The sequence below is a fragment of the Macaca fascicularis genome, chromosome 10 (genome assembly GCF_037993035.2).
Source record: "Macaca fascicularis isolate 582-1 chromosome 10, T2T-MFA8v1.1".
Taxonomy (NCBI): domain Eukaryota; kingdom Metazoa; phylum Chordata; class Mammalia; order Primates; family Cercopithecidae; genus Macaca; species Macaca fascicularis.
Window position 1 is genome coordinate 52,654,584 of NC_088384.1, and position 72,089 is coordinate 52,726,672.

The following is a 72,089-nucleotide window of genomic DNA, read 5'->3' on the forward strand; positions in this document are numbered from 1 at the left end:
CTGCTTTAAATGTCTACAGTGAGTTCTGTTTCCTACATTGAACCCTGACTGACTCACTCTGTAAACCTTCCTCCTTCCATTTATTTTTGGTGTATGCCAATTTCAGTGCTACCCATTGTGTGGTCTCTGGTTGGCCTACTGTTTGCAACCAGTTTGCATCAGGGTGTAAATTAATTTAGCCATTAAGCATGCTTTTCAATTCATCTGATTTATGTATTTGTTTATTTATTTTGGTAGCAAGACTTGCTCATAGAAGAAAGTAGTGTGTTAGTTTCTATTCCATCACAGGTTCCTGATCTCATTGTGAATGGGTACTTGGAGCATCACTGGCTTACTCAAAGGTCACACACAGTCCACATATTCTGTATTTTCTTCCTCTAGGCATTAAAATGGCTTCTTCTTATTTTGTTTTTGTAGATATTTCAGTTTTATCCCAGGGAGCACGTGTGTCCTGGCATTGGATTACCTCTCTGTAATGAAAATTATTTTTAAAAATTATGTGACTTTTTAGAAGTCATTTTTCCTTCTTATTTTAAAATAATTTTTAAGTAATTACTTCTTCCATTAACAAAGAAATGCATACCCATGATAAAAGTTCCAGCATTTTCATTAAAGTTTAAGCACAGAATAATATAATATAAAAAGAAAAAATTTATCTACCTCCCCAATTTCTTAATCAAATTATCTACGGTAACCATTAACAGTATTTTTATATAAAAAGCTGTTTGTTTCAGTGGAAATAGTCCTCGCCAACCTCAGTTAAGCTTCACAACTACAGTTGTGCCTTTACTTTCCTCACCCAACATAGACAATGTGAATTTTTTAATTGCATGTCATTGAGATTTTTATCACAATGACCTTTATATGAACCAAAGCACCAAGTAGACTTGGTCTCTACGCTATTGCCTCAGGATAGGGATGTAATTTTAACATCAGTTTTCGATCATATTAGAAATATCTATCTCAACAAGGCAGATGACACTTATTTCGTTCAAATGTTTAAACAATTCCCATTATGAGTAAGATATTGGAATTGGGGACCTAGATATTCAAATTTCTGTTTGAAATGTTAGCATGGTTAGACTTGAAACAAATTATTTTAGCTACTTTTGTCCTTCTATTCTAAACAATGACAAAGTTTATTTCCATGCAAAAGACAATACAATTCCGATGATTTCCCTTAATAACTTAAAAATTGATTTAACAAATTTACATACTATTTCTTTTTGTTGTTTTTCTCAATTGAGAAGATAATTTCGATCTTCAGATGTGTGTTTTAAGTTAATAGTCTTGGTTTGGGTAATCATAGTGGAACATCAACTTTAAATGTGTGGTCATAATCATAGGGACTACCAAAGTAATCATGTACAATATTACTTCCATAGGTTTGGGAAAAATGGACAGAATTTTCTGAGCTCACCACTTGTCAGCACAGAATGCTTTAAAACAACATAAAGCAAAATGTTGCCAAGTATTTCAATAAAAAATAACCTAAAGTAATCAGGGGGAAAATATCTGCTTATGTAAAATACAATGTGGAGAATGCCTACCCTTTGAGAGTTCTTAAAGATTCCACCTTCATAATTTATATGATATTAAACACTGATGTGCTACGTAAATTGATTTGACTGCTATCCTTTTTCATTCAAAGATGCCCTGTTGAATTCTCTTTTGGCCCTTAGAAATGCTGCCCTGAAGAGACTTCAAGGTTTTAATGGAAATGCCATTTCCCGTAAGAAAATTGAATTTTAAATCTAACTATCCTACTTACTAAGTACAAGATATTGGGCAAGTTACTTTACTTTTAAATGCTTCACCTTTTTTCTCTGTAGAATTTTGGGTTGAAATGCCCATCACAAAGGGCTATTATAAAAGTGAGATTGAATGATGGTATAAAGCCAAGAGTATGATGCCTCTTCCATAGTAGTTGCTTAGTTAAGTGTGAACTCTCCTCTTCCTCCTCTGTCTTTGGCCTTGGAGATTAGCTGAGATGCTAAAGAGAGAAGTCCTATGTTATTAATATGTATGTACTGGATAGTGAAGATAAATATCTCAGAGGTGAAGAGGCCTCAGGTTACAAAATCTGTGTTTGTGTTTTAACAATTATTGGTGATGAACATGTTCTTTCAGTCCTGTTGGTGTATGTATGTAACATCACATTTGGAGAAAACATTAGAAGTCCAGATTTGCATGAGAATCCTGACTTAACTGACACTCTTGCACTTTCCATGATAGGCCCTGATCACAGGGTCCTTTGTTACATTTCAAAGGTGGATTTTTAAAAAAATACCTCTATCGAGGCATCATTTATTTCACAAAAGTCACCCACTTTAAAAAATGATTCAATTATTTTTAGCATATTTATAAAACTATCATTGAAATCAGTGTTAGAACATTTCTACCACTCCCAAAATCTTCCTTGTACCTATTTGCAGTCAGTACCTGTTCTCACATCCAGCCCCAGGATAACACTAATCTATTTTATGTCTTTTTAGATTTACCTTTTTCAGAGGTTAATTTTTCTGGAGGCTTTATTCACTTGGATTCACATTGGTTGGAAGAATGCATGAGACCAGATTTGTTGGTAGTACTGACACAGTAATTGCTGTTGGCTTCCTGGTGATGGAAATGAGCTTCTTTGCAGCTGCTCTGGGAGCTCCCAGTCTTGTTGATGAGAAATAGTACCAGAAACCAACTAGCCTGGGACCTGTATCAGTCAGGGTCCAGGCAGGAAACAGAAACCACTGCAATCATTTTAACAGAAAGAATTTAATATAAACAGTTGCCAAAGGGTATAGAATAATTGAAAGATAAACAGAGAGAATTAAAGTATTATAGAAGGGTACAACAGCAGGAATTAACTACCAGCTCCTGGGTTGAGAAACAAAGGCAAATAATGGAATTATCACAATTTAGAAGTTTGGAGGAGGGTATCTCTGGGGTTGGGACCCATGAACTTGAGGGGATGGAAACAGACAATTGGCGCTGATGCCCCTTAGTGAATGCAAGCTAGATTTAACTGAATTCAAATTCTGCTATTGGAACAACAACTGCTTCTGATTGAACTGAAGCAGTTAACTGCAAGCTAGATTTAACTGAATTCAAATTCTGCTACTGGAACAACAACTGCTTCTGAAGTCATTGTTAAGATGATGCTTATAGTAACGGAATACTGAAAGGAAACAGACCTCAGTGAACATCTTTCTTTTCCTCTGGCAGAATTTAACGGGGAGCAGAGGGCAAAGCAGAAAGGTGGTTCACAGAGCCTGAGATTGATCATAATATTGAAAGACACAGTCCTACAGGCTATATTCCCAAATGTTGAAATCCCAAAGATCAAAATCTCTAAAGTTTAAAATTCCTGGTGTCTAAAATCCTGATAATCACAGTCACAAGACAGTTGCATCATGTTAGGCGGAGCTATTACCTTGTTACTGTCCTTACACAGAAGAAAATAGATTTCAATTGAATCCCCAAGCCATAATGACAGATTTGGAACTAGGAATGACCAAGGCTGCTAAAAGAGAATGTGAAAGTATTACCAGTAAGGTGTGTTTTTTCCATTGAGCCCAAAGCATTTGGCAGAAAATTCAGACGAGTTGATTGACCATGATGTACAGCAATGACAAAAACTTCAGTTTAAAAATGCATCATTTGCCCGCATTGACATTCCTTTCAGCACATGACATTTCAGGAACTTTTAATAAATTAAAGCCACATTTGTTGAGGAAGCCAGCAAAGCTACTGGCTGGTTCAAAAATAATTATATGCATGGTAGGATAAGAAGACACTTATACAGTGGTGTTACTATTTGATCACTAGTATTATTTCTGCCAAATTGGTCTATGTATAAATGCATGTAGAATTGATTTCTACATACCCAAAACAACATAGAAGCATGACACTGAAGGTAGGAAGATTTAATAGGGAATGCCTGTTTTGGTGTATATGGAATCATAGAAGAATTTTGAAAAGAGCAGCACCATGTAGAAAATGAATATTCTCTGAGGAAGGCCAAGTCCTAAAAGAAAAAAAGCAGTTGTTCATTGTGATACAAGACTTCAATGTATATTTAATGATCATGAAATCCAGCCATCCCTTAGTGAACTATCTCCCTGCAATTGCCCATAATTTTTCCCTGTAATACACTATTTCATATGTCAGATTTCCTTTTTAGTTTTTCCTTTTTCTCACTATTTTAAATTTTCAAAATATATCTTACAATTTGCTATGCTACATATTTTATCTTGCATTATTTTCAATACTGGAAATATAAATTATGTAAGGACTTTTAGAGAGTTCTAATTTGTTTTATGCATTTTTTTTTTTTTTTTTTGCAAATTTGACTTCATGAAAGTGCTTTATCACAATGTAACTTTGTTTGCAAGCTTTGTGTATGTATGTAAAAATGTTGGAACTTTCTCAATAAATAAAGATATGTCCATACATCTGCATTTGTGTAAGATACAATTTCTCAAAATCTTGGCTCTTCAGACAACTGCATATGTGGCGGTGATTCATCACAACTTTTACTCCATCCGATCAGAAGACTTGGGTTTTTAGTCATGGTATTTCAGATGACTGTAACTCTAAAGCTGGGTATACACACTACCAACTATAGTGATACGTGTTTATACATTTCAATTTTTGACTCATTTCTTTGTGAGTACAGTTCACCTGCTCATAACAGTCATACCCATGTGACATTGGTATACCTGAGTGCTTATGCTTGCAAAAATATGTATGTTATTTTGACTACTTTATTGTGTAAAGTGATCTATGAAGTGTTTTGTCATGTTTTTATATGTTTCTCAAATCCCCTTTAAAATGCAAATATCTTTTTTTTTTTTTTTTTTTTGAGACGGAGTCTCGCTCTGTCGCCCAGGCTGGAGTGCAGTGGCGCGATCTCGGCTCACTGCAAGCTCCGCCTCCCGGGTTCACACCATTCTCCTGCCTCAGCCTCCCGAGTAGCTGGGACTACAGGCACCCACAACCGCGCCCGGCTAATTTTTTGTATTTTTAGTAGAGACGGGGTTTCACCGTGGTCTCGATCTCCTGACCTTGTGATCCGCCCGCCTCGGCCTCCCAAAGTGCTGGGATTACAGGCGTGAGCCACCGCGCCCGGCCAAAATGCAAATATCTTTTAAATAATTTTAAAATTATTTTTCCCAGAATTATATTTTTGGACTTGTGATCTTTCAGATTTTTGACATTTGAGATTATGGTGTTTGGGAATTGTGTCCTTCAGGATTATCAGCAGCTCCTAAAATCCACCATTCAGCCCATTACAATGTTCTATGGAGCTGATTCTTTAACCTATGGACCTCCAGTTGCAGTTTCCCACTAGTACCTTGATACAAATCATATCTCACAGAATTAATATAAAATAAAAATTGATTTATATTTTTCAAATATTTTAACTAAACATGCATAATTAGATATGTCATGGGCCAAAGTTGGCTGAGTTAATAATTCTTGAACAAGGTAAATGAGTTTGCATTTGAGTCAATGTTGAGATTGTACACCTATTATTCTGAATAAATGGTTATAAAAATGATGGAGAGTAGCAATTATAAAAATTATCTTTTCTCCTGGAAAATGGAGTTTGTATCTGTAACAAATCCATTTAAAAATAATTTGTTCAGATTTCCTTTCCTCTCTATTTATGCATTCTTCTGTCTCCATTCACCATTTATATCATATTCCAACACAATTATAAAAATTATCAATGTATTACAGTTATTGTGCTAAGCATTAACGAATGAGATATTTTAGTCCTTATTTTACAATTCAGGAAATCAAGAGTTAGGAACTATAAATAATTTTCACTGAGTGACATACTTTAAAACGCAAAGTTGATTCTAAAATTTAGGTTTGTCTGATTTCAAAGCCTGTATATTCCATGCTAATAAATTTTACTTTAAAATTAAAATTTAATTTTATTATTGTCTTTTAGAGACCAGGTCTTGCTCTGTTGCCAAGGCTGGAGTGCAGTGGTGCAATTATAGCTCACCAGCAATCTTGAACTCCTGGATTCAAGTGATCTGCCCACCTCATCCTCCCTAGTAGCTGGTACTACAGGTGAATGCCACCACACCAGAGTAATTCAAATTGTTTTTGTTTTTGTAGAAACAGGATCTCACTGGTCTTAAACTCCTGGTCTCAAGCAATCCTCCTGCCACTGCCTACCAGTGCACTGGAATCACAGATGTGAGCCATAGTGCCCAGCCCATACTATTTTTATGTTTATATTCTACATCTTGTTTATGAAGTTCCAGACATTGGTATACTTCAGTAATTCAATGTCTCAGTTTTCCACAGATGCAGGCATTGAGAATCAAAATATACAGTTTTCACCTATTTAAAATTCATGCTTTGCTTGATAGATTTTTTGTTTAATTTTTCATCCAAAAATGCCAACTTGGAATCATCTTTTTTTCATCTGAGTTCAAAATTTCCTTGATATTCAAGGTTTCCACAAGCTCCTCATTGAGCTATCCTTAACAATCCAAAGGAACAATACACATTTGCTACCTCCTCATTAATAATTACCTATTCAAAGGCATTGTATTGATGAGTTTGGGTGATATATCCCTGTGTATGGTGTGAGAGATGTGGTTCCTCTTTAACATAGTATCTTTTCTGAGGGAAGATAAAATGGATTATCTATCTCTAGGCTGTTTGGAAAGTTCATTATTTTTCTAAACTCTGAGTAAATTAAAACTCAGATTTTCCACAATTACTTGTCCTCACATATTTTCTATAAACAAACTTCATTTATAATGCATCTTCCTGGATGGATGGACAATATAAACACCAACACCGTTTCACCAATGTTTTCAATCATCCTAATGCCTAACAGAGTGATCAATAAATATTTGTTGAGTAGGCATGTACATGAATAAATTATTTTCCCCTCTGTCAATTTGAAAAAAAAATCATTTAATCTAGTAATACCTTACCTACCTGTTGTCTTGCTGGGAATATTGAAACTCAAAAATCTAAAACTAAAGTTACTGTATGTGTTTGTTTAGTAGGTGTGGCAAGTGATCTAGGTTTGCTTTATTTTTATCACTTTGTCCATTTTGCAACTTTGTCATTTGTTCGAAAAGCCAATGCCAAACATTTGAACTTAAAATAAAGTTGAAATGTACAACTCAACAATAGAAAGGCAAAGGACCAAATGAGAAAGATGGACAGTAGATTTGAATAAACATTTCTCCAAAGAAGGTATACTAATAAGTACATGAAAAGTCGATCAGCATCATTAGTCATTAGAGAAATGCAAATCAAACTACAATGAATTCCCCTTCATACCTACAATGATGGCTGTAATACAGAAAATGGAAAACAAATGTTGGTGAGGATATTGAGAATTTGAAACCCTTGTATGTTGCTGGTGTGAATGTGAAATGATGCAGCAACTGCACAAAATTGGCCATTCCTCAAAAATTAAAATAGAATTGTCATATGATCTAGCAATTCCACTTCTAGATATGTACAAGAGAACTGAAAACAGGTGTCCAAACAGAAACATCTATATGAGTGTTCATAATAGCATTATTAATATTATTCAAAAGCAACCCAAATGTCCAGCAACTGATAGATAAAAAACAATGGTATGCCCATACAATGGAATATAAATCAGTCATAAAAGGTACTTCTATACAGATGGACATTGGAAACATGCTAAGTGAAATAAGCTAGACACATAAAGCCACATCTTGATCAAGCTCATTTCCATGAAATACCCAGAATAGGCAAATCTATAGAGGCAAAAAGGAGATTAGTTGTTTTTAGGGCCTGAGAGGGAGAGAGGAAACAGGGAATGGTTGCTTAATGGGCACAGAATTTTTTTGTGTGGTTACAAAAACGTTTTGGAATTAGATAGTGATGAGGTTTGCATCACATAGTAAATGCACTAAATGTCACTGAATTGTACATTTTAAAAATAAATTTTATGTATATTTCAGGTATACAACACGATGGTAAGGGATACATGTAGATAGTAAAATGCTTACTATAGTGAAGCAAATTAAAGTATCTACCATGTCACATAGTTACCCGTTTTGTTTTTTGTGTTGCAGGAACAATTAAAATTTACTCATTTAGCAAACTTCCAGAATACAGTATGTTTTATTAACTATTGTCCTCATGTTGTACGTTAGGTCTCTAGACTTGTTCATCTTACATATTTGTGACTTTGTGTGCTCTGACCTGCATCTTCACATCTCCTCCTCCTACCCCCTTGAGTTTTATTCTCTATCTCTGTGTATGTGACTTTTAAAAACATTTTCTAAATTCACTAAACACTTTAGTGAATTTCACATAAGTGTGTGAGTTTTTATATGAGTGTGAATTTTACCTTAATTTAGAAAGATGAGTGAACAGAAACTCATTCAGAAAAAAAAGGATATTTAAGACAAAGCAAAGGGGGTAACATAAGGAATGGACCCATTAATAATATTAATAATAGAGCAGGAAGTAAAACACATTTCTTCAGCTGCTCTGCTTTTCCAAGATCTTCAAATAAGACTTGTATTAAAACTCAAAGCCCATAAGGAAAAAAGAAGGAGAAGGACTTACTGTATATTGGAAAACATGAAATATGAAACACTATTAAAGATAATCTGCTTTTTCTAGTAATAATTAAGCCCCTATATCCTGGTCATTATGGTTGATGTCACCAGTGAACTTTTCTTTTTGGTTAAGTATTTTTCCCTCTTAATAATTTTATAGTCTTATTCACACATATTCACAAGAATTAAAATGACACTGATTTAAATGTGCAGCTTGAAGATATAGAACATATTCCAATCTAATTTACCTGTCCAGGGGAGACCAAGGTGTAGTCAGAGAAGGACATGATGAAAGTGGTATTAAACATTTAAATTTTGTGAGTTTCCTTTCAAATCCTATTGCTTCATATTTCTGTTTACTCCTGAGTGAATGTGGGAATGCCAAATGCTAAATCAAAACTCCTGTTCCCCATCTGATGTGTCTAGTGTGACTATGGTGAATAGTCTAGGAAGAGGATTTCTGTCTTCCTGAATGCTTTCTCTAGAATTGGATGGCCCTTGGTATAAAGTGGCAAGAGCTAAGTGACTGTCTGAAATTGGATGATGTCGGAAAGCAAGGCTGGGGGCATAATGGTCATGGGCCTGGCTAATCATTAGTGCCTGGAAAGGTCAGACTGGGGCTGACATGCAGCTGGTATGCTCCAGGAGAGCTGTATAAATTGTTAAAATACTGCTTGGTGGTAAATATCTGATGACTGGAGCTTTTTCAGTGTTCTACTACCCTGCTTATAATCTGGAAACCAAAGGTCAATGCATGGCTTAGCAGGGAGCCTCTAGGTCCTGACCTAGTGCCCTGGCCAGTGCTATTTCTGATGGGCTGCTGCCTGTGCAATACCATATACTAAATATTGTCTCTGAATGGGACCCACTAGAATTGAATTTTTAAGACCCTTGTGTTCCATCCTAACCTTCTCAGTTTATATGTTACCAAATTAGGAAATACACTGCTCCTCGCATCCCACTCCACGCACCCTGGTGTTCAGGGTATCAAGTTTTGATCTTTAATCTGAGTAGAGAGTTTTGTTAATCTCTTAGGGCTTTATAATCTTCATAGCAGGGGAAAAAAGAAATGTGATTGTTTCATGCCAAGCTGCCTAGGAATTCCGTTTTCCCCTTAGAAGTAGGCTGAGGAAGAGGAGGGGTTTGAGAACCTTTAAAATCTTTAACCTCCTATCCCAATCACCAGGCAAAGATTCAAACAGTGTCTCTGATCAGCTTTTTTTAAAAAGTCCTTTCACTTCTCTTTGGTTCATGACTTCACATTTCAAATAGTCCTCAGGTATTAATGAAAATTTTAAACCTAAAGTATGCTCTCAATGGTGTTTCTTTGTAGTGGTTTTATTTTCTAGGAAACAGTTAATTTAATGCCACTAGCTAAAATCCTGCATGGAAAAATGAATGAACAAACAAATAATAGTTGGAACCTGTTATGATTTTTTTCCTAGTTCAATTTTTCAGTTGGGTTGTTTCTTTACTCAAAAGTAAATATGGTATTCAAGGACTCCCATGTATTGTGGGCTGGAAGTATTAGGTTGGTGCAAAAGTAATTGTGGCTTTTGCGATTACTTTCAATGGCAAAGACTGCAGTAACTTTTGCACCGACCTAATATTTCCCCCACAACTCGCCTCCTTGAATTAGTGAAAAACATGTTGCACTGTGGGCAGGAGTTAAGGGAAGGCTGAGTCATTTGGAGGGGGCAGGTGTTGGTGGTGGATGGTTGAAGGCTGATGGAATGGTTTATTTGCAGCCTCCATCCAATTGACAGATCTCCAGGTTGCTGGGAAACAAAATCATGGAGATCGCCAACTCCCTGAAATAAGCAGTTTTCGCTCAAAATTCTTTTTTCAAATGGAGCAAAGTGCTCCTTTGCTCCATCTAGTTCTTTCTTTCTATTTTTTTCTTAGCTGAGAGGTATGCTAGTTCTTAAGAATTTCAAGATAATTTGTTGTCCGTTCTAAAAATATTGGACAAAAGGGAAATGGTGTTTCTATCTTCTCTTCCTACGTTCTAGAGAAGATTTTAATTAATATTCAAATTATGGCAGAAACTGCTCGATCGATTCCCCTTTTAGTCAAGAATTTATTATCAGGGAATTAGTTTAACAAGGCTGTTTTGTAAGAGGCTGTGGTTGCATTCAAAAATTAGAATGGAAACAATGACTCGTAAAAATTCAACATTTCTTTTTATTATTTATTTTTGAGAGGGAGTTTCGCTGTGTCACCCAGGCTGGAGTGCAGTGGCACAATCTTGGCTCACTGCAAGGGTTCAAGCGATTCTCCTCCCTCAGCCTCCCAAGTAGCTGGGATTACAGACATGCACCTCCACGCCTGTATGATTTTTGTATTTTTAGTACAGAGGGGGTTTCACCGTATTGGTCAGGCTGGTGTCGCACTCCGGACCTCAGGTGATCCACCCGCCTTGGGCTCCCAAACTGCTGGGATTACATGTGTGAGCCACTGCACCCGACCAAAAGTCAACACTTTAAACTACCACTTTCTGTATTCACTGTGTCTATGATTGGACATATCTTTCTGGGTGGCCACAAAATTATAAAATGGATACAGAATAGTCTCTTCAAAAAATTAAGGAAGTTCTTTCTAAAGCAGAGCCTTTAGGCACCCGCCTGCAGCTCAGAGCCCGCCGGGACTCCGGAAGCCGCTCCCAGGCAGCGCGCGCCAGCAGGGGGCGGCTACAGCTCGGGCTCAGGCGCCGCTGGCTCGCGGGTTCTCTGGGCCCGCCCAGGATGCCCCAGGATCGCAGGCGCACAGCCCGCCTGGCAGCGCTGGCCGCCCTGCTCCTCTGGAGAGAGAGGGAGGGTAGCTGGCCGGGGCCCTCCGCAGCCACCGGGGATGGGGCTGAGTCAGTTTTTGCTTGTAGTGCGGCCGCCGCCAGGCAGACCGCCTGGCTTGGCCGCAGTCACGGCGGCATCTGGCCCAGGTTCTGCGAGGTTGGGGTCGCTGGCGAGCTTGGAGGTTGCCTGGCGGCTTCTGCCTGCACACACACAAACAATAAAAGCGGCTGCAGCTTGGGCAACCAGGAGGGCTGGCGGGGCATGGCCTAGGAGGCCGTGGGATTGCGAGCGCGCGCGCGGCCTGAGAGTCCATCCCCTTCGCCGGGCCTCCCCTTCGGCTTCTCTGCCGGAGCTCGGGACCGCTGGCCAGGCTGTCCAAGGGAGCCCAGCCCCCACTCCGCGGCCAACAGAGATGGGGCTGAGCGGCAAGTTGTCAGTTCTCGCCCCTCTGCAGCCGCCGCCAGGCAGACCACCTGGCTTGCCCACAGCCACGGTGACATTTGGCCCGGGTTCTGCGATCCAGGGAGCGCGAGCGAGCTTAGGAGTTCCCAGACAGCTGCTGCCCGCAGGAGTTCCCAGACAGCTGCTGCTGCCGGAGGGCGGCAGCAGCTTGGGCGTCCAGGCGGGGGAGCATGGCCTGAGAGGCCTCTGGATCACCAGTGCACCGAGCCTGAGAGCCCGCCAGGCCCTGCCCCCTCCTCTGCCAGAGCTCGGGACCGCTGGCCAGGGGCCCTCTGCAGCCACCGGGGATAGCATTGAGCGGCAGGTTCCCGCTCCTGTGCAGCCACTATGGGGCAGACCATCTGGCTTGGCTGCAGTCACCGGGACATCTGCCGCCGGTTCTGAGGTGTTAAGAGTGCAGGCTGGCTTAGAGGTTTCCCATAGGCTGCTACCTGCACACAGAGGGTGGCTGCAGCTGGGGAGCCCAGGCGGGCTGGAGGGGCATGGCCTGGGAGGCCTGGGGATGGCCAGCGCGCCCGGCCTGAGGGCCCCCAAGTCGTGCATCCCGCTCGACTCCTCCACCTCAGGGAGACAGGAGCCGCTGGCATGGGCAGTCCGCAGTCACCTGGGATGGGTTTGAGCAGCAGGTTCTCAGTTCTTGTTCCTGTGCAGCCTCCAGGATGTCTGGCCCAGGCTCTGCGATGCCCGCGGCGCGAGCGGGCTTGGGAGACGACAGGCGGCTGCTGCCTGCACACACAGGGCAGAGGACAACTGCACCTTGGCCTGGGCAGCCTCTGGAATGCGTGCCCGCCAGGCCTGAGGGCCCCCCCTGGCGGTGCCACCCGCCCCGCTCCTCCTCTGCGGGAGCCTGGAGCAGCTGGAATGGCCGCTCTGCGGTCTCTAGGGATGGGGTAAGTATTCTTATCTCATGCATGCACACAAAAAAGGTAACTATTATATGAGGTAATTAGTATATTAATTGACTTCATTTTGGTAATCATTTCAGAATGTGCATACATATAGACACATCAGATTGTAAACTTGAATATGTACAATATTTATTTCTCAAATATACCTCAGTAAAGCTGAAAAAAATTAACAGGATTGAAAGGATAAACACACAGTTCTATAATAGTAGTTGGACACTTCAATACCTCATTTTAATTAATGGGCAGAAAAACGAGACAGAAACTTCATGAGAAATAGAAGACTTGAACAACAGTATAAACCATTTAGAGCATGTACAGAACAGTCCACCCAACAACAGCAAAATATACATTCTTTTTGAGTGGATGTGGCACTTTCTCTGGGATAGGCCATATCTTTGTCCACAAAAATATGTCCTAAACATTTTTAAAAGTTCTAAATCTTACAAAATATAATTTACAACCACAATGGAGGAAACAACAGATAAGTGAAAACTGAAAAATTCACAAATAAGCAGAAATTAAACAATATACTCTTAAACTACCAGTGAAAGAATAAATCACAAGTGAAATTAGAAAATATCTTGAGACAAAATAAAAACAAAACATACCAAAACTTATGAATGCAGTGAAAGTAGAGTTTGAAGGAAAATGTATAGATATAAACAACTACATTAAAAAAATCGCAAATCAGTAACTTCACTCTATACCTAAAGGCAGTTTAAAAGCCAGAGAAAACAAAATATGAAGCTAGCGGAAGTAGAGAAATAATAAAGATTAGAGTATAAATCAGTGAAGTAGAAGGTTGAAAAGCAGTAGAAGAAATAAACATAGCTAAAATTTGGTTCTTTGAAAAGAATAATAATTTCACCTCAGTAGCCTAAGATTCTTCTTTAGGAACATAGAGAAAGAAGAACAGCTTAAATCTAAGAAACTAAAGAAAGGAACTAATAACAATTAGGGCAGAAATAAGTGAAATTGAAAACCAAAGAGAGAGAAAGGGAAAGAGAAGAGAGAGTACAGATTACTAACAGCAGGACTGAAAGACAAGCTATCAATACACATTATAGCATAAATAAGTAAGCTACAAATAATTTTACACACACAAATATAATAGATGAGATGAAAAAGAGAAATTCCTCTAGAGACACAACACATACTGCCAAACCTCACTGAAGAAGAAACGGTAACAAATAGTCCTGTATTAATTAAGAAATTGCATTTGTAAATAAAATCTACCAAAAAATCTATTCACATGTTCTTTCACTGATTTCTATCAAATATTTGAAGAGTACATGATTTTGACAGTACACAAACTTTTAGAGAAAATAGATGAGATGGGAGCACTCCCAACTCATTTTATAAGGCCAGCATTACAATAACACCAAAACCAAAAAATGATATTGAGAGAAAAGAAAACTATAGACAAGTATCAGTCATGGACATATATGAAAAATAACAACAAAATATTGTGATATCAAATTGAACATCTACCCATGTAGGATGATTCATTATGTCCAGTAAAAACAAAGCTGATTCACTATTAAAATCCAATCCAAGTAATCTGCTATACAAAGACTATTTTTAAAACATTTCTTCTCAAGAGATGGAGAAAGAGCATTCGATGAAATCCAACATCTATTTCTGACCAAAACTTTCATAAAATTAGGAATAAAAGAACTTAGGATATATGTTTAAATCTGTACACTGTATGATGATTATGAAATGGTTTTTCCTTAAGAGTGGGAACAAGTCCTATTCAATATTGTATTACAAGATTTGCAAAGTGCAACAAGACAAGAATAAGAAATTAATAACATACATATTGAAAAGGAAGAAGTAAAACTGCCTGTATTTGCTCATAAAACAAATGTTTATATACACAATCCTACAGTATTTACAAAAAGCTTCTATAAAAATACGTGAAATGAATAGTGTTTTATTATCAAAGGTCAATATAGAATGTCAATAATTTTCCTATGTGTTAGGCATTAACAGTTGAAAAAACTAAATTACTGTTTAAAATAGAAGCAAAAATGAAGTACTTAGGTATTAATGTAACAATGTAAGTGCAGGATCTATATGCTGAAAATTATAAAATATAAATGCAATAAATAAGAGAAAATTTAAGTAAAAGAGGGGAATTAAATATTTATGAATTCATAGTCTCAATATAGTTAAGCTGCCAGTCTTTTCCATTTCTATTTGTAGAGTTCCTGCATTAACAGTGAACATTTCTGCATGCTTTTTATTGGTAGTTGGAAAGCAAAAGAACTAGAATAGTCAAAGCACTTCTGAAAAAAAAACAAAGTTACAGGATAAACACTACTGATTACAAGGTTTACTATTATGCTACAGTTCTCAAAATATTGTGGTTTTGTTTAAATATTGTTAAAACACTAGACACATAGACCAATGGAATGAATAGAGACCCCAGAAATAGACCCACACAAATATATTCCATTGCATTTTGAAAAAGGCACAGAGGAAAAGGGGAAAGTATAATCTATTCTCTAAATGGGAATGTAATAATGGGATTTCCCCATGTTAAAAAAAAAAGGGGGGGGGAACCTTAATGCATATTTTACAACTTTTACAAATGTGGACTGAAGTGGACTATATAAAAGTGTAAAGTATACAGCAATAAAATACTATCATAAAACAGGGGATATTAGATATGACTTTGGGGTCATTGATGAGTTTCTAGATAAAATACCCTACACATGATCCATAAAAGAGAAAATGAAAAAATACACTTTATCATATTTGAAAATGCTCATTCTGTGAAAGAACCATTACAAGAGCAAAAAGCTAAAACAATCAGGGAAAAATATTTTTAAGTCACTGTGTTAGTCTGTTCAGCTGCTGCTATGAAGAACTGCCTGAGACTGGGTAATTTACAAAGGAAAGCGGTTTAATTGACTCACAGTTCCAGATGGCTGGGGGAGGCCTCAGGAAACTTACAATCAGGGCAGAAGGCAAGCAAACATGTTGTTCTTCACATGGTGGCAGGAGAGAGAAGTGCCAAGCAAAGGAAGAAAAGCCCTATATAAAACCATCAGATTTTATGAGAACCCACTCACTATCATGAGAACAGCAGCAGCGGGGTAACTTGCCTCCATGATTCTATTACCTTCTGCTGGGTCCCTCCCACAACACATAGGGATTATGAGAACTACAATTCAAAATGAGATTTGGGCAGGGACACCGCCAAACCATATCAGTCACATATCTTGTACAAGCTTTCATCCAGAATAAATAAAGAACCCTTAAAACTCAACAATACAAAACAAACAGTCCAATTTAAAATGAGCAAAAATTTTGAGCACATACATCTCAAAAGAAGACAGACATGTGGCAAATAAACATATGAAAACATGTTTATTGTTATTAATTAATAGGGGAATGCAAATCGTAACTACAATGGGATACTACTACCTGCCATTAGAATGGAAATAAAAAATTGAAATATCAAATGCTCCTGAAGATGTGTAGCAACAAAGATTCTCTTTCATTACTGTTGGGAATGTAAAATGACATGGTCACTTTAGGAGATAATTTAGCAACTTTATATTAAGTAAAACATATGTCCAGTGTGAGGTTCAACCATTCCATTCCTATATATTTATCAATGTATAATGAAAACAAATTCACATAAAAGCCTGTAGGCTGGGCAAATGTTTTAGCAGCTTTACTCATAATCTCTAAAACCTGGAAACAACCAGGACGTCTTTATTTTTTATTTATTTTTCTTTTTTGAAATGGAGTCTCACACTGTCACCGGGGCTGGAGTGTAGGAGTGTAATGTCGCGATCTCGGCTCACTGCAACCTCTGCCTCCCAGGTTCAAGGAATTATTCTGCCTCAGCTTCCCAAGTAGCTGGGAATACAGGTACCCACCACCACACCCAGCTAATTGTTTTGTATTTTTAATAGAGACGGGGTTTCACTATGTTGGCCAGGCTGGTCTCAAACTCCTGACTTCATGATCTGCCCGTCTCAGTTTCCAAAGTGCCAGGATCACAGATGTCAGCCACTGCACCCAGCCTAACCAAGACATCTTTCTACAGGTGAATAGAGAGACTATTGCGTCAATACCATGAACAATAAAAAGGAACAGACTATTGACTTACACACTAGTAGAGATGAACTTACATGTATTATGTATGTGAAAGAAGTCAGCCCCAAATGTCTACATATTGTATGATTTCATTTGTATAGCATTCTGGAGAAAGCAAAATTATAGGTCAAAAAAACAGATCAGAGGTTTCCCACAATTGGAAGAAAGGGAAGGGTTGATCACAAAGGCATCACACAGAGAATTTTAGGGTGATTCAGCTGTTCTCTGTAGTGCTGGATGATGGACACATGTCTCTGTGGGCTTCTCAAAACCTACTAAATCCTACACTACAAGATCTCATCCTTATTTTCTGCAAATTAAAAAAAAAAAAAATCCACTAGGAAGTCTGAGGTTTCCAGGAAGAAAAAGAAACTGATCAAAGACACTTTGGAAAATTGTATTTTGATTGGCTACTCTAAGGTTAAGACCAAACAAGCTGCATAGAAACACTCCACTTTGTCTAGTAATTTTGTTTATCACAGGGACAAATGATAATTCTGACACCAGGCTAGAATAAATGAGTAAGTTGTAGATAACATGAACTGGAATTTTTACTGTTATGAAATGACTTCTTCTTGTAGTGTTGAAAATGTGTTTTTTTTCCCCAGTCATGTGTTAGTTCTCCCCAGGATTCTCACCAACCTATTCAAGTATTTTTTTAAATACTTGCTCTTATGATTTTAAGACAAAAACACACCTGTTTTCAGCCCAGTTGGAGAAGCCTCATTACTATCACATCCTTTGTGTTCTAAATGAAAGTCTGCACATACAGCAACAAATGAGCATGCAAAGTGTTGGAAAAGTATAGTAAGGAAGTCAGTCTCCCTGGGGAGTTACACAGTGGTGTGTGTCTCCTATATTTCTCATCTGCCCTGGAGAGAGTGCTGCAGAAGCCGCCAACCAGAAACCACACCCAACAAAACCAATCCTAACAAAACACCAGCTTTCTCAGCCAAAGAACCTGGAAAATAATGGCATAGCAGGGAATACCCACCTGACTGTAGCCAAACATCAGTGGAAAAACCCCCAAACATCATAGTTCAGTGGAGTCCAGTGTGGAGCTGATGATCCACTTCACTTCCACGGAGTGGAAGAAAGCAGCAGTGCTCTGATTCCCTTGCCTGATGGTGTCAGTGGGGACAGGAACGGAGATAAATCTTCTCTCTCCCACATTGCAAAAGAAGGTGGCATTCTGGTATTTCTATCAAGGTCATGTCAACAGACCAAGAAAGAAGCTGTTCTTCCATTTTCTGTCTGGCAAAAGCAGACAGTTCTACAAAACCCTTGCCAAAGTAGTGTCTGGAGGTGCCAGAGGTAAGCTTAGCCTCAAATTCATGGAGCAACATTGAGACTGAGGCAGGGTGAGGTACACTAGTGTCACCTTCCTAACCCTTGTCACTGAAGTCAAGAAGGAAGCTGAGCCTCTGCTGCACCTAGTGCCACCACACTGACAAGGTGGCATCATCTCCAATTTCCCCCAACCCCACTTCTGGTGTCGGTAGGACCCTGGGGTGAACCAAACCTCCACACTGACACAGCTGCAATGAGACTGAGTGAGGTGGCACCAGCAGGCAATTAGGAGTCCTTTTGAAGCAAATGTAAATCTTGAAAATCTCCACCAAAAAATGAAAGTTATAAGAATTAACCAAATGGAAATTAAAGAATTTTAAAAAAAAGATAACTGAAATAAAACTTTACTGGATAAGCTTAATAGTAAAGAAGAGAAAAGAGAAGATAGAATCAGTAAACTTGAGGACAAATCAGTAGGATTTACTGATTCTATTCTGAACAAGAGAGCAAAAACAGATACAAAATGAAACAACAGAGAACACCCTTGGGGACCTGGCAGGCAGCATCATAATACTGAGTCTATGTATCATCAGAGACCAAGAAAGAGAGTGGAAAGAAATAGTGGCGCTGGAAAAAGAGTCAATAAATTGATATCTAAAAACATCTTAATTTTGACAAAGACACAAACATAGAGAACGAAGTAGCTGAGTAAATACTAAATAAGATAAACCTAAAAGAACTCATATTAAAACATGTCATATAAAAATTTCTGAAAACAGAAGACAAATAAAAATTCTTGAAAGCCTACCCCCAAAAAACTATATGGACTTATAAAAATAAAATTCAAATGACAACAGAGTTCTCATCTGAAACAGTGTAGGACACAAGGATGTGTCCCAACATGTATGTCCTGAAGGAAAAAAAAACTGTCAAGTGCAAATTCTATGTCCAGCAAAAATAACATTAAAAAAGAAAGGAGAAATAAAGGCATCCTTATGTGAAGGAAAACTGACACAATTTGTGTTTTACCAAAACTCCTCTTAAAAAGCTGAAAAGTAAGTCCTCTAAACAGAAACCAAATGATATCCGAAAACTGCTTGGAACTTCAGAAAGAAAAGAATAAGAGAATGGGAAAATGTAAATAGATGTCATAGGTTATTCATCATCTCAGAAGTTTTTAAAATTATATTTGGTGTTTACACTAAAATTATCACACTGCCTGTTGCAGCATCCAGTGTATTGGATGTGTTACTCAGTGCGATTCTATTTTTAAAAGCAAGGAGGCTAAAAGGACTTGTGGTCCTTTTATACAGTGGTATAACATCAATGCCAGTTGACTTTGGCATCAGTTACACATGTATAACAATAATAAGGTAAAGACAGTAAGAAAATTATATAGAGTTGTACTAAAAAACAGTATAAATAAATCATTATATAATCCTAAAACTACTTCAATAACTCACAGTAAGGTTAGGAAGGAGAACAGAGGAAACAAAAAGAGAATGAACAAGCAGAAAATAAATTATAAAGTAGAACACCTAGGCCTTGACATATGTATTAGAGTTATCTTAAATATAAATTGTGTACATGTGTCAATTAAAACATAGGGAATATCAACCTGGACAAAGAAACATGATTCAAAAATACATATGCTACTGATCTCAATTGATGCAGAAAGAGCATTTGCCAAAATATAGCACAGTTTTATGATAAAAACATTCAGAAGCCTAGACATACAAAGAAATTTCCTGAACTTTATCAAGACTATTTATCAAAAACAAACAGCTATGTCATGCTTAATGATGTCGGGAGGCTGAGGCAGGAGAATGGCGTGAACCTGGGAGGCAGAGCTTGCAGTGAGCCGAGATCCGGCCACTGCACTCCAGCCTGGGCGACAGAGGAAGACTCAGTCTCAAAAAAAAAAAAAAAAAAAGAATGAATGGTTTTCCCCTCAGGGTGGAAACAAGGCAGAGACTTCTGCTCTCAACAACGCTATCTGACTGAGCGCTAAAAGTTCTAAGCAGCACAATTGGGCAAAAAACAAGCAAAGCACACTGATAGAAAAAAAAAGAAAGAAGGAAAGTGGCATCTATTGCACATTACACTATTGTATTTGTAAAGTCTCAGCGAAACTAAAAATATTCTTGTAGAAATAATAATACTTAGCAAGTTCACAGGATAAATGATCCATCCTCCAAAATTCATCATATTTCTATGAACTAACAATGAATGTGTGGAAACTGAAAGCACCTTTACAATTGCTCTAAAGAAAATACTTAGGCAAAAATCTGACAAGACATGCAGAATCAAGATGGCAAAAATGACAAAATGTGCATGAAAGAATTGAGAGAAGAATTAAATAAATTCAAACATACATTATTAATGGTTTGGAAGACTCAAGATAGCAAAGATGTCAACTCTCCTCAAATTGATGGGTAGACTTAACGACAGTCATATAAAAACTCCAGCTACATATCTTTTTATGCATATAGATAAACCTATTTTAAGTTTATAGGAAAAGGCACATGATATTGGTGGAGAGATGGAGACATAAGTCAGCAGAACAGAAAAGAGAACTCAGAAATTGACACAAGTAAATATACTCAACTCATTTTTGACAATGGTAAAAAAGCAATTGAAGGAGAAAGAATAGTCTTCTTAAAAAATGTTACTAGAGAAAACAAACATTTATTGGCTCAAAATCTCAGTGTAAACTTCGTACTTTATACACTAACTAACTTGAAATGGTTTGCAAACTTAAATATAAAAGGTTGTACTGTAAACCTTTTAGGAAAAGAGTTCTAAAAAAATTATTGGGATCTAGGGCTAAATAAAAGTATTTTGTTCTTATTTATATGTAGCTTTAAATGTTTTCTTTTTCAGTAAAAGATCAATGTGTGCCTGTACTTATTCTAAAAAAGAAAAAATATTCAATGTGCTCTTCCAGGTTAATAGACAAATCAAATAGACTCACTTTCTTTATGAACCCATAGTGTATCACTGATCTAGCCATTATTGTTTTCCTCAGAGGAAAATTCTCTTTACACTTATCACATTTTTGGAGTATTAAGAGGAGAACCAGAGGGCCTTAGGTGAGGTGAACGTGCTGTCAGTGGAGGTGAGCAGGGAGGAAATTTCCAAACCCAAGCAGTGGCAGAAATTGCTGGAGAGAGAATAGTTGCTTCGGCAAGTCCAGAGATCACTTGTGATGCACCCTGCTCTGCAGAATAACAGAAAAGAGCAGTGTATTCCAACCAACAATAGAATGGGTGAGAATAATCCAATGATGTTACAACACACACACGTATATATACACACACACATGCGTATACAGACCTGTGCACATATACACACACAGATATGTATAATATGTGTGTATTTATAACTGAAGTTAAACCATTAAGCAATAAATGTGCAGTCCTATTTTTCGACCCTCTCTTTTCTAACATCCTTCAAACAGATGATGTTTTGTAAGATTTTCAATTATTTTCAATAATTTTAAAAAATCAAACAGAACAAATATGCAGGCTGAATTATTTATCAATCCCCTATTTTACATGTGGTTGTAAATAAGCAATGTATTGTATAGAGATTTCAGCATCTTAGATGTTAAAGTAAACATATAGCTGCTCCTCATTTTTACAAGAGTGGATTTACAGTATGTGTGTGCAAGTTGTATATTTAAATTACTTAAAAATAGCATATTCTTTGGTAATCGTTTTTAAAACTAAATTTGTGGCACATTAGAAAGAATGTTTTTAAGCAAAATTGCTTTTTAGTTTGTATTCTCTAAACATCAGAATTTTACTTTGAAGGATTTCAAAACTTACAAGGATATTCATATTTGGCCTCTAAAATAAATAACTTAGATGGAAAAATTTGAATTTGAAAATTTCTTTTTACCACGAAATTTGAAGTTTCAATGCCATTTTATTTTTACAGATTTTCTTTGAAACATGATATTGGCTACTGGAAAGAGTTAAGACCCTTCATGAAAATATGATTTTTGTGATGCAACTTATATATGAGGTAGAGGAGGCATTGATTCCTGTGCCCATTAACTAAGGAGATTTTATGAAACAATTTTTAACAAGGGCCACAGTCAGTACCGGGAGTGTGGTCAGGCACGCCTCCCTCCTCACTGGGCCCACCGGAAGCGTTCAGGGTTCTAGGAGAAACATGCGCAGGTGTGCAGAGGATGTCACAAGGGAAGAAGGGCCAGGGTGGGAAACCCAGCACAGGAGGCCTGGCCTCATAGGGGAATCGGAGAAGGTTTTCTGAGGAAGCTTTGTCCAAGCCGAGATCCTTCCTGTTCCATGTGCTCCAGCACAAGGCCTGCAGGAGGAGCCCCGTGAGCAAGGCCGACCTAGACCAGCCGGGGGGATTCCCTTGGCAGTGAGGGGGAGCATGGCCTGAGGAACTGAGGACGATCTCAGAAGGATGGCATCAGAGGAACTCTCACCGTTTCTATCAAGAACGTTACAGTTTGATATCAGCATGGGGGTTGTGACTGGGTGATCCTGGGAAGGGTCTGTCAGCGGGTCAGGGGCTTGCTCGAAATTGGACGCTGTCTGATAGAGGAGGCTTTTATATTGTTTGATATCTCAAGGAATCTTATCTAGAAGAGGGCAGAGGCCGCCAGAAGAAAACCGCTGCTGGTAATAAGGTAGATGCCGCTCATTTTCACCAAGTGAGTGCAGTGCTAGGGATTTTATGGTGTGGCAAAGTGACCTTGATATATTTTGTTTGTGCTGGTCTCTGTTAGACTCACTGTGGGTGTCTCCCTGGGGATCTCTGTGTTGTTTTTGAAGAGTCTCTGTGTGAGTCTCTCTCGGGGATTTCTGGGGGGGGGGTCCTTCTAGGGGGTCTTTGTGGGGGGATCTCAGTCAGATTCTCTGTTGGGGTCTCTGGGGATCACTGTGGGGAATCTCTGAAATATTGATGAATGTGGGGTCTCTGTGGGAATCTTTGAGTGTTGGGGTCTACTGGGGGTCCCTGTGGAGTTCCTCTGCTGCAGGTCCCAGGATCCTGGGTCCCATAGATGTTAGGCCCACACTGGAGTTGCCCAGGTCACCACCCCAGACAGGACTTGGCTCCAGCAGTAGTTGGGACACCCAAAGTGACACCAGGGCATGTTCAAAACAGGTCCCCAACTTGGGTCCTACCAGGCCTGGGTACAGGCCTGTCCCCTTGTCCTCAGCCTCCACAACCCCTGCAAGTGCAGAGGTCTCCTGGGGCAGAAGGCCCCTGGGCAGATCCCTCTGAGGAATTGGCTCCTGCCTGCCCTGACCTTGCTCCTGCCTTCCCTGGGGATGGCCAGGAAGGACCCAGCACCAGGACGGAGGGAGCACAGGACTGGGCCATGTGGGGACTGTCCCTGCCAACCATGTGACCAGATTCTCTGAGCCCCAATCTGTCCCCTGCAAGCACATGGGCCTGGAACCATAGATGTGCTGTGTGACCCAGGCCAACCCTTGCCTTCTGGGTTCCCCTCCCCCGGGAGTGGCACTGACCACTTTTGCTTGTAATGGTCACCAGACTGCGAGGACCCTGGTTACAGCTGCAGGCAGCTTTTGGATCCTGCACTTGCAATCTTAGGCTCATCTTCCCTGATTCTTTTCCCACCTCCCACCCTGAACCTAAGGTCCTCTCCTGTGGTTCCTGACCACAGAGTCCTACCAGAGGGGCAGGCAGCAGCCCTGGGTGCCTCCTGAAACGGACACCCCACACTAGTGGGCTGGGAGACTGCTCTGGGGAGTGAGGCCGGGGATGGCAGACATGAACCCAAGGGTGTTATCAAGGCTGAACCAAGTGTTGGCAGGGCCCAAGTCCATCCCGGAACTCAGCAGACAGGAAAGTGTCTGGGGAGGGTGTCATCTCTTCCCCACCAGGAGATCCTGGAAAGAGCAGTCCTGCCTCTGACCCAGGGCCAGCACAGGACACCCCCACATTCCCAGAGTACTGTGGGGCAGGGGGGTTTCTGGGATCCATCACTCCTGGAGCCTACCACCCCCTCAGTCCATGAGGCCCCTGCAGACCCAGCTCCTACAGTAGCACAGAAGTCACCTTAGTGAGAATGGGGGTTGCAGTGAGCCAGAGCCCAGGTGGAATCTCCAAAGGGTTTGCTATCCTTACATGTCCTGAAGGCTCTGAGTCATGATCCAGTTTGGAAACCAGACACAGTGTGGGGACAGGGAGAACATGGGGTCTTCCAGGTCCCTGTCAGCCTCCTCCTGGCCCAGTCATTCTGGGAGCCACACTCAGGAGGAGCTGACACTGAGCCCTTTCCTGTGCCCTAGCATGACACAGACAGAAGCTTCCACCTCTGCAGGGAAAGCAGGTGCATTGGGAACTTCTCCGTGGAAGTCAGGAACACATGGGAACTGTGATGATCCATGCAGGACAGGTTTGTTATGTAGGTGTCCAGTGTTATTTGAGTAGAACCCCCTGACTCTCCCAGGAGAGGTGTGAGAAGCCTGAGCTGGTTCAGGAAGCAAGACCCATCTGTGTAGACCTCAGTTCCTGTGGCTGTGGATGGGGCCACGGGAGGTGCTTGCCACTCGTGGCCTGTGGTGGTGGGGACCAGCTGGGGACACAGGCTCCCTGGGAGGTGGGAGCCCAACTGCTGTCTCTGTCTCTGATGCCCTTGTTTTTGACAGGACAGTTGTGGCCCTTGGGGGTGGCTTTGGGGCTGCAGGCCAGGGCTCTCATCTCTCTGCTGTGTTCCTGGTGGTAGTGACTCCTGTGGCAGCAGGAAGGCACATTCTTCTGGGCTTGGAGGTCGCCTTTGTGGCAGTTGATCTCTGAGGGACCACATCCCTGCTGAATGCCCAATTTGTCCACCAGGATTTGACCCACAACTCTGATGATGGCCTGGGCTTCTTTAGTCATGCTATCCATAAACAACCTTGCTGGATCAGACTCCTAGCTCTGGACAGCATCTGCCCTGGGCTTGCCTTTCTGAAGTACGTCTTCCTGCCCTGCACCTCTTTTCCTGAGGTGTAGACTGTTGGGGGAAGTCAAGGACCCTGAATGGAGGGACCGGCTGAAACCATGGCCAAAGAACATAAATTGTGAAGATTTCATGGACATTTATTAGTTCCCTAAATTAATACTTTTATAATTTCTTATGTGTGTCTTTACTGCAATCTCTGAACATAAATCATGAAGATTTCATGGACATTGATCACTTCCCCAGACTATACTCTTGTAATTTCCTATGCCTGTCTTTACTTCAATGTCTTAATCCTGTCATCTTCATAAACTGAGGATGTATGTTGCCTCAGGACCCTGTGGTGACTGTGTTATCTGCACAAATTGTTTGTAAAGCCTGTGTGTTTGAACAATATGAAATCTGGGCACCTTGAAAAGAACAAGATAACAGCGATTTTCAGGGAACAAGGGAGATAACCATAAAGTCTGACTGCCTGTGGGGCCAGGTAGAATGGAGTCATATTTCTCTTCTTTCAGAAAGCACATAGGAGAAATATTGCTGATTTCTTTTCTCATCAAGGAATAACCCTGGGAAAATGAATACATTCCCAGGGGAAGTTCTCTAAAATGGCCGCTCTGGGAGCGTCTGTCTTATGCAGTTGTAGATAAGGGATGAAATACACCCTGGTCTCCTGCAGCACCCCCAGGCTTGCTAGGATTAGGAAATACCAGCCTAGAAAATTCTTGTCACACCAGTTATCTGCTCTCAAACGCTGTTTCCTGTTAAGATGTTTATCAATGACAATGCATACATAGTGGGACATGAAACCTCCTGAGCAATTCTAATTTTACCCTGGCCTTCTGATCTTGCTCTGCCCCTATTTGCCTTGTGATATTTTATTGCCTTTTGAAGCATGTGATCTCTGTGACCCACACCCTATTCTTACACTCCCTCCCCTTTGAAATGCATAATACAAACTTGCTGGTTTTGTAGCTCGGGGGGATCACGGAACCTGCCAACATGTGATGTCACCCCCGGACACCTAGCTGTAAAATTTCTCTCTTTTGGACTCTTTCTTTTTATTTCTCAGACCAGCCAACACGTAGGGAAAATAGAAAAGAACCTATGTTGAAATATTGGGAGCTGGTTCCTCTGATAGTATGCCCTGTGAATGGTGATTGATCTTTCTCCAGAAGTTGCACTCTGGTGGTGCCTGTCCCTTCTCTAGCTGAGGCTTGTCATATTTCCTTTATTGTTTGTCTCCTATTTCCCTGGCATGGGCAGGGTGGCTCCTCCAGCTGGCTTCGGAGGTCCTGGGTCCCTTGCACCTATGTCCCTGCTACCCTGGTCTGGGCCTCCTGCAGGCCTCGCCCTTGTTCACAGAGCCCAGCATCTTCTGACTCTTCTGTGGGGCCTTCACTTTTGGGCTCACAGGCTCCTGCTGCCCCAGTCTGTCCCCTCCCTTCCACAGGAGGGCACATGGCCCCTGGAAAGCTGCCATGTTCCTCCTACTGAACACAGTCTGGGAGGTGGACAGTGGGGCATTAGTGAGTGGCCAGTCTATGGCTGGGAGCATGTCCACTTTGTGGCCTGGAAGGCACAGGTCTGTGGGGCCCTCCTGGAGGAGGATGCTGGAGACACGGCCTGGCACCTGCTCCTCTGAGTCCACCTGCACTGTGAGCGCAATCTCATTGACTGCCTGTGCTTTCAGACACAGATGCCCTGGATCCTGAGCAACACAGATTGTAGACACTGAGGTCTACAGACACCAGTTTACACTATAGTGTAGACACTAGTGGTCCCCACAGCCTCTGTGCTCCTCAGGTCCACCTAAACACTTCCTGAACTTGCCCTCACACTGGCTCCCAAGGTGGCTTCTGAAGCAGGGGGTTTCTCCTCCTCAGCCTCCAGTGCTTCCAGGGTGTCTTTGGCCCTTGCCCACTGGGACCTTATGCAGAACTCTTGCAGGGCTCTGTTATGACAGGAGTTTCCTGGGGACATGCTTTCAATCTCAAGCCATGCCTCATTCCCAGCCATTTCTGAACCCCTCAAGGTTGGATTTCCCAGACCCCAGGACAGTCCTGCTCTGCCAGGTTCTGCCTACAAGGCTGCACATGGGGGACTGAGAAGACGCCCTGTCCTTCTGTCCAGTCGGAGAGGCCTCTAATTGCTTATGGGTGTCAGCTGACTGGGACCATCTTGGAGCCCTCTGGCCTTCCTCCTGCTCAGGTGGTGGGGCAGGGACAGGGCAACTCACAGTGGGGCTGACTTGCCTGTTGTTCTGTTGTCTCCTGGACCATTCTGGGGAGGTTTTTCCAATAAAATGACAAACTTGGCTACAGATTCAACCCGAGATTCCCAGGAGGCCCAGAGGGGAAATGTGGAGTATGGGAGGGGTGGGGGCTGAGCCTTACCTGACTGGACATTTATGGGCTACAGGGACTGGAGGTCTGGACCCCACCTGTGCCTCACACAGAACCTGAAAAGATGTGCTTCCAGCATCTGCCGGGTGCAGGGATGAAGGAAGGAAAGCTCCTGGGAGGTGTTCATGTGGGCTTTCCCACCCCTCCAGGATGCCAGCTTCCCCAGTTTCCTGTGGGTGTCAGACTTGGGAACAGCACGTTTGGCCATGAACCAGGAGCAATACACAGATACAGGGATCCAGCCCTCCTTGATCTCCCCCACCTTCCTATCCATATGGACCTGCAGCTTGTTTTCCAAATGCTTCCTGTCTGGGTCCCTGGGTGTGGAACTTACTGATTGGTACTTCCAGGACTTCCTGAAGTCACCGTCTGCCTCCTCCTTGTCTTTCTCCAGAACCTTCACTGAATTCCTTCCTGTGCCTTGATCCTGGCTTGGTTGTGCCTCTAGTTTGGACCCTAAGCACCTCTTCCTAGATAACCTTCCAGAGCTCCTGAGTCCTGTCTTCTGCATATTCTTCCTGCCCTTTCCTGCAAATTCAGAAGCCTGGGAGGGCAAGAGGACCCCCTGTGTGTCTTCTGCCTGACCCTGGGACCTACCTGGGAATTCCCCCTCAGGTTGCAGAGGTCTCCAGATGGAATCTGCTGGGAGGGCCATGGGACTGCTCCTGGCACATGGCACTACTTCCTTGCCACCGGTGCTCTGGGATCTCAGTGCTGGAGGCAACCCCAGAAAGAATGGAGGCTGACTTGGGGCTCTGAAAAGCCGGCCTCTTCTGGGGAAGGTGGACAGTGGGCTGGCTCAGGACAGCCTGAGAATTTTTTAGGAGAAAGGAAAAATCCCTCTTCCACTTTAGTCACTTCTGCAAGGGCCATTCAAGATACTCCACTCGACTCGGGATGACAGACTGTGCCCTCTCATTGGATGTAGGGCAAGATGCCCCACAGAACCTGATCTGGGGTGGAAAAGAGCACGGTAGGCTTGGGACAGGGGGTGAGCAGTGGGACTGCTTCTGGATCCCAGCCAGAGGTGGGGGCTGGGACTGGGGCCAGGTTGAAGTGAACGGTTGGAGCTGGGCCATGTGTGGGGCTGGGACTGTGCCTGGGAAAGCTGTGAGGATGCCTCAACCTCAGGTTCACCTTGAAGAGAAGTGGAGGCTTTATCCAATGGTACAGAGTACACATTCTGTGAGGAAGGGTTCCTAGACACCCAGGCCGTGACCACCAGGGACTCCCTATTGAAAGAGGGGAGAAGAGGTCTCAGAAGAGCTGGCTGCATTTCCACTGTAAGTGGTCCCCCATGGACGTGGCATCAGAGACCTGCTGAGGACCAGGCAGCTGCTGTGGTTGGGTTGTCACATTCCAGAAGGGATTTAGAGTCATGATGTCCCACTCCTTCCCCAGTGATGTCATCTGCAGGTAGTCTGCCTGCCCCCTTTCTTTCTCCTGCCACATCTTCATCACTGCTCTCTTGGTGATGAGAGTTTCCAGCAGCTTCTGCATGTCGGGGTGGATGAATGTGCAGGCACCTACCTCCATCTGCCTGGGTGTGGGGTCTCCCCAGAAGGAAGCCTCTAGGGAGTGGTCAGGAAGATACGGTTGCTGGGACTTGCCATGTGAGCAGGTGGAGAGGCCGCAGGTGGTGGCAGCCTCCCTCCAGCAAGAGAGGTCCCAGATGGGATCGCTGGAGCACCCAAAGCCGGAGATCACCCTGGTTGGAGAAGTCAGCCCCTGGTTGTGGAAAAGGCAGCTCTGAGGGACGGGGCATATTGTGGAGCCACACGGAAACTCAGCCAGGCCGGAGCTGGGTGGAGGTGGAGAGGAGGCCGTGGGAACAGGGGGCTGTGGTGAAGGAGGAAAAAGCACATGTGGCTGAGGTGCAGGGTGTTTTAGGGGTAATGAGGGCTCTGGTGACCTGGAGGTACTCAGGCTTGAGTGTGGTCAAAAAGGCTCTAAGGTGGTCGTTGCGCCTAGTGACAGGGTGGAGGCCAGAGTAGCTGGGAGAGCCCTTGGGGACAAGCTGGTGGGAGATGGACATTGCATGCATTTCCCATACAGTTGGTGGGCCTTAGCAGGCGCTGGTTGGTACATGTCACCCAGGGGGTCTCCAGCTAAAGGTAGGTGAGAGCCACCCTCCCCAGTGAGCTTTCTCAGGTGGCTGCAGTAGACATGAGGCACAAGCTGCAGCTAGGGGCAGGTGGGGCTGGGAGGTCGGGAAGGCTGGGCACCTGATGCCCACAGCTCCTCCACCTCCCCCACTGCTGAATTCACAAAGTTCTATCTATGTCAGCCTCAGAGCTTCAGTCAATTCCTGTTCCCTTTCCAGGAACTCCCCCTCCCAGGTCACCACCAGGCCCGAGGGTTGCATCAGAGGCCCAGGTATAAAGGAGGACATGGAGAGAAGGGGGAGTCTCCTCTCTTTCTAGAGGGTTGGTCAGGCCCCCAGTGTCCCCCGGTTCCCTCAGGAGGATTCTGCAAGCTGGAAGTCAGGAGACGGGGTTATGGTGGGGAGGGCAGTGCCAGCAAACTTCACAGGAGGCTGAGTGGCTGTCTCTTTAGGGGACACCACGGGGAACTAGACCCTGAAACCCAGGCATCTGTGTCCAAGGCCACATGGCCCCAATGGTGACAGCAAGGTGTGCACTGTGCAGAACTTCTGTCATTTGCAAAAAGTGCTTCCATGTACACCCCCTCATGGGTGTCACAACCATCTAGTGGGGAGAGCGGACAGGGGTGGTCTCTAAGAAGAGTCAGCCATGGCCAAGAAGAACAGCCGTCCGCATGGACCTGGAGCCTCCCTGACCTCCCCCCATATCCTGGCAGGTCTTGGTGCCTTCCCCACAGCGCCCCCTTATGGGCAATACCGGTTCCCAGGCCCATGGCTTCATTCCCACAGATAATCTGAGGCGGCCCCGGGTTCTGATTTCCCTCCCAGGAGCTTCCTCTCAGGCCTCTGCAAATGACTTCCTCAGGGACAGGCGATGCTCAGTCACCTCTGGGGAGTCCTGGGGAGCAGTAGAGCCTCACCTTTCAGAGCTAGGATCTTCTTCCTGCTCCTGGGTCTCCCAATCTCTTCCTTTGATGGTAAGAGGCAAGCAAGAGTGAGGGGCTGGGACCAGTTCTCCGTCTCCTCTCCCCAGGCCAGCTGCATACATGCAGTGCTCATGAGTAACACGGCTTTCTGCCTCTAGCTCAGGGAGCTCTGTATGCGTTTCTTTTACTCATGTTTCATTGATGAAATGTTTTCTGTTTTCCTTCTTAGGGAAATGCAAGTGGGGGTTTTGTGTGTGACCATCCTGGATATCCCCAGTCCCTGCTCCTCTGCTGAAGGCAGACCCAGGCTCAGGCCTACAGGCACCTCTGAGCTGCCAGTAGGATTCTGCTTCGAAGGAGGCCAGACATGAATCCAGGCTCTGGCGGGAGGCTCTCAGGGTCTCAGCACAGCTCCCAGATCACCCCACATAGAAGCGTCTGGGCCCCCAGGTACCAGCCTCGGAAAGAGGCTGATGAGCCAGAGCTGGGGCCTGTCCTCCCACAGAGACCTCACCCCTCTCCTGATCTGGTCCTCGCGGCTGAGACCAGCGTAGGCGTTTGCCCTGATGCCGACATGTCACAGATGGTCTGGGAGCTGGGGATGGAATCCTCCGCCCACTCCCACCCCTGCCTGCCCTGCCCTTCCCTAGAGAGATGATGAGATTTCCCATCGCAGAAGGGTCTCTCGTTGCTTAGGAAAAGTGGCAATGAGGGGAGAAAAAGAAGAGAGTCTTTCTCTGTGGGGCTGGGCTGCGGGCTCCTTACCTTCCTGCTGCTCCTCTTCCTTCCAAGCGGAAGGTAGGAGAGTAATAGGAAGAGAAACCCCCAGCTCCACACTCAGGTGAGGATGAAATCCACAATCCAGGGATTGGAGCTGGGGCCCAGCCATGTGGCACTAGGGCTCTTCAGAGGAAAGAGCATTTTTTCCATCTGAAGTGCAATGTCACCTTCAAGCAACTGAGACCTGGGCATCACTTTTGGGACTAGAGACTGGGCCCCAGGCCTGCATCACAGAGCTGGGGACCTCCTCCTCACCAAGGGCTCCTGACGGCAGGGCAAGGGCAGTGGGAGGAGGAGGTTGAAGCACAGCCCCGCCCTCAGGTCCCAGTTCCAGTCCCTCCACCCTCCTGGGTCCCCCAGATCTTTTCTTCCCTCTCCAGTTGCTCACCCTGTCAGAGACAGCCCTGGGTGCATTTTCTATTCTGTTTCCTGGAACACAGATGTGACCTGGTTTTGTGGAGATCTCGGTCAGTCCCTCAATTTCCCATGTCTTTAAGATCTAGACTTCTCCCTGGAGTTTCTGTTATTTCTCCAGTTTCTTGCTCTCAGGATCTCATTTGTTTGCAGTTCTAGCTTTCCGCCTTAATATGTTCTTACCCTGCATCAACTCAGACATAGAACTTATATTATTTGTATTTATTGATCATTGTGAATTTTGATTACAATTTTCATAGTTTTAAAAATGTTTAATATTTATTTTTGTGGGCACGCAGTAGGTGTATATTTTAATGGAGCACATGAGATACTTTCATACAGGCATGCAGTGTGTAATCATCGCAGCATGGTAAATGAGGTGTCCATCACCTCCAGCCGTTTTCCTTTGTGTTACAAACCACCCAATTATCCTCTTCATTTTTTAAATGTGCAATTACATTTTTGTTGGCTATAGGCATTCTATTGCTGTCAAATACTATAAATACTCAATTTTATTCATTCTTTCTAATTACTTTTTTTATCCATTAACCATCCCCACCTCTCTGCCACTGCGCCTTCCCAGCCTCTAGTAACCATCCTTCTACTCTGTATCTCCATGAGTTTGACTGTTTGATTTTTAGCTCTCACAAATAAGAGAGAACATGTGATGTCTGTTTGTCTTTCTTTGCCTAATTTCACTTAATGACCTCCAGTTCCATCCATGCTATTGCAAATAAGAGGCTCTCCTTGTTTTCCTATGGCTGAAGGGTGCTCCACTGCATATATATATATACCACCTTTTTTTTATCCTGTTGTCTGTTGACGAACACTCACTAGGTTGATTCAAAACCTTGGCTATTGTGAACAGTGCTAGAAGGAACATGGGAGTGCATGTATCCCTTCAATCTACTGATTTCCTTTCTTCTGGGTATGTACCCAGCAGTGGATCATATGTTAGCTCTAGTTTTAGTTTTTGAGGAACCTCCTAACTGTCCTCCATAGAAGCTGTACTGACTCACATTTCCACCAAAAGTGTATGAGGGTTCCCTTTACATCCTCGTGAGCATTTGTTATTGCCTGTCTTTTAGAGAAAAAGCCATTTTAACTGGGGTGAAATGAGATCTCATTGTAGTTTTGATTGTCTTTCTCTGATATCAGTGATGTTGAGCACCTTTTCATATACCTGTTTGCCATTCATATGTCTTCTTTTGAGAAATGTCTGTTCAGATGTTTTATGTATCTTTTAAAAATTATTTTAACTTCTGGGGTACATGAGCAGGATGCGCAGGTTTGTTACATAGGTAAATGTGTGCCATGGTGGTTTGCTGTACCTATCAACCCATCATGTAGGTATTAAGCCCGGTATGCATTAACCATTTTTCCTGATGATCTCTCCTGCTTCTGACAGGCCCTAGAGTGTGTTGTATCCCTGCCTGTGTGCATGCTTTCCCTTTGGTCGGCTTCCACTTATAAGTGAGAACATGTGGTGTTTGGTTTTCTGTTCCTATGTTAGTTTGCTGAGGATAATGGCTTCCAGCTTCATCCATGTCCCTGCAAAGGACATAATCTTATTCTTTTTTGTGGCCACATATTGTTCCACGACTTATATGCACTACATTTTCTTTATCCAGTCTATCAATGATGGGCATTTGGGTTGATTCCATGTCTTTGCTACTGTGAATAGTGCTGCAATGAATACATAGGTGCATTCATCTTTATGAAATAACAATTTATATTCCTTTGGGTATATACACAGTAATGGGATTGCTGGGTCAAATGGTATTTCCGATTCTAAATCTTTGAGGAATCACCACAGTGTCTTCCACGATGGCTGAACTAATTTACATTCCTGCCAACAGTGTAAAAGCGTTTGTTTCTCCTCAAACTCACCAGCATCAGTTGTTTCTTGACTTTTTAATAATTGCCATTCTGCTGGGCATGTGATGGTATCTCATTTTGGTTTTGATTTCCATTTCTCTAACGATCCGTGTTGGGAGCAAGCCCACCAAAATCCAGCATAAACTGGCCCCAAGACTGGTCATAAACAAAATCTCTGCAGCACTGTGACATGTTCATAAAGGCCCTAATGCCCAAGCTGGAAGGTTGTGGGTTTATAGGAATGAGGGCAAGGAAAACCTGGCCCACCCAGGGCGGCAAACCACTTAAAGGCATTCTTAAGCCAAAACAAGAGCAGGAGCGATCTGTGTCTTAAGGACGTCTTCCTGCTGCAGTTAACTAGCCTAACCTATTCCTTTAATTCAGCCCATCCCTTCGTTTCCCATAAGGGATACTTTTAGTTAATTTAATATCTATAGAAACATTGCTAATGATTGGTTTGCTGTTATTAAGTCTTTGGGTAAATCTCTGTTCGGGGGTCTCAGCTCTGAAGGCTGTGAGACCCCTGATTTCCCACTTCACACCTCTGTATTTCTGTGTGTGTGTCTTTAATTCCTCTTGCGCCACTGGGTTAAGGTCTCCCCAACCGAGCTGGTTTTGGCAATCAGTGATGTTGAGCTTTTTTCCATATGTGTGTTGGCCACATCTATATCTTCTTTTAAGAAGTGTTTGTTCACGTCTTTTGCCCACTTTTTAATGGGTTTGTTTTCTTCTTGTAAACTTCCTTAAATTCCCTGTAGATTCTGGATATTGGACTTTGTCAGACAGATTGCAAAAGTTTTCTCCCATTCTGTGGGTTATCTGTTCATTATGATGATAGTTTCTTTTGCTGTGCAGAATCTCTTTAGTCTAATTAGATCCCATTTGTCAATTTTTGCTTTTGTTACAATTGCTTTTGGTGATTTGAACATAAAATATTTGCCCATGCCTATGACCTGAATGGTATTGCCTAGATTTTTTTCTAGGGTTTTTATAGTTTTGTCTTTTACACTTAAGACTTTAATTTATCTGGAGTTAGTTTCTGTATAGGGTGTAAGGAAAAGATCCAGTTTAAATGTTCTGTGCCTAGCTAGCCAGTTTTCACAACACCATTTATTAAATAGGAAGTTCTTTCCCCATTGCTTGTTTTTGTCAGGTTTGTCTTCTTGCCTAGAGATTACACATTGAATTACCATTTGGAGATCATCCCCCTCACACACACCTGGTGTGGATCAAAGGTAACAGGGGCCAAAAGGAGAAAGTTTGAGCCTTGCTAGTTCAATATTGGTGCTGAACAAAGTCACTTGTGTCTATTTTGTTACATGTGTTTTACATTGGCTGGGAAAGAAAATATTAATTTGATTCCCCATGCAGCCTGTTGGGCAGCATCTTGTAAAATTGAGAAGCTTTGCTTATGGTTCCATCAAACAGAAAATGATAATTTTATTTAGTAATGGGGCTTGGCTCCCATATCTATGATACAGTGAACGGGGACATCAAAGTTGCTCTGTTCTTCTGAAAGCTGCAGAGAAAGGGAACCCAGAAACTTGGTTTCCTGGCAAAAAAAAAAAAAAAAAAAAAAAAAAAAAAGGCAAGAAATTCTTACCAACCAAGTTTCTCATCTTTTTTTTCTCTCTCTCTCTGTCTCTCTCCCTCCTCCTCCCACTGTTTGTGTGTGTGTGTGTGTGTGTATGTGTGTGAGTGCAAATGTGAACCTGATTGTCTCCTCTGCAAATGTTTAATAGAAAAAAGATTTGTGAGACTAGTCTTAGGCTGTAGCAAATCTGGAGCAATTTTTGCTAAGAATTTGTCTTTCTGTTTTGTTCTTTAATGGAGAGAGAGGTATCACAGGAGAGAAGATGGGCTTAGGACCACTATAAGCCTGCTTTTCAAGCCAGCCTGGCAGCTGGTCATTTACAAAGTTGCTGGGGGTCCCTGAGACTAGTTCTATATGAAGTTTCTTTCTTTTTGTTTTATATACTTGAGAGCTTAACCTTGTGACCATGTGAGAAAGAAACCTTGATACTTTCTCTTGGTCTCTGCCATCCAGCAGACAGGAATTTGGGGATTCATTTACAGCCCTAAACATTATCTTGGGCAGTTAAAAGCCTTTGCAAGCTTGAAACTGACTCCTCTAGGCTCTTTCTGGGAAGAGCAACAGAACCTGCTGAATGCTGTAGCTCAGTAACCAAGGCTTTGGTCTTTGGACAGTGGCTGCCCCCAGGTTCAATTCATGGCTTTGGGATTGATTCCTTTCTGGTTTGTTATTTGTGTAACTTTGCCATTTTTTGAGGGTTCCCCACCCCATGGATAGCTTCTGATTTCCTCTCTTGAATTTTCCTTTCTCTGAAATATCATGGGGAAATTCTAAACTTTTTTTTAAAAAACTGGTTTACCATCTCTTTGAAACACTTCATGAGTTCATGGTTAAGTTATAACCTTAGTTAATACATATTCATTTCATGTGAGAGGTTATCTGGTATGGAATTCAAAAGTCAGAAATGTTGGCTGTGCTCACCAGAGCCTGGTAATAAGAGATTTTAAAATAGTTTTGAACAAAAGAACTCTATAATTAAAAGTGGTTTAATTAAAAACAGATATCCAGAGTTGAATGGGGTAACACTGGATATCTATTTTCATGCCTGTAATGCCAGTAGTTCAGGAGGCCAAAGGAGGACGATTTCTTGAGCTCAGGAGTTTGAGACAAGCCTGGAAAACAAAGTCAGACCACATTACAAAAATAAACAAACAAATTAATAAATAAATAAAGTATCCAAACTATATCTATTTATAAGACCTTTATCTTTTCCTCTTCTTGATTCATGTCTTTCTGGAAAAAGTTTTTTTCTTCTGAATTGTTTTCCTCCATTTTTTCTTCTTGCCACTCTTGAGGCTCACATGAGAGAACCTAGATAAATTCTAACAGCCTGGGACTCAGGGGAAAAACAGAGGAGGTGCCACAGACCCCATTCTGAGAAAAACCTGTTTTCCTCGTGGAACCTCAGGAACTGATCTCCCTCGAAATCTAAGTCTTGGTTTAATTTTCAGTTTTACATTTTGTTACCTGATTTTTTTTTGGGGGGGGTATATCAGAAATTCCTTCACATTATGAGAGAGCTTTTAGCCATAGTTTGTAATAAGCAGATGAGAAATACACTATAAGGGACTGTTAATGGCAATTAGGAGGAATACTTGGCTCTTTGCATGCTTGGATCAGAGAAGCATGCTCTTGACCACCTAGAAGGTATGGAAACATCCCTAACCCCACTGAGAGACGAGAATCCATGGGGGATGGGCTGATTACAAAATGTGCTGATTGGCTTTGGTTTTTTTTTTTTTTTTTTTTTTTTGCAATAAAATGTGGGGTAGAAGCACTGCAGTAGCTTCTTCTGTAGTATTTCCCTGTGGGGGGAGTCCATGATTCCATATAAAATGGCACCCTTAATTTTGGGGATCTGTTTTTGCCTTCCAGCTATGCCTGCTTATCAGGGCCTAGAAACTGTATGCTTTCCTAGCCCTGCTTCTCAAAGGGCTCTAGCTCGATTCCAGTAATCCCATTGGGTAACTTAAGAAATGGCAAATGAAAAATCTTACAACGACTGGATTTTCTGTCTGTCTTTGTATTTATATGTGATATGTGTGTGACGTTTACATAAAAGAGTTCTAATTAATTGGTTTAAAGAAAAGTAAGAACAGACTTGATCTGCACTTCTGTCCTGTGTCTGTCCTAAGCTCCACACCTGGTACATAATTAAAATGGCCTACTAACCAGGTTTTTCATCAAAAATAGAAGTTGCACAGAGTTAACAATGTAACATGTATTTGAGGCTACTGAAGAAACAGTTCCACATGCAAAGGCATGTAAGAAAAGTAGAATGTACTTTTGGTAAAAGATTGTAAGAAGACATGGGAATATGGATTTCTTGCCCAAGTTTAGAGGGTTAAAGTATTGCTTTAAGGGAGATAGGAAAAATCTAAAGGTTTAAGCAAGTTGTGGAAGGTTTATAAAAAATTAATTTTAAAAGAGATTTTGTGCGTAAACATATTGGCTAAAGTTAAAGGGGTATTAGTCAATGTTTCCATAAGTTGAACATAGGAATAAAAGCATAACAGAGTTTTCTTAAAACATGGTTAGGCTCTGTAAGAACAACAACTAAATTGTAAAGGGCTATTAAAAGTTTATAGAAACATTAACTTACAGTTAAACTAATTAACACTGGATAGATTTATAGAATTTTAATAAAAACTAGCTTTAACATTAAAGATGCAATAATGCAAACATGAACTTTGGTTTTCTCTTTTGATAAAGATTCTTAAGTAATACTGAGAGGCAATGAAAAAATTTTGTTCGCCTTTCAAGGGAGGGGAGAGGGAAGAGACCAATTCAACAGGCTTCATGCTGTCTTCACTGGGTCTTGTAGTTTGAGAAAATGAGTCTGTTTTCTATCAGACTAAAGGTTTTGTCCTTTTTAAAACTTTGTGAGTTATCATTTTGGATAAACAAATGACTTATGGTAACCTAGGGTTCTATTTTGTGATATCCAGTGTTTTAAACCTTTGATATTTGACAAACCTGCCAAGATCAAATTCAAAGATAAAAAAATAGGTCCCCTAAAGTCCAAAAAGACACAGTCTGCTTATTTAATGTATTAAAATCATGCAGAAAACATGGCCAAATATAAAATGGTGCTTAGCTTTCTTTGGGCTATATTTATATAAATACATTATTAGCAAGTATTTCAAAATTGTATACGATTCCTATAATTTTGATATGCCTTAGCACACATTTGACAAGAACATTTGTACCTCTGTGGCACACAGTAATTTAACATAACAATTATAATGTTCTTGTCAATTGTGTTTGACTTTGGCTGTCCTGAAATGTCTTCTCATCCACAGACAATTGTTGTCTTGTTCTGATACTCTTTAGAAGATGGTTTTATAATCAGTAATAAAACTTGGACAGGTGCTCTTGAATGCAAATTTCTGATAGCTTTGGAGATTGCAACATTAGAATAAAGGAAAAAACCTTCAGGACTCTCATGGAGAGCTGAAATGTTCATGAATATTAAGCAGAATAGGGGCTTACTGAATGGGATGAACTAATAGAAAACTGAACTAATCTTTTCCTTTGCTTTTTTTTTTTTTGCTTAAAACATGGCTGATCTTTTTGTTTTTCAGAGAGCCAAGAAAACTTCTTTTGAGCTACTTACAGCTTTTAACAACTGAATAAAATATATTCCTGTGAACAAAATTGGGAGCATATTTGTTTCTCTCTACCTGATTTGTCCAGAATCTGGAAGCTATTTGCAAGTATTCTTAATTTATGGCTACATAATTATTTGCATAAGTGCAATAAGAATGTTTTCTTTTGCAACAGGACACAATTGGAGAAACTGTTTATTTTACCAAGGTTTTGACTGGAATGGCATGCTTTTGTTTAAGGAATCAAATTTGACTTCTAGAGCCAATAAAAACCCCTAGGGAAAACTGGCCTCATACCTTGTCTATGCAGTCCCTGTACAGGGTTTCTAACCTATGGTATGTAAAGAATATCACTTTCCAACAGGCACAGGAATCTTAAGTTAACCTGGCATCTCAAGAAGAGAGTAATGTACCCAATTCATAGGCATTTGAGAGTACAAACCCATGGCTGGGATGGGCTTTAAAAAAGTATTATCTAAGGCTCTTTATACAGAGTTCCAACAAAGCCAATTTAAAAGGCCTATATGAAAAATAATTATTCTTGTTGTGCTCTATGCAGATAATCATGCCAAGTGTAATAAAACTAAAGTTTATTTCACAAACAAATTGGTCCTATCAGGATTTGTTTTTAATAAAAATAAGGACTGAAGAAAAAATTATGTTTCAAAAACTATAGTACACGTGTTATTAGTTGTTTTTGAGTTTTTTTTTTTTTTTTTTTCTGCCATTTAAACTGAAACCTAAATTTTGGGAGGCTACAAGTGCCCAAACTAATGCTTTTAAATCTTTACTTTTAAAACTGTGAATTGCACTCCTTGTCCTAGAACTCATTATTTATCTTATTGTACACTGTTTTCTTAAATGTTGTACTAAAACTGTAGATAAGAATATGAATGCCTTTGTCATGAAAGTCTTGGAACGTCAGCCCGGCCGGCATGTGTACACTCAAACAGCTCAGATAGCTGCAAAGCAGTTCTGCTTCTCTCACCTTGGGGTCAACACCTACCCTACCAAACCTCCTGTCAGCAGGAGGAATCCAGAGCAATTGGAGGCCTTTTTTCATCTTCATAGCCCACACTTTAAGAATAAGGTGCTATGCAATAACAAAGACTTGGAATCAATCCAAATGTCCATCAGTGACAGACTGGATAAAGAAAATGTGGCACAGGCCGGGCGCGGTGGCTCAAGCCTGTAATCCCAGCACTTTGGGAGGCCGAGACGGGCGGATCACAAGGTCAGGAGATCGAGACCAGCCTGGCTAATACGGTGAAACCCCGTCTCTACTAAAAAATACAAAAAACTAGCCGGGTGAGGTGGCGGGCACCTGTAGTCCCAGCTACTCGGGAGGCTGAGGCAGGAGAATGGCGTAGACCCGGGAGGCAGAGCTTGCAGTGAGCTGAGATGTGGCCACTGCACTCCAGCCTGGGGACACAGCGAGACTCTGTCTCAAAAAAAAAAATAAATAAATAAAAGAAAAAAAAAGAAAAAAAAAAAAAAAGAAAATGTGGCACATATACACCATGGAATACTATGCAGCCATAAAAAAGGATGAGTTTGTGTCCTTTGTAGGGACATGGATGCAGCTGGAAATCATCATTCTTAGCAAACTATCACAAGAACAGAAAACCAAACACCGCATGTTCTCACTCATAGATGGGAACTGAACAATGAGATCACTTGGACTCGGGAAGGGGAACATCACACACCGGGGCCTATCATGGGGAGGGGGGAGGGGGTAGGGATTGAATTGGGAGTTATACCTGATGTAAATGACGAGTTGATGGGTGCTGACGAGTTGATGGGTGTGGCACACCAACATGGCACAAGTATACATATGTAACAAACCTGCACGTTATGCACATGTACCCTAGAACTTAAAGTATAATAATAATAAAAAAGATATATTCACTTCTTAATGTCTGGAACCTGTGAATAGTTTCTTATATATTAATAGCAAAGAAAGTTAAGTAGATTAAGAATATTGGGAGGAGGAGTTTATCCAAGATTATCCAGGTGGGACCTGATACAATTACATATAGCCTCATGAAAGGCAGAAAGAATTTTGAGAGAGAAGAGGAGAGGGCAGTGTGACCAGACGCAGAGGCTGGAGTGATGCAGCCACAAGCCAAGGAATGCCTATAGCCCCCAGAAGCTGAACAAGCCAAGGCACAAATTCTTCCCTGGAATCTAGAGAGAGCAAGCAGCCCTGCCAACACCTTGTGTTTAGACTTCTGGCCTCCATGACTGTCACAGGATAGATTTCTGTTGTTTAACCGTAACTCAATTTGTTGTAATTTGGTACAGCAGCCCTAGGAACTAATACAACATCCCAAGTCTCAGTGTTGTTAAGACAGCTGTAACTCCCTCACCCATCACAGAGTTGATGCATTCTCTACCAAAATCCCAGCTGGCTTCTTTAGAGAAATTAACAAATTGACCTTAAAATTCAGATGGAAATTCAAGGAACCAAGAATCACCAAAACAATCCTGGAAAAGAAGAGCTAGATATTCCCACTCAATTGCAAAACTTACTACAAAGGTACAGTGCAGTATGGTACTAGCATAAAGACAGACACACAGACAAATGGAATAGCATTGAGAGTCCAGAAATAAACCCTTGGATTTACAGTCCATTGATTTTCTTTTTCTTTTTTTCTTTTTTTTTTTTTTTCCTGAGACGGAGTCTCGCTCTCATGCCCAGGCTAGAGTGCAATGGCACCATCTCAACTCACTGCAACCTCCACCTCCCAGATTAAAGCAATTCTCCTGCCTCACCCTCCCAAGTAGCTGGGATTACAGGCATGCACCATCACGCCCAGCTAATTTTTGCATTTTTAGTAGAGACAGGGTTTCACCACATTGGCCAGGCTGGGCTGGTCTCAAACTCTTGACCTCATGTGATCCATCTGCCTCAGCCTCCCATAGTGCTGGGATTATAGGTGTGAGCAACTGGCCCAAAGAACTCTTAAAACTCAACAAGGCCGGGGCATGGTGGCTCACACCTATAACGCCAGTACTTTGGGAGGCCAAGGTGGGTGGATCACCTGAGGTGAGTAGTTCAAGACCAGCCTGGCCAACATGCTGAAACTTCATCTCTACTAAAAATACAAAACTAGCCAGGCGTGGTGGCACATGGCTGTAATCCCAGCTACTCGGGAGGCTGAGGCAGAAGAATCATTTGAACCCAGGAGGCAAGGTTGCAGTGAGCCGAGATCGCGCCATTGCACTCCAGCCTGGGCAACAAGAGCAAGACTCTGTCTCAAAAAACAACAACAACAAAAACTCAACAGTAAGAAAAAAACCTCAATTGAACAATGGGCAGAAGATGTGAACATCTCACCTAAGAACATATACAAATGGCAAATATGCATATGAAGATGCTCAACATTATATGCCCCACGGGAACCACAAACAAAACAAAGAGATACCATGACACACCCATTAGCATAGCCAAAATGCAAAATCCTAATGCCACCAAATACTGACAAGAATCAGGAGCAACTGAAACTCATGTTCACTGCTGCTGGGAATGTAAATGGGACAGCCTCTCTGGAAGACAGTTTGGCAGTTTCTTACAAAACCAAACATATTCTTACAATGCAATCCAACAATTGTACTCCTTGGTATTTCCTTAAATAAGTTGAAAACTTATGTCCACACAAAAACTGTACCTGGATATTTATCGCAGCTTCATTCAGAACTGCCAAAACTTGGGTGCAACTAAGATGTCTTTCAGTAGTTGAATAGATAAACTGGTACATCAGATAATGGACTATTATTCAGCACTAAGAAGAAATGAGTGATCCTCTTGTAGTTCGTAAGTGTGATAGCTGGGTGTTCACATGCATGTGTGAGATGTGCTACCCTGAAACCTTGTTATGATGATGGGTGCATTGCTCATCTGACACGAAAAGAAGAAAAAGAAAGAAAATTTCTGAACTATGAAGGCATGAAAATACATGAAGGAATCTTAGATGCATATTGCTAAGTGACAGAAGGCAATGTGAGAGGCTACATTCTATACAATTCGAACTATATGACTTTGTAAAAGCGAAAAGTGTGGAGATGGTAAAAAGATCAGTGGTTGCCAGGAATGGAGGGAAAGGAGGGATGAACAGGGGGAGTACAGAGGAATTTCAGGTTAGTAGAACTTTTCCGTAATATGCTATAATAGCGCATGCATGTCATTTTACATTTGTTAAAACCCACAGAATGTACAACACCAAGAATAAACCCTAATATAAACCTTGGTCTCTGGAGGGGGATGATGTGTCGATGTGGGTTCAACAAGTACAATGAAAGCACCAAGCTGGGGCAGGACACTGATGGTGAAGGAGGCTGTGCACGGCAGAAGCAGAGGGCGTGTGGGATCTCTCTTCTATCCTGCTCAATATTGCCATGAACCAAAACCGGATCTAGAAAATAAAGTCTTTTTTTTTCTTTTGAGACATAGTCTTACTCTGTCGCCCAGGCTAGAGTGCAGTGGTATGATCTCGGCTCACTGCAAGCTCCGCCTCCCAGCTTCACACCATTCTCCTGCCTCAGCCTCCCGAGTAGCTGGGTCTACAGGTGCCCACTACCACGTCCGGCTAATTTTTTGTATTTTTTTTAGTAGAGGCGGGGTTTCACCATGTTGGCCAGGATGGTCTCAATCTCCTGACCTTGTGATCTGCCCGCCTCAGCCTCCCAAAGTGCTGGGATTACAGGCGTGAGCCACCGCGCCTGGCCAATAAAGTCATCTTTTTAAGTAAAGGGGAAATTAAGACATTTTCAAGTAAACAAAAACTGGGAGAGTTCTTCAGTAGCAGAGCTAACCAACAAGAAATACTAAAGAGAGTCCTTCAGGCTAAAACAAAAGGATGCTAGACTAAAATCAATATGAAGAAATAAAAAGTACCAATAATGGTAACCATATCAGTAAATACAAAAGTTAATATTAATCAATTTTTGTATTTAACTTCATTCCCCTTCATTTGGTATAAAAGACCAATTATACATAATTTGCACAATACGATAATTATATATCTATCTTGATGAGTATAAAATGTTTAAAGATGTAATTTGTGATAATAACAGCATAAAGAGGGGAGGAACAGAGCTATCCAGAAGGAAAGTTTTTGTATACTATTGTGATATTATGAGATATACATATACGTTGGTTTCATCCACAGCACATTATCCAACTTTCAGATATTTTTTACAATCTGATAGGTTAAATAAAAAATCACATCTTCCTATAGGTTTCATTGACAAACAGCTTTTTGGAGGAATAAGCAATTTTGTTTTAACATTGGGGAAGTTGAGGTCTCAGATGCAGATACTGGAGCTGACGTGAAGCCCAAGTCAGCCTGACTGGGAAGCCTGTCATCTTCACCACAGCTGGGTTGCCCTGCCAGGCTCTGCCGATACAAGAAATCCATCGACACCCATGTGGAGTCTGGAATCAGTCTAGTGACTGCTCTCCTGCTCTCAGGGTTGAGCCCTCTGGTCCCTCTGCCACAACATCTGTGAGATCCCAGCCTCGCTCAGTCCTGATCCTGCCACGCCACCCGCTGTGGGCACACAGGACCCCAGCGATGAGTGTGTGGCAGCTTAACCAGCCTCCTATCAATAGACACTTAGGTTATTTCCAATCTGCGGTGGTTTGGATGTCCGTCCCCTCCAAATCTCATGTTGAAATGTGATCCCATGTTGGAGGTAAGGCCTGATGGGAGGTGTTTAGGTCCCGGGGGCAAACCGGGCATGAATGGCTTGATGCTGTCCTCACAATAATGACTGAGCTCTTGCTCTGAGTCCATGAGAGATCTGGTAGTTTAAAAATGTGTGGCATCTCCCTGCCTCCCTCGGTCCCGCTCTCAGTACCTGCTCTCCCTTCACCTTTCACCATGACTGGAAGCTTCCTGAGGCCTCATCAGAAGCAGGGCAGATGACTGTGCCATGCTTATACAGCCTGCAGAACTGTGAGCCAATTAAACCTCTTTCCTTTATAAATTACCCAGTCTCAGATATTTCTTTATAGCAATGCAAGAGCAGCCTAACACACAATCTTTTGCTAATATAAACAATGCTGTAATAAATAACCTCTGAGGGATAAATTCCTAGAAGTGGAGCCCTTGGGTCATGAGTGTGCATCTTTTCCATATGGAAAGCTATCGCTAAAATGTCTTCCACAGAAGTTACACCAATGCACAGTCCCATGAGCAACAGATGAGACTGCCTCTCTGTCCCTTGGCAACACAGCACATTATCCAACTTTCAGATATTTTTTACAATCTGATAGGTTAAAAAAAAATCACATCTTCCTATAGGTTTCATTGAAAAACAGCTTTTTGAAGGAATAAGCAATTACTCAATGTCTGCTCTAGGTAAATCTTAGATAATCTGATGGATTACAAAAGATATAAAAGAAACGTTCTCAGCTCGCAAGCCCAAAGTCAGGTGTGACTGACGGAATATGCACACGACACCAGTTAGGAACATGAAGCAGCATGTCTGGTCAAAAGGGAGATGGGACGCAGTAGCAAGCACCTCAGGCTGTCTCCATTAACACCTGCTGGGCCTCAGTTTCTTCTTATGTAAAATCGGGCCATGAAATCAGATGAATCCCAAGATCCCTTCCATTTGTGAAATTCTATATTGAATAGAACATAGTCGAACTCATTTTAAATCTGGGTTCTTTGCAAATAACCCATGTTGGCCAGCAGGGTGTGACAATGGCACTGTGTCCCCACCCTCCTGACTCTGGGCACGAGGCTGCATTCAGTGCTGGAGCTTTACGACACTGCTGCCCTTGCCCCAGCCTGGAACCATAATTTGGTTCCAGACACCACAACAGGCAAGTGTTAGAATGGAAGGTGTAAGAGGAACCTTGTCCAGTAGTGGTGACGAACCCACACTCAACTAGCCTCACTCACACATATTTTCACCTCTGTTCACTGCCCACAATTTGACACGTGGAATCTGGACGGGAAAACAGTGACGCTGAGTGGCCCCAGGCAACTCCTGGCTCTGGCCTCACCAGCACCCATATAACAGGATAAAGGAGGCGCACAGGGCTGATGGGCCCACAGAACCATCTATCTTTAGACCAAAGACAGTGAAGGCACAGGAAGGGATCTTTCGTTAGTTCTACCCTGCATCTCCTATTTCTCAACTTGTAGTAAAAGTATGAATTACTTTCAAGGAATGAGCAGGATGCAGACAGATTAAAAAACAGATTTGCACGTGACCTGACTATGCTGAAAGGCCACTCTGGCATAAAATATTTGAGGTGCTTAGGAGAATAGGAAGTGGAATCTTTGGAAACTTCAGAAGTTCAGTCCCAGGGGCCAAATCTTTGTTTCAGATGCATGGGTCCTTGTGAGAAGTCTGGCTGCTCTGAGCCCCACAACGCTGGAGTCTGTATTTTTCACATTACGATTCCTAAACTCAACTCTCTCCAAAAGCTAGCACTAGCATGAAACAAGCAGCCACAAAAAGGTTTTTCTCTGGCAGGAACCAAGCTGGGTGCGGGGAAAAGACATTTGCTAAAACAAACTTCTGGTTCCTGAGCACCCCAAACAACTTTTACTTGGTCTAATCATTGCTGGCCAATCTCCCTTGACAGGATGGATTCTTAAATAAACAAATCTGTCTTCAAGCTGCATTTGTTTGTTTGTTTGTTTGTTTTTGAGACGGAGTCTCGCTCTGTCTCCCGGGCTGGAGTGCAGTGGCCGGATCTCAGCTCACTGCATTTGTTAAAACAGCAGATGGAGATTTAACTGAGTGGAGGAGGAACAGAGCTCTTTATCTCAGTAAGTAATGACAAGCGAGATGAGGGACTGAGGCAGACGTCTCAACCCTCAGGGCCTATTAAGCAGCTTTAGGGAGCATCCAGGAAAACCCGGAGCGACAGCTACATAGGTGGCTGTTTTCCTGAAGAGGTTTTCTGGAGGTTTAGTATTTACATATTCCTTTAAAGTGGGGAAGGCATGTGGGAAGAGGGACAGGTAGGCAGTAAGGCGAACGGTTCTATTCCCATGGGCCTTGAGCTGGTGCCCAGTAAATCTATATTTTACATAAGATAAGGTGAATGTCTGACGAGGAGGAAGGACTAAAGAAGTCAGTTCCACAGACATCTCCCAGGTAGGTAGAGAAGGGAGTCTTGTCTTTGCTCTGCACATGGGAAGATAAGATTGTAATCAACATTATCAGTGTGGAGTTTCAGGAGCCAGACTTAGACTGTAGACCTAAAGTCTCCCCTTTTCCATACATTGGCATGTCCTCATGTATGGGAGGTGAAAACCAAAAATAAAATTCTGAGCCCCCCCAATCATCTGAATCTGAGCCCCCCCAATCATCCCCTCCTCTCAGCCAAGGGCATTCCAAAGTTAACCTAAAGAACCAGTTCAGGCATGATGGGATGGGGGGTTGGACTGTCCCATTATACCCTCCTCTCTTTAGGAGAATTCGGGCCCAACTGATCAGCATTAACATTAAAACAGATCTCAAGACTGACAAAGCCGACTCCTATAGCAATAAGATACCAGATACCAGCTTGACTCTAGTACAGTGTCACAAGACAGATAGCAAGCCCTGGAAGTACTTTATTACACACTACATTGCTTTGCCATATCTTGAAGTAGTCCTGCAAAGCTGTCTCTTGTGGGGAAAATCTACATTCTGAAGAGAATCTCCTTCCTTTTCCAGGCCTTCTTCCTGATCCAGGAGAGAATCAGCTCTGATAAGACACATTTACAATGGATTCTCTCTGAAGCCTGCTACCTGGAGGCTCCCTAAGTATAATGGGAGCCCTGGTCTCCATAACCCCTTTTCTTTGTTGTTTTTTTGTTTTTTGAGATAGAGTCTCACTCTGTTGCCCAGGCTGGAGTGCAGTGGTGCAATCTCAGCTCAAGGCAACCTCCACCTCCCAGGTTCAAGCAATTCTCCTGCCTCAGCCTCCTGAGTAGCTGGGACCACAGGTGCATGCCACCACACCTGCCACACCTGGCTAACTGTTTGTATTTTTAGTAGAGACAGGGTTTCACCATGTTGGCCAGGCTGGTCTTGAACTCCTGGCCTCAGGTGATCTGCCCACCTTGGCCTCCCAAAGTGCTGGGATTACAGGCGTGAGCCACCTGTGTGCCTGGCCCCACAGCCCCTTATCTTAACCTAGACATTCCCTTCCATTGATTCTCTGTTTTTAGACAATAACTTAACTTTTTCAACCAATTGCCAATTGGAACATCTTTGAATCTACCTATGACCTGGAAGCCCCCACCCTACCGCTTTGAATTGTCCCACCTTTCTGGATGGACCAATGTACATTTTACATACACTGATTGATGTTTTATGTCTCCCTAAAACGTATAAAACCAGCCTCTCACCTGACCGCCTTGGGCACATGTTCTTGGGATCTCCTGAGGCTCTTGTATTTGGCTCAGAATAAATCTCTTCAAGTATTTTTCAGAGTTTGACTCTTTTTAACAACAGAGACCAGCAAAGAATTGACCAGTGAAAAATCTGTGGGGGCAGACCTTTACAGATACCCGAGGTCCGTGACCTTTCCTTAGTAATAGTTGTTCATTTGGAAACAGCACCTCACATGACTCAGCCTCTGGGCTTAACCTTCCCTTTTGCATAAGAAGTTTTGGAGTCCTGAGATTTCTAATTGGCCTTTAAAAACTAAAAATAAAATCTTAAGCCCCCACTCAGTGAACCAAGGGGACTCCAGAAAAAACTTAAAAACTGAATTTCCAGCCATGATGGGAAAGTCAGACATTATATCTGGCTCCTTTTGGAGTTCAGGCACAACTGACCAGCATTAATGTTAAACAACAGATCCTAAGACTGACAGAACAGACCTTCTGTGACAAGAAGATATCAAGTTATAAACAGGACGCAAGGCCATGCCAGACAAAGTTTACGTCATGCACCCCTGCAGGTCGCCCTGACCCCATGTCCTAGGTAGCGACTTTCTTAATTCCAGCTTTCCCTTCTGCTGAGTCCAAAACTTTAGACAATGCTTCACTCCTTTAACCAACGGCAAATTAAAGAATCTCTAAATCCACTCATGACCTGCAAGCCCCCCACTTCAAGATATATCCCACCTTTTGGGGCCAAACTAATGTCTGGCCTCCACATACTGACGTATGACTTTGCCTGTGACTTTTGCTTCCCTAAAATGTGTAAGACAGAGTCGTGCCCTAACTGCCTCGGGACCACTTATCAAGGCTTCCTGGGTTTGTGTTTTCCCCAGGCCACGGTCAATCGTATTGGTTCAGAATAAACCTCCTTAAGACATTTTACAGTTTGGGTTTTCCATTAACACCTTCACAGCATAAACTTGAGTTTTTAAATTTGAGCAGGTCCAGCAGGTTTCCCCCAGGTGGATTCTGACTGAACAGTTTCTGAGTCATTTCTCTATCCCTGTTATTCAATCCAAGCTTTCCTGGGTAAGTGCTTTCTTACCTGCCTGTGCCCCTCAATCAGAACATCAGAGTCAGAAGGTACTCAGAACTAAGAAAAATTTAACCCAAAAAAGATCTAGAATAAAATGCAGCTTTTGCTTCACCCCTAAAAGAGTGGGAAATTTGACTACATAAAAGTCAAAATTTCTAAATAGGAAAAAATAAAATCAGAAGATAAATGACAAATGAGAAGATAATTTTAATGTAAATCACAGGCCAAAGGTTAATCCCCTTAATAAAGAGCTCCTAAAATCAGTACTGAAACAACTTACCCTGCCCCCACCCTCCAAAAGCAAAGGATCTAGATTACAAAGAGGGAAAAACAAACGGCTCTTGAGCCTGTGGAGAGCTGCTCCACTGTGCTCATCGGGAGAGATACCAAGCCCACTGAGAGGACTTTTCGCCTGTCAGACTGTGCCTCGGGTCGGCTGGGCTGCTGTGACAAGGCACCGTGGCCGGGTGGCTGAAACAGAACGTATTTCCCTCTGTTCCAGAGCCTGGAACTCCCAGATGAGGCGTCTCATCAAGAAGCAGGCATGGCTTCTTCTTTGACCTCTCCTCGGCTTCCAGATGTGTCCCCTGCATGTGCCTGTGTCCTCATCTCTTCTCATAAGGACACCAGTCGTACAGAACCAGGGCCACCCTTATGGCCTCATGTGATACTGTGGTGTAGTAAGAAGTGTATGTTTAGTCTTGGTTCTAAATTCCTGACATACAGCTCCCAAAACCCTCGGAATTTCCTGACTAATATGGGTGAGAGGGGCATCTTCTGTTATTCATAATAAGCCCCTTTCAACTACACCAGTGTTTATACTACTGCAGTGACTCTAGGAGGAAACAGCTGGTTACCAGATGGACCAACACTGGGATTAGGATAATCCCACCCGCAGCCTCCAGGGTGGGCGGGGCTGCAGCTAAACCCCATCCGCCTCTTCATCTGCTATTCATCCACATTCTTGGTCACAGCTTCATAACAAACCGGTAAACATTTGTAAATGTTTCCTTGAGCTTTGCAAGCCACCCAATCAGATGATCAATCCCCAGAGATGGTCTTGGGGACTCCTGATTTAAAGTCAGTCATTCAGATGCACAGGTCACAACCTGGGACTTGTGACTGGCTTCTGAACTGGGGGAAGCCAAATGGAACTGAGCCCTTAACCTATGGGGTCTGTACTAACTCCAGGTAGTGTAGAACTGGGTTACATTCTAGGACATCCAGTGGGCTCTGAAGAGAACTGGAGAACTGCGTGGTGTGGAAAGACCACACGTTTGGTGTTAGAAGTGTTCTGTTGAGTAGAGAAACCATGTTTTCCATTTTACTTTTCACTCGATTACCTCTTTAAAGAACGTGTCTCCAAATACAATCACATTCTGAGGTACTGGAGGTTAGGGCCTCATACACACTGATGGGAAATAAACCGGGGCAACCTCTACGGACAGCAACTTGTCAGCATCAAAATTTTAACGTGCATTTCACAAAAGAAGATGCATTAATGGGCAATAAGTGCACAGAAAGATGCTCAACAGTATAAGTCATTAGGGAAATGCAAATCAAACTAATGAGATAATGCTGCACACTGCCTGGGATAGCTATGCTCCTGGGATCGACTGGGCAGATGCACTGCAATGCTGGTCTTCCCCAAGGTTCCTGCCCTGTCCCTCCTTGCCATGGGGGCACATTTAAGGAAGGCCACTGCCACTCATGCCAGTCTAGTGCAGCTTGGTCTGGGGAGTTCTGCTGCACTCCTGGGCAGCTGTGTGGCCTGAGTCAAGCTGCTTATGCTTTCTGGGCCTGAGCTTTCTGAGATACCAAATGAGGAAGCCAAACCTGACCCCAGGCCCCTTTGTGCTCCAAAATTCTCATTCTCTTGGGCCCAGCACAATGCCTCCTGGGCTCCCCTCACCGCTGAGCTCCACGAGTCCTGAGGGGGAAATCAGAGGACACCAAGCAGCCTGGTCTTGGACAGGGTGTTCTGGAGATGGCCATTACCTGAGCGTGCCAGATTATGGGCTGGCCCTGGGCACCCACGGCCACAGCTCCCACACCCAGCCTCACCCAGGCCTGACCCCAGCACCATGGCCACAGCTCCCACACCCAGCCTCACCCAGGCCTGACCCCAGCACCATGGCCACAGCTCCCACACCCAGCCTCACCCAGGCCTGACCCCGAGCACCCACGGCCACAGCTCCCACACCCAGACTCACCCAGGGCTGACCCCAGCACCATGGCCACAGCTCCCACACCCAGCCTCACCCAGGCCTGACCCCAGCACCATGGCCACAGCTCCCACACCCAGCCTCACCCAGGCCTGACCCCAGCACCATGGCCACAGCTCCCACACCCAGCCTCACCCAGGCCTGACCCCAGCACCATGGCCACAGCTCCCACACCCAGCCTCACCCAGGCCTGACCCCAGCACCATGGCCACAGCTCCCACACCCAGCCTCACCCAGGCCTGACCCCAGCACCATGGCCACAGCTCCCACACCCAGCCTCACCCAGGCCTGACCCCAGCACCATGGCCACAGCTCCCACACCCAGCCTCACCCAGGCCTGACCCCAGCACCATGGCCACAGCTCCCACACCCAGCCTCACCCAGGCCTGACCCCAGCACCATGGCCACAGCTCCCACACCCAGCCTCACCCAGGGCTGACCCCGAGCACCCACGGCCACAACTCCCACACCCAGACTCACCCAGGGCTGACCCCAGCACCATGGCCACAGCTCCCACTCCCAGCCTCATCCAGAATCCAAGCTCGCCCTGGACACTGTCTCTTTGGCCATTGCTCAGCATGGACCTGGCTCTTAATGAACCCTCCATCGAGGTCTGCTGAGTCTCAATTCCTCTCTCCCTCTCCTGCTCTGTGCTAGGAAAAAGGCAATGTGAGTTTTTCTTTTACATCCAAACAAAAGCTGGCCGCTCATCATGCATGAGTGGAAGCAAATCAGTTTCGTGGCCTGAGGTCGTGCAGCACACGGTGAGCAGGTAAGCAACCTTAGTGGGGAAGCCCACTCGGACCTCGGAGCCCCAGCACGCCCATTGAGCCGTCTGGGCCACTCTTTCCAACCAACTCCACAATGTCCCTAACATGTTTTTTAAAAAATGTTTCCACACAGGAAAAGTCAAAAGTTAGGAAAATTGCAGAACTCCAGCTATAATATTTACAAGGTTCTAGCTAAGCTTGCCATACACATGTCTGCCAACATGCTTCTAAAAGAGGAAAACTTTTAGAGCCAAAAGAATGAAATAAAGTGGATCAGAAGTAAATTCAACACTGACAGGGCAGTGAAAAGAACACATGAAACACTTGGCATCTATTTATCAAAAGGAATTTGTCTCTCCAAACAGTGGCTCACATCATGTTTACTTAAAGAAAAAAGGGGGTGGATACAGTGGCTCATGCCTGTAATCCCAGGACTTTGGGACGCTGTGGTAGGAAGATCACTTGAGGCCAGGAGTTCAGGAACAGCCTGAGCAACATAGTGAGACTGTCTAGAAAACAGAAAAATTAGCCGGGCATGGTGGCACGTGCCTGTATTCCCACCTACTTGGGAGGCTGAGATGGGAGGACCACTTGAGCCTGAGAGGTTAAGGCTGTGGTGACCTGTGACTGTACCACTGCATGATGAAGGGGGCCTGCCCCTCCACACCTGTGAGTATTTCTTGCAAGGTGGAGACGAGAGACTGAGAAAAGAAATAAGACACAGAGGAAAAGTGGGTCCAGGGACCAGCGCTCAGCAAGCGAGGACCTGCACCGGCACTGGTCTCTGAGTTCCCTCAGTATTTATTGATCACTATCTCTACTATCTCAGCGAGGGGGATGTGGCAGGACTATAGGGAGAGGGTCAGCAGGAAAACATGTGAGCAAAGGACTGTGTGTCACAAATAAGTTTAAGGAAAGGTGCTGCACCTGGATGTGCACATAGGCCAGATTTGTGTTTGACTTTATACAAACATCTCAGTGCAGTAAAGAGCAGTACTGCTGCCAGCATGTCTCACCTCCAACCATAAGGTGGTTTTTTCCTATCTCAGTAAATAGAATGTATGATCGGATTTTATACTAGACATTCCATTCCCAGGGACGAGCAGGAGACAGATACCTTCCTCTTATCTCAACTGCAAAGAGGCCTTCCTCTTTCACTAATCCTCCTCAGCACAGACCCTTTACGGGTGTCGGGCTGGGGAACGGTAAGTTCTTTCCCTTCCCACAAGGCTGCATCTCAGGTTTTCTCAGTGTGGGGAAACCTTGGACAATACCCAGGCTTTCTTGGGCAGAGGTCCCTGAAGCCTTCCGCAGTGCATTGTGTCCCTGGGTACTTGAGAATGGAGAATGGCGATGACTTTTACAAAGCATACTGCCTGCAAACACATTTTTAACAAAGCACATCCTGCACAGCCCTAAATCCATTAAACCTGGAGTCAATACAGCACATGTTTCTGCGAGCACAGGGTTGGGGCTAGGGTTACAGATTAACAGCATCTCAAGGCAGAAGAGTTTTTCTTAGTTCAGATCAAAACAGAGTTTCTTATGTCTTCCTTTTTCTACACAGACACAGTAACAGTCTGATCTCTCTTTCTTTCCCCCACACATTCCAGCCTGGGCAACAAGGGCGAGACTCTGTCTCAAATAAATTTTTAAAAAAAGAAAAGAAAGAAAGAAAAGAAATATGAAACTGCCCCTAACAGATGTAGAAAAAAGAAGGTAGGGTGTTCAACAAAAATGGTCACTGAGGCAAGTGTCTTGATCAGCAGAGGTTTATTAAGCCAAGTCTGAGGACTCACCCAGGAAAAACACAAGCCAGTGAAGCATCTGTGACCTGTGCTTTTCCAAAGAGGATGCTGGGAACTTAGTGAGCGTGTGAGGTGGGGGCAGGCAGGAGGGAAACAAGGGCGGGGGCAGGGAGGCAAATGGTTATTCTTATGAGGCTCTAACAACTGCTCAGCACCTGTATGTTTTATACCAGATAAGGTAAATGTTTGAAAAGAGGGAACGGAGGAGAGTCAAGCAGGAAGAGTGACTGATCCTGTCTTGTGCGTGTTCTGCAGTTGGAAAGGAAGCTTGTCATCAACATTGTCAGTGTGAGATTTAACAGAACTCAGTTTGAGGAGTTAAACTTCGCTTGTGGACCCAAGGTGACAATTGGCATGTACTGGTTTTATAGGAGATATGTATCCTGAAAGGTTCAGGAGCTAGCAAAAATGTCCTTGTAAGCAATTTGTGAGGGAGGCCATCAGGAGGTACACGCCCTTTTGCCATCCTGGGACCTGGCTTATGTCTAACACTATGACCCAGGGTTGTGAAGTGACAGTTCTGTTTAGGGAAAAAGAATGGCAGTTGCATGACTCCATTCCCAGGCTTAACTCTCCCTTTGGCATAACTAGTTGGTGGGGTGGGGATGGGGAGGTACCAAAATTTCATTTTCTTTTACAGAAGCTATTTCCCTCAAGCCTTTTACCATTTTTGTTCTTCCAACTCAAGTTAAAAATCTACTAAAAGAGCTAGGCATGGTGGTGTGTGGCTGTAATCCCAGCTACATAGGAGGCTAAGGTAGGAGGACCATTTGAGCCCAGGAGTTCAAGACTAGCCTGAGCAACATAGCCAGACCCTCTCCACCTCCAAAAGAACCCCGATAAACTAACCATATAAATAGGTTAAACCACTTGTCTAAAAGAGCTGTGAAAGAAAAAAGTAAATCTACTAAAAAAAAAAAAAAAAAAGTAACCTAATCCTCTGGATTTGTAAGGCCAATTGCATGTTTATCCTATTAATCAAACAGTGAAGTGGATTCCAGAGCTTTTGTTCCAAGCCATGCTGGCACTGTACAGACAGAGGCATGCTTGCCCACCCTTCTGTCTAAATCACAGAGGGGCCACAAGCCACCAGCATTTGGTCAGGCCCTCAAATCTGAAGTCAACTCAGTCAGGACTAGACACACCCCCTTGCAAGACTGAGAGGTCCTGGAAAGAACCACATCCTGGGCTACATCCAAGAGAGAAAAACAGAGGTGCTGAGCAGGGACAGGAGAAGAAAGGAGACACAGAAAGTAATTCAGAGTAGCTCCAGGTGGCTCTTACAGCTTGGAGGACAAGTTTGGGAAGAGCTGAGCCTATCTGCGAAGGTCAGTAAACACACCGGGTTACTCAGGCCTCTCTGGAGAATCGGGGTCTGGCTAGAGTCAAAAAAAGGCTGAGTGAGACACCCAGGGAAAGCGCTGGTCTGGTGAAACACTCATGGAGCGGGGATCTCACCTCACCTTTTGCTTCCCCACACAAGGGCACTGGTGCAGAGGCCTTGCTCACTGTGGCCCTCCACTCCAGACCCCACTATGCCTGGACGTTATTTCTCACCCTTGTTGGGTTTTGGGTTTTTTTTTTTTTTTTTGGAGATGGGGTCTTGCTATGTGGCCCAGACTGCTATTCACAGGTGCAATCATAGCTCAATGCAGCCTCACACTCCTGTGCTCATGATCCTCCCACCTCAGCTGCCCAAGTAGGTGGGACTACAGGTACCTGCCACCATGTGCAGCTTACTGGAATCATAATTGGCCTCAGACACACTGTTACAAAAGAAATGTGTGATCTAAGGCAAAGGTTGGGAAGCTCGGTGGCTCATGCCTGTAACTGCAGCACTTTGGGACGTGGAGGTGGGCAGACTGCTTGAGCTCAGGAGTTTGAGACCAGCCTGAGCAACATGGTGAAACCCCATCTCTACCAAAAATACAAAAAACAATTAGACAGGTGTGGTGGCACATGCCTGTGGTCCCAGCTACCCGGGAGGCTGAGGTGGGAGAATTAAATGAGCCCAGAAAATGGGGTTGCAGTGATTTGAGACTCCAGCCTGGGTGACAGCATGAGACCCTGCCTCAAAAAAAAAAAAAAAAAAAAAAGAAAATGAAAACAAAAACAAAAATCCAAAGGTTGGGGAAATGGTATTTTAAACAGAGCCACTCCCTGGTCCCCGCCAGTGCTGAGGACACACACAATACTGGCCCCGGTGTTTCCACTTCTCTAACCAATGGCTTGTGGGCCACATTGAGAAAGATACTTTCTGATTTTCTTTAACATTAAAAACAATTTTAAGAAAAATAATTATCATTCCCATGGAAAAGGTATTTTCCTCCAATGTGTAACGCAGATGCATAGTAGGCTGAAATAAATACAGTTAGGTTAGCATGAACACGTGTCACAAGTAAAGCCCAAATAAAATCTCATTCCTTTAAACACGCACACAACTACATGAACTTGAGTCGAAAAAGAGTGTCCTTCACGTGTCTTTCTCCCCAGGGAAGCTAAAGAGGAAGGAAAGAGCATCTCAGGTCAACAGGCACGATGGGAAGAGGTTCTGAAACAGTGGCCCATGGAGGTGACCCCGTTTCCTGCTCCCTGATCACTCTGCCCCACTCAGGCAGCAGGAGGATATTCTGCACTTGCTGCCTCCAGGAGGGAGACAGAGCAGAACAACACAAACTGGGAGGCTCTTCTTGGTGTCTGAGGTTCAGACGCTCAGTTCCCAGACAGCAGCCAACAGTTACAAATAATAAACATGCAAGCCTTCCAGGCAGCTATGGCTGGGCCTGGCAGGCAGGGCACGGATCAGGGCAGAAGGACAAGGCCTTCTAACCTAACCTGCAGGTAGATGTGGGGGAAGTGAGAGTGAATTCACTCTTTCAGGCAACATTTAGGAAGGGGCAGGAGCCCAGCCAAGGAAGGGCAGCGAGGTGTGTACAGGCAACAAGCAGCAAAAGCTAAACAAGGAGCCACACAGCAGGAGTGCTGCACTCTGCAGAGCACGGGGTCAGGAGAAAGGTCTGTGTACAGGGGACCCATGGGAACCAAGGCCCAAAGACAGAGAAGGACAGCCCAGTGAGTGCCAGAGTGGAAAGAACATGGAACACCTGCCAGGTAGAGACATAGCCCTGGGTGACCTCTGGATGGATAAAAATGAACTTTCTGCCACCTGGAAGGGTATGGGCTCATGGAGGAGAACACAGTGCATCTCAGACAACAGAATGGCAATCTGCACACTGGAGTTTCAGGATCACAATTTATACAACACCTATGGCTCTAGCCAGGCATGGTGACTCACGCCTGTAATCCCAGCACTTTGGGAGGCCAGAGTGGGTGGACTGCTTGAGACCAGGAGTTCAAGACCAGCCTGAGAAACACAGTGAGACTCCCATTCTTTACAAAAAAAAAAAAAAAAAAAAAAAATTAGCTAGGTGTGGCGATGGGGGTCTGTAGTCCTAGCTATTCAGGAGGCTGAGGCAGGAGGGTCACTTGGGCCCAGGAGGTCAAGGCTGAAGTAAGCTGTGATTGCACCTTTGCACTCCAGCTTGGGGGATAAAGCAAAACCATCTTAAAAACAAACAAACAACCTGTGTCTGGTAACTGCAGCATCAGGGACCCTGGGGAGCCCGCTTTGGCAGTATGTGCCACTCAGGTCTTTCATTCATATCATCATAGCTCCACAGGCCTGAATATCTTCATTGTGTGCCAATATATTTAAAACTAGAAAAAATATGTGCCCTGGGATGATATTTTTTTTCCTCTACAGAGCAATGGCCATCAGCACCCCTGTAACAACCTGAGTCGAGATCACAGGCTGAGATGAATACAAACAGTGTTTGGTTTCTGAGAAGGCCAGTTTGCTCCCAGTTCACTCCTGTTCCTAGGGAATAATCTTCCTCATGGTCCTGACCCAAAATGTAGGCAGTCTATCAGGCGTCTACCTTGGTGGGGCCTGGACATCAACTTGTGTCTACCCAACCCTGTGACACCGTCAGATGTGACTCTCAGGCACCTCTTCCGGAATGTACAGACAGGCCCCACAGCAGAGCCGCCCATGCCACACACACCTGCCGAGGCTCCTACCTCTTCCTACTCGCTATTTTGATGGATATAGCCAAATTGCTCTCCATAGAGGCTGTATCTATTTACACAATACATCATGGATAATGTTCCAGGTAGATAAATGAGAATTGTAACACATTTACTCTAAGTAAAATTTGTACTGAAAAATAAATATTCAAAAGTAAATGTACACAAATCATGAGCATATGGCTCAAAGAATACTTACAAAGAGAACACACTCATGTAACTACCATTCAGAACAAGAAAGACACATCAGGCCAGATGTGGTGGCTTCTGCCTGCAATCCCAGCACTTTGGAAGGCCAAGGTAGGAGGATCGCTTGAGTCCAGGAGTTTGAGACCAGCCTGGGCAACACATTGAGGCCTCCGTCTCTATTTTCCCTGTTGCCCAGGCTGGTGTACAATGGTGCAATCTCGGCTCACTACAACTTCCACCTCCCGGTTTCAAGCGATTCTCCTGCCTCAGCCTCCCAAGTAGGTAAGATTACATGCGCCACCACACTTGGGTAATTTTTGTATTTTTAGTAGAGACGGGGTTTCACCATGTTGGCCAGGCTGGTCTCGAACTCCTGACCTCAGGTGATCCACCCACCTCGGCCTCCCAAAGTGCTGGGATTATAGGCATGAGACACCACGTCCAGCTTATTTTCAATTAAAAACAAAACAAAACAAAAACAGGTTGGACATGGTGCCTCATGCCTATAATCCCAACACTTTGGGATGCCAAGGCAAGGGGATTGCTTGAGCCCAGAAGTTCAAGACCACCTTGGGCAAACATAGTGAGACTTCATTTCCACCAAAAAGCAAAAAATTAGCCAAGCGAGGTGGCAGATGCTTGTAATACCAGATATTCAGGAGGGTGAGGTGGGAGGACTGCTTGGGCCTAGCAGGTCAAGGCTACAGCGAGCCATGATTATGCCACTGCACTCCAGCCTGGGTGACAGAGCAAGACCCTGTCTCCAAGACCCTGTCTCAAAAAAAAAAAAAAAAAAAAAAAAGTTTCATGTAACACAAAAAACTTTTATCTATTTAAAATCAAGGCCAGGTACAGTGGATCATGCCTGTAATCCTAGCACTTTGTGAAGCCAAAGTGGGAGGATCACTTGAGCCTACGAGTTTGAGACCAGCCTGGGCAATATAATGAAACCCTGTTTCTAAAGAAAAATACCAAAATTAGCCAGGCATGGTCATGTGCAACTGTATTCCCAGCTACTTGGGAGACTGAGGTGGGAGGATCACTTGAGTCTGGGAGGTCAAGGTTGCAGTGAGCGATGATCATGCCACTGTACTCCAGTCTAGGCGACAGGGTGAGATTCTGTCTCTAAATAAATTAATTAGTAATTAAATTAAAAAAATTAGGCATGGTGGTATGTGCCTATGATCCCAACTACTCAGGAGGTTGAGGTGGGAGGATCACTTGGGCCTATGAGATCGAGGCTGCAGGGAGCTGAGATCGCACTTCAGCCTGGGTGATGGCGAGACTCTGTCTCATGCATGGATACATATATAAGGGCCAATAATCCTACCAAACTGACCTTTCCCCAAATACAAATGATAAACTTTGGATATAATACAGAACACAACTATTAAGGGCAGATACCTGAGAGCAACCCAAAACAGGAGGACTCTGGAAGGGAGCTATGGGCACCAGGGGAGTTTCCCACCTCCACAGCTCCCACTCTCAGTTGGAAGGAAGTGGGGAGTGATTGCTAACGGGTACAAGGTTTCTTCTGGGTGTGATGAAACTGTGTTGCACAACTCTGTTCGTGTATTTTATTGTACACTGAACTGCATACTTTAAACAGGTAAATTATATGGTATTTGAATTATATCTCAATTAAAGCCATTATTTTTGAAAAGTGGCTATAACCTCTACCATGCATACTGTAAACAAGCATACTGGAGAGACCATATTAATAGACTCCAAGAGGTACAGTATTGGTCAGGTGTGGTGGCTCACACCTGTAATCCTGGCACTTTGGGAGGCCGAGGCGGGCAGATCACTTGAGGCCAAGGGCTCGAGACCAGCCTGGCCGACATGGTGAAACCCTGTCTCTACTAAAAATACAAGAAAAAAAAAAAAAAAAAAAGGAACCAGGTATGGTGGCATGTGTCTGTAATCACAGCTACTCGGGAGGCTGAAGCATAAGAATCACTTGAAGACAAGAGGCGGAGGCTGCAGTAAGCCGAGATCATGCCATTACACTATAACCTGGGTGAAAGAGCTAGACTATCCCAAAAACAAACAAAAAACAAAGATAAACTTGCTGAGTAGAATAGGCAGTAATTAAGCCTTCATTTATTTACTTATTTATTTGTTTTGAGACGGAGTCTTGCTCTGTAGCCCAGGCCAGAGTGCAGTGGTGTGATCTCAGCTCACTGCCACCTCTGTCTCCTGGATTCAAGTGATTCTCCTGCCTCAGCCACCCAAGTAGCTGGGATGACACACACCCACCACCACATCGGCTAATTTTTTGTATTTTCAGTAGAGACAGGGTTTCGCCATGTTGGCCAGGCTAGTCTCAAACTCCTGACCTTAGGTGATTCGCCCACCTCAGCCTCCCAAAGTGCTGGCATGAGCCATCGCGCCTGGCCCAACCCTTCATTTAATAATAATTTATTTAATCTCCTTGGAACTTATAATGATTTTTCAAATGGTCTTGTCTTCCCAATGAAACTGACCAAGGTAATTTGCAATGATGCCTTTTTCCTTCTTGACCAAATTTTCTGAGTATGAAGACTCATTCAAATACATTCCATTGTCCTCAACGTGCAGTCAGGTTGTTCTTTGCTCTTACGTTTTAATATTCTTACTCCCTAGCACCAAGGGACAAGAGGTCCTGGTTCCCTTCAGATTGTGTTTAGGCCAAGAGCAAGTAGGTAGGCAGAGGCACAGAGTATCTGAGAATAGGTATATTCTGAGAACTGCAAACACAGAGTAGTAAAAAGTGGAGACGGCCTGTCCCATTTCATACCCACAGCAACAGACACTTGCAGATTCAACTGTTCATTTCCCAGTATCAAGCTGCAGAAGTGAGACACACGCTTGCACCTCCTGCTTTTCCGAGCCAGGTTGCTTTGCTTCCAAGATCTTGTGATATTCTCCAGAGTTTCACATGTTTTGTAACACTTTACTTTTCAGCAGTTACCTGTGAGCTTCAGTCTCAAGAGACTTACTTGCACAACTTTGCTTAACCTATGTGATTATCACGTGATGACCTGCACAGAGCCTAAAAATAGGGCCACGTAAGGTAAGGTATCTGCTCACCCAGAAAGCCTCCTTCCTGTAAATGAAGCCGTCATTGGCTTGGGATGAGGCAGTGTGCTCAGCTGGAGAAGCAGAGGAAGGCCTTTTTCTTTTTTCTTTGAGATGGAGTCTCACTCCGTCACCAGGCTGGAGTGCAGTGGTGTGATCTCGGCTCGCTGCAACCTCCACCTCCCGGGTTCAAGTGATTCTCCTGCCCCAGCCTCCCAAATAGCTGGGACTGCAGGTGTGTGCCACCACACCCAGCTAATTTTTGTATTTTTATTAGAGATGGGGTTTCACCATTTTGGCCAGGATGGTCTAGATTTCTTGACCTCATAATCTTCCGGCCTTGGCCTCCCAAAGTGCTGGGATTACAGGTGTGAGCCACCACACCCAGCCAGGAAGGTCCATTTCATCTTCCATCTGCTTGGTCACCACTAATCTATTTTCTATCCTGCCAGGTGTTTTGTTTTGGTTTTGAGACAGAATCTTATAGTCTGTCACCCAGGCTGGAGTGCAGTGGCCCGATCACAGCTAATTGCAGCCTCAAACTCCTGAGCTCAAGCAATCCTCCTGATGCAGCCTCCCAAGCAGCTGCAACAACAGGCACATACCACCACGCCCAATTAATTTTTTTTTTCATTTCTTGTAAAGATGGGATCTCACTGTGTTGCCCATGTTGGTCTCAAACTCCTGGCCTCACGCAATCTTCCCCCTTTAGGCTCCCAAATTGTTGGGATTACAGGCGTGAGCCAGCATGCCTGGCCTTGCATGGTGCTTTGATGCCAATGGTTTACACTGATTGACTGATTGATTGAAACAGGGTCTTGCTCTGTCAGCCAGGCTGGAGTGTAGTGGTGTGAACATGACTCACCACAGCCTCAACCTCCTGGGCTCAAGCGATCTTCCACCTCAGACTCCTAAGTAGCTGGGACTACAGCCATGTGTCACAATACTCAGCTACTTTTTAAAATTTTTATAGACAGGTCTTGCCTTGTTGCCCAGGCTGATCTCCAACTCTTGGTCTTAGGCAATTCTTCACCTTAGCCTCCCAAAGTGCTGGGATTACAGATATAAGCCACCACGTCTGGCCTATTAAATACTGTTTAATGCCTATGTATGTAATTGACAGAAGTTGGTCTGAGACTCCCTTTCATCATAACCAGAGAGCAAGGTTATAATGAGGGGGAGCACTACCTTTCATTCATTTCCAACTTCCTACGTGGCTAATCTCCTCTAACAAAAGGAACCTAAAATTTGTAAATGATCAAACTGGCTGAGGTCAGTAAGCACACGTTATCCTAGAAGTCAGGTGACCCTAATATATCAGTGCTGCGATGAGCACAGGCCTGGAGCCCAGCAGCCCTGAGTGCTGCATCAGCCAGTAACCGCCTCACTTGAGTTTCTGTCACCTCCTCAGGATCTTCAAGGAGTGGGCGGAAGATCTCTTTTTCTCCAGGAATTTATAGCCCCCTGTACCTTTGCTGGTTTGGGAGGATCTCTCTCATAGAGTTTAATGTCTCCTTCAAGGTATTCACTGTCTCCTCTCTCTAACCATGACCCCTCAAAGGAACCTAAGAGCCCTACGATGAAAGACAAGGAAGGAGGCAGGATCTGAGGGCTCTGAGAAGTAAATGACAACAACAACAACAAAGACAGTAAAAATATCTTTCACAAATTAAGGTGAAAGAAAGACATTCTCAGATGAAGAAAAACCAAGAAAATTTGCCACCAACAGACCTGTTTTAAAAGAAATGCTAAACAAAGATCTTCAGATAGAAGGGAAGTAATACCAGAGGGAAAACTGGAGTTTCAGGAATAAAGGAACAGCACCAGAAATGACAAAGAGCAGGCCAGGCATGGTGGCTCAAGCCTGTAATTCCAGCACTTTGGGAGGCTGAAGCAGGTGGATCACGAGGTCAGGAGATCGAGACTATCCTGGCTAACACAGTGAAATCCCATCTCTACTAAAAATACAAAAAATTAGCCCGGCGTGGTAGCAGGCACCTGTAGTCCCAGCTACTCGGGAGGCTGAGGCAGGAGAATGGCCTGAACCTGGGAGGCGGAGCTTGAAGTGAGCCGAGATGGCGCCACTGCACTCCAGCCTCGGTGATAGAGCAAGACTCCATCTCAAAATGACAAAGAGCTATATAAATAGACTATTTTCCTCTTCTTATGCTAGCTGAAGGCAAAATTTGTAACACTGAAGCAATTTTCAACACACACAGATCTACAACATAATGTGGTGGGTAAAGGAACTTGTATGGTAGTATGGTTTCTACATTCCACTTCAAGTGGCACAATATTATTTCTAAGTAAACAAAGTTAAATATGAATACTATAATCCCTGCAGTCACCACTAAAATATCTATACAAAGATATATAGTCTAAACCTCAATAAACTGATTAAATGGAATACCGAGAAACATTCAAGAAATCCCAGAGAGAGAAATAAAACCTAATGAACAAAAAGAAAATAACAAAATGATACATCTATATTGAGACATATTAATAGTTACGTTAAATATAAATGGTCTAAACACACCAATTAAAGAGAAGGACTATCAGATTGAATGTTCTTTAAAACAGACCCAAATATATGCTACCTACAAGAAATCTTCTTCAAATACAAGTAGAAGGATGGAGAAAATATACCACGCAAATAATATTTTTTAATGTGAGATAGCCATATTAATAGGAAAAGAGAGAGACTATGGAGTAAAGAAAATTACCAGAAATAAAGCACGACATTAAATAATGATTTTTATAAGTCCATTTGCCAAGAAGACACAGAAATCCTAAATGTATACTTGTCCTTAGTGTCAAGAAATGAAAAAAGAGGAGAAGAAGAAACAAATAATTAGACCAACAAAATACATAAAGCAAAAATGGACAGAACTGGCTGTGTGTGGTGGCTCACGCCTGTAATTCCAGCTCTTTGGGAGACCAAGGCAAGAGGATTGCTTGAACCCAGGAGAACAATCTGGGCAACAAAGCAAGACCTCATCTCTACAAAAAAATCAAAATATTAGCCTGTCATGGTAGCTGGGTATGGTGGCATATACCTGTGGTCTCAGCTACTTGGGAGGCTGAGGTGGCCTTTCCTTCTTCTTTTTTTTTGGAGACAGAGTCTTGCTCTGTCACCCAGGCTGGAGTGCAGCGGTGCAATATCAGCTCACTGCAACCTCTGCCTCCCAGGTTCAAGCAATTCTCCTGCCTCAGCCTCCCAAGTAGCTGAGATTACAGGTGCATGCTACCATGCCCAGCTAATTATTATTTTTTTTTTTTGGAGACAGAGTTTTGCTCTTTTTGCCCAGGCTGGAGTGCAATGGCACGATCTCAGCTCACTGCAACCTCTGCCTCCTGGGTTCAACCCATTCTCCTGCCTCAGCCTCCTGTGTAGCTGAGATTACAGGTACTTGCCACCAGGCCCAACTAATTTTTGTATTTTTAGTAGAGACAGGGTTTCACCATGTTGGTCAGGCTGGTCTTGTGTCCTGACCTCAGGTGATCTGTCCGCCTCAGCCTCCCAAAGTGCAGGGATTACAGGCGTGAGCCACTGCACCTGTCCAATTTTTGTATTTTTAGTAGACATGGGGTTTCACCATGTCGGCCAGGCTGGTCTTGAACTCCTGACCTCAAGTGACCCACCCGCCTCAGCCTCCCAAAGTTCTGGGATTACAGGTGTAAGCCACTGCCCCATTTCTGTTCTAACATGTAAAGAACTTGAAAGGTGCCATTTAAGTTCTCCTCACAATTTAAAAAAAAAAAAAAAGAGCTGAATGAAATAAAACTTCTCATATCCATCAGAGAATGAGGTCACAAGGTAAACTCCTACCTAAAAACTGAAGAGATAGCGGGCAAATACAGAGATCACAGTTTTACTGAAGCAAAAGCCAGGTAAGCCATAATTGGTAGAAACACATGGCAATTGATGATTGCTGGAAGCTGATTATAGACAAGTATGAGTTCAAAAATCCTGAGGCCCAATCTTTCAGGGTAGGGGCAGGAAGTGACATACTTTCATAAGTTTTGTTATATCTCCAAAAGCCTCACAAGATGCTCATGATGAAGATTGGAGGAAAAAATAAATCCCCCACTCTTCGGACAGGGGGAGAGAAAAAAAAAAATAACCATTTTGAAATGCACTCAAAGAAAAGTAACCATTTTGAAAAATGCCGAGAACATTCTGTTTTCCATAACAAAGGCCTTCCATCAAGGAAAACTACTTTATCAGAACCTTGTCTGGCCAAGGGAAAGGAAAACTTGAAAAATGAAACCTCCAGTAGCTTTCTGGATAACTTAATGGGGTGGGTGGGTCAGGGGAAGAAGACAGAAAGAAAGGAGGGACGAGGAGGAGGAGGGAGAGGGAAGAGAGGCAGGGAGGGAGGGAGGAAGACAGGCAGGGACGCAAAGAAACTTCTGAAGTTCACAGTCCAGGGACTCAGATTTACTAAAAACTTGAGACTGAATCACAGGATTACAGGACATTTTCCTTCCCCAATACCTTACTACCACATCAACAGGGCTGTAGTATAATCACATGAATTACAATGGAGGGGCAAGATAAAGACTCCACTTGTAATGGTTAATTTTAGGTGTCAACTTGACTGAATTAAGAAATATCCAGAAACCCACTAGAGCATTATTTTGGGGTGTGTCTGTGAAGGTGTTTCCAGGGCAGATTAGCAAGGGAGTCTGAGTGGACGAGGTGGGGAAGATTTACCCTCATTGTGGGCAGGCACCGTCTAATCTGCTGGGGGCCTAGAGAGAACAAAAATAGAGAAAAGGCAAAGCTATCTACTGAGCTGCCGTGCACTCTTCCTCTCCTGCCCTGGGACAACAACTCCAGACTCCCAGCATTTGGACTCCAGGACTTACACTGGCGGCCCCCTGAGGCTTTCCAAGCTTTGGCTTCAAATTGAGAGTTACACCATTGGCTTCCCTGGCTCTGAGGCCTTCAGACCTGGCCTCAGCCATGCTATTAGCATCCTCGGACCTCCAGTTGGCAGCCAGCTGGGCACTGGACGTCTCAGCCTCCATAGTCACATGAGCCAGTTCTCCTAACACATCCCTTCTCACACACCTATTATCCATAGATACACAGACAGATATAACCTGTTGGTCTGTCTGGAGAACCCTCATACACCACTTAAGAAGGAGTTTCTAGAAAAACCTAAAGACAGTTGGGAAACAAAAATGGGCACAGGAGGAATGTGAAGCCTCTGCCAGCTACAGCTACAGCAAACATTAAACACGGCCTAACTGCCCGCCAGAGAAACACAAAACCTCACACTAAAGATCCATTTACTTAAGTTCCTATAGCCCAATCAATATATCATGTCCAGCTTTCAACAAACAATTATAAGATATATTAAAGTCAAGAAAAAAAAAGTCTAAATACACAGAGCAAGCATCAGAACCCACCTCACATCTGACAAAGATTTTGCAATTATCAGACTGAGACTTTCAGATAACTATGATTAACATTCTAGGGGCTGTAATGGGAAAAAGTGGACAACATACAAAAAGATGAGTAAGGTTCATAAAAATATGCAAACTCTGAGAAAGAATCAGAAGAAAATGCTAGAGATCAAAACCATTGTAACAGGCCTGGCATGGTAGCTCAATGCCTATAATCCCAGTGCTTTGGGAGGCCCAAGGCAGGAGGCTTGCTGGAGCCCAGGAGTTTGAGGCTGCAGTGAGCTATTATTATACCACTGCACTCCAACCTAGGTGACACAGCAAGACCCATCTCTAAAAAAAACAAACAACAACAACCAAAAAAATGAAAACAAAGCAAACACAATTGTAACAGAAATGAAGAATGCTGGCTGGGTGCAGTGGCTCACACCTGTAATCCTACCACTTTGGGAGGTTGAGGCAAGAGGGTCACTTGAGGCCAGGAGTTTGAGACCAGCCTGGGTGACACAGTAAGACAAAAGAAATCTAAAAATTAGCCAGGCATGGTGGTGCATACCTACAGTCCCAGGAGTAAGTATGAGTTTGAGGCTGCAGTGAACTATGACCTCACCACTACACTCCAACCTGGGCAGCAGAGTGAGACCCTGTCTCAAAAAAAATTTTTTTTAAAAAAAGAATACCTTTGATGGGCTCATCAGTAGACTGCTTATGGTAGAGGAAAGAATCAACGAGCTTGAAAATATTTCAATAGAAACTTCACAAACTGAAAAGCAGAGAGAACAAATAATAGGGGTGGTGGAGTAGGGGAAAAACAGAATCTTCAACAGCTATGAGACAATTATCAAAGGTGTAACACGTGCATAATGGGAACATTAGAAGTAGAAAGAGAGGGAGAAACAGAAGAAATGTTTGAAGCAATAATGGCTGAGAATTTCCCCACACCATAGACTCAGGAAGCTCAGAGAGCACCACACAGGATAATACCAAAAAATGGAGGCCGAGGCCTATCATATTCCAATTGGAGAAAACCAAAACAAAGACCTAGGCCTATCATATTCAAACTGCAGGAACCCAAATAAAGAGAAATCCTGAAAGAAGCCAGAAGAAAAAAAAAATCTTAGGAGCAAAGTTAAGTATTACATCAGACTTCTCAGATACCATGAAGCCAAGAAAAAGATATTCTATATTTTGGGCCATAAAACATGTACCAATACATTTAAAAGAATAGAAACAATATAAAATATGCTATCAGACCATAAAAAAATTAAATCAGAATTCAGTAACAGAAAGATGCAACTGAAAATCTCCATACACTTGAAAACGAACACATTTCTCAATAATTCATGGGTCAAAGATGACATTGCAGGAAAAAAATTCAAATATATTAAACTGAATGAAATGAAAATGCAACATACAAAAATCTGTGGGATACAAATAAAGCAGTTCTCAGACGAAAATTTATTATTAAATGCTTGTATTAGAAAAGAAGGGCTCAAATCAATAATCTCAGCTCAAGTAACTAGAAAAAAAGAGCAAAATAAACTGAAGCAAGCAGAAGAATGAAAATAACAGAAGGGAAATCAATAAAACTGAATGCAGAAAAGTAACAGAAAAAAAAAATCGATAAAACCCAAAGCTGATTTTTGAAGTTCAATAAAATTGATAAACCTCTAGCAAAACTAACGAAGGGAAAAAAAGAGAAAGAAGACACAAATTTTCATTTGTCAGATATCCCAAAAAAAAAAAAAAAAAAAAAAAAAAAACAACGAAGACGGCCAGGCGCGGTGGCTCACGCCTGTAATCCCAGCACTTTGGGAGGCTGAGAGAGGCGGAATACGAGGTCAGGATATCGAGACTATCCTGGCTAACACGGTGAAACCCTGTCTCTACTAAAAAATACAAAAAACTAGCCGGGCGTGGTGGCAGGCGCCTGTAGTCCCAGCTACTCAGGAGGCTGAGGCAGCAGAATGGCGTAAACCCGGGAGGCAGAGCTTGCAGTGAGCTCCGGCCACTGCACTCCAGCCTGGGCGACAGAGCGAGACTCTGTCCCAAAAAAAAAAAAAAAAAAAAAAAAAAAGGCAAACTGCCATTATTGTCAATAAAAGAGAGAATTGTTCTTTACAGATTCTGTAGACATAATAGGATAATAAAGGAATACTATAAACTCCACACACATAAATTCAACAGTTTAGATTAAAAGGACCAATTTCTTTCTTACTTTTTTTTTAAAGACAGGGTATTCTGTCACCCGGTCTGAAAGAGTACTGGCATGATCATGGCTCATAGCAGCCTCAACCTCTTCAGCTCAAGTGATCCTCCTACCTCAGCCTCCTGAGTAGCTGTGACTACAGTCACAGGCCACCACACCTGGCTTATTTTTTAAATTTTTTGTAAAGACAGCATCTCGCTATGTTTCCCAGACTGGTCTCAAACTCCTGTGCTCGAGTGATCCTGCCGCCTCTGCCTCCCAAAGTTCTGGGATTACAGGAGTTAACCATCACACCCTGCCACCAATTTCTTAAAAATCACAATCAGAGCTTTCCCAAGATGAAACAGATGATCTGAATAGCAGCCCTGAAATTGAAGAAAGAAATTGAATTTGGAATTGAGTGTAGTGGCTCATCCCTATAATCCCAGTGCTTTGGGAGGCTGAGGCAGGAGGATCACTGGAGGCCAGGAGTTTGAGACCAGCCTGGGCAACACGTTGAGACCCCCCCTGTCTCTATAGAATAATTTTTTTTTTTTTCCTGCTGGGTGTAGTGGCTCACGCCTGTAATCCCAGCACTTTGGAAGGCCCAGGTGGGCAGATCACTTGAGGTCAGGAGTTCGAGACCAGCCTGGCCAACATGGTGAAACCCCATTTCTACCAAAAAAATATTAGCAGGGCATGGTGGTGCATGCCTGTAATCCCAGCTACTAGGGGGGCTGAGATGGGAGAATCACTTGAACCCAGGAGGCAGAGGTTGCAGTGAGCCAGGATGGCACCATTATACTCCAGCCTGGGTGACAGAGTGAGACTCTGTCTCAAAAAAAAAAAAAAAAATTAATTAGAAATAAATTATATAAATTAAATTAGTAATAGAAAGATACAACAGGAAAATCTCCATACACTTGAAAACCAAATAAGTTTGAATAACTTATCCTGCTGCAGGGGTATACATGCTAAGGAGTTTATACCTGTTTTTATTAAACAAGATAATTTACATTTACCTGGGAGGATCTGTGATAATGCTTCCCAAGGGAGCTCCACAGTGCTGGGTCGGAGCAGCAGCGGGGTGGGATGCTGGTGCAGAAGCCACTGCGTGCCTGCAGCTCTTCCACAGCAGCCAGCAGCCCGCGTCTCAGAGCCCGGAGGGCAAGACAGCGATGAACGGAAGTGAGCAGGTCACCCCCTCCTGGGAGGCCCTGCAGGAGGCAGGAGAGATGTGGGCGCAGATATGTTCTGAGCAACACCTGAGAGGCCGAGGACTGGTAACCCAGATTCCCTCTGAGGTAGAAGGCACGGCCTGGTGCGGAGCAAGCATGGAGGCGGGGGAAGCAGCCACAGGAAGAGCAGTCCCTCCTGAATGCAGCAGGGCCACAACTGAGCCCCACTACCCTTGTCACTATGGAAATGTCACGACTGTCATGGAACCACCCAGAGCTTTTTCAGGAGCCTCCCTGGCACATCTGATTCTCCATCAAAGCTAGGTACTGCAGCCGGGCACAGTGGCTCACACTTGTAATCCCAGCACTTTGGGAGGCCAAGGTAGGAGGATCACTTAGAAGATGGAGGCCAGCCTGGCTAACATGGCAAAACCCTGTCTCCACTAAAAAAAAAAAAAAAAAAAAAAAAAAAAAAAAAAAAAAAAAAATTAGCTGGGCATGGTGGGCACCTGTAGTCCCAGCTACTTGGGAGGCTGAGGCAGGAGAATCATTCTAATGCAGGAGGCAGAGGTTGCAGTTAAATGAGATTGGGCCATTGCATTCCAGCCTGGGTGACAGAGCAAAACTTCGTCTCAAACAAAAGCTAGGAATTGCAGAGAAGAATTCATATAGACACCGATATGGTTTGGATCTGTGTCCTTGACCAAATCTCATGTTCAACTGTAATCCTCAATGCCGGAGGTGGGGCCTGGTGGGAGGCAACTGGATTGTGGGGGCGGTTTCTCATGGGTAAGCACAATTCCCCTGGTGCTGTTGTCAGGATAGTGAGTTCTCGTGAGATTTGGTTGTTTAAAGGGGTGTGGCACCTCCTCGCTTGCTCTCTCATGCTCCTGCTCCCACTGTGTGAGCCACCTCGCTCCCCCTTCGCCTTCTGCCATGATTGGAAGCTCCCTGAGGCCTCCCCAGCAGCAGAAGCTGCTATGCTTCCTATACAGCTTGCAGAACCCTGAGCCAATTAAACCTCTCTTCTTTATAAATTACCCAGTCTAAGGTATTTATTCATAGCGGTGCGAGAACGAACTAATACACACACTTTTTTTTTTTTTTTTTTTTTCCTTTTCCAAAATGTCAGAGATCCTGGGCAAGTAGATTTTGTTTGTTTGAAAAGAAGTCTCACTCTGTCACACAGGCTGGAGTGCAGTGGCGCAATCTCAGCTCACTGCAACCTCCACCTCCCAGGCTCATGCAATTCTCCTCCTCAGCCTCCCAAGTAGCTAGGACTGCAGACATGTGCCACCATGCCTGGCTAATTTTTGTATTTTTTGCAAATACAGGGTTTCACCATCTTGTCCAGGCTGGTCTTGAACTCCTGGCCTCAAGTGATCCATCCACCTCGGCCTCCCAAAGTGCTGGGATTACAGGTGTGAGCCACCACGCCCAGCCAAATCCTGGGCAAGTAGATGTTATTATTCTGAAAAACACTGATGACTGCTCTGTAAGTAGGTATTGTTACCATGAAAGCTCCCCGTTTTCACTCATTAATGAGTAAGCCCCGACGGCTGGTTGGGTGAGGATGCTACGGCTTGCTATGACTATGATGTCTTTACTCCTATAAGAACCATGTTAAAATATCCAGAAAAAGGAAGGCTGATCATGTAAGGGCATAATCTTGCTTTTCATTATAATAAGCATGTTTCATAAGCACAGTACTGCTCATCATTAAGTAAACATAAATTAAAACAACTTAAGAAAGGGTTTCCCTCCCTTTTTCACCAGGGGCAAGATGAGATGACTCCATGTGTCTGGCACGCCAGGGTCAAGGAGTGGGCATGTGTGAGCCTGGCCAGCCCAGACCCTCCAGCAGTCCTCGAAGGAGCCTGCTGGGAGGTTCTGATAAGAGAACTCAGTGCACACCTGCCCCA

The 72,089-nt window shown here is 43.4% G+C and overlaps 1 non-coding gene and 1 pseudogene across 1 annotated transcript; one reads left to right on the forward strand and one right to left on the reverse strand.

Moving 5' to 3' along the window:
- Nucleotides 1–24,633: 24,633 nt before the first annotated feature.
- Nucleotides 24,634–29,232, reverse strand: LOC135965327 (spermatogenesis-associated protein 31E1-like; annotated as a pseudogene).
- Nucleotides 29,233–42,610: 13,378 nt separating this feature from the next.
- On the forward strand, nucleotides 42,611–42,715 carry LOC135965820 (small nucleolar RNA U13). Its single transcript, XR_010578934.1, has one exon. It is a non-coding gene; the product is annotated as a small nucleolar RNA U13 (small nucleolar RNA).
- Nucleotides 42,716–72,089: the final 29,374 nt, after the last annotated feature.